The following is a 72089-nucleotide window of genomic DNA, read 5'->3' on the forward strand; positions in this document are numbered from 1 at the left end:
AAAAAATCTCTCGTTCAGGTCAATCATGGCAAATTGAATTAGTACAAATTTTGGCATGAAGAAGTAAGATTCTCTTTCCTTCTAATTTCATTTCCTTCCCTTCTTTTCTTTTATACTTTGCTTTTTATCTTATTATTTTTATAAAATATCAATATAAAATATTGATATGGTTTAAAATGAGTGGGAAGAGAAGATAGAGATTAGAAAATGAAGGAATCGCAAGTCAACCTGTTGAAGGGTACCCAGGTACCGAAGTCATCACTGCGTACGTTAATGGAGGTGATCACGCATGCGCTTGCGTCACCCACAAACCTGCACGTAAGTCTATAAATAGTACAAAGTATCTCTCGTGACAACCAAAACGCAAAAACTTAACCTGTTCACCAAGATAAAAAAAACCCAAAAACCTAGAGCAAAACGACTTTTTTCTCAACAATCTCCTTAATTTCTTCCCAATTTCTGTGGAGCCCTCTGCATATTTACAACAAATTATTAAGGTTCCCAATTATTAAGCATGAGCTCACAGACGAGTAGTGACACTGTCAATGGAAACTGCTTGGGATGGGCTGCAACCAAGGAAGAAAATATCGGTAATATCGGAAATATCGGTAGTCCGAAAACACGGAAATATCGACGGAAATATCGGTAAAATATCGATATCGATAAAAATTACATGGAAACCACGGAAATTGTAAGAAAAACTTGGAAATTTTTATTGAAACTTTGTAGGATGTTTATTTAGTCAATTATCTATTAGTTTATCACAAAAAATTGGAAGGAAATGCATTGCATGATGGATTTAACATTATCAAGTTGATTATATAGCAATCTGACAAATATTGTGAGTGTAGAAAATATGTAGTAATTAATGAAAGAAGTCTAAACACACCATAATCATTTATATATAATGAATTAGTACAATATTTTACACTTTAGTACCACATAGAGTTCCTATGAGGTTCAAATTTTTCACTATCTTCATCATCTCTATGTGTAGAATGAGTGTATTGTGAAGAGTAGTTATCAAATGATAAATCTCCAAAATAGTTTTGCATGTAATTGTTAATATGTCACCCATATGGATTCGAGATTGGTTGAGGTTGTCCATAAGAAAAATCATTTGAAGATTGAGGCTGGGATTGTTTCCATGAGTCGCTCGATTCCATCCCAACATGAATGGGATATGAAGGGTAGGGAAATGGTTGGTTATGAGTATAACCATAGTTACTACTTCCCAATCCAACAGAGTCTGAAGTTCTAGATAACGAGTCATCTTCTTGACTTGACAAAATCCCCTTGCCTCTTTCTCTGCGAGTATAGTCCTTCCCTATGGCACCAATTCCTGGTCCTGCCCGCCTACTGCCATGGTCATCATCCTGTGTTGCATGCGTGAAGTTTGCCTCACCAGTGAAGGGGCTCATATATCTGGGAGGTGGTGGTCCATAATAGTTTCCATATCCACCACCACTACCTCCAACTCCACTACCTCCAGCTCCACTATGTCCTTCATCATTCCCACCTCCGGTGGTAGGTGAGTCTCCTGATCTTGTACTAGAGCTATCATTAGTATGAGCACGATGTTGTGGTTGTGTAGGATTGGAAGAAGGTGGAATTCCAGTGTTTCTTGGTCTTGGGTGCAAAAGTTCTTCGAAAGAGTCAGAGCTGCTAGATCCCACCTCCTCCTCTAATACTCTTTCTACATTTATCCCTTCATTACGTGCTTCTTCAGCAACTCTGGGAGCTGGGTTGCCTTCATCATCATCTAAATGAAGAGGTCTAATCCATTGAAAAAGTTGGTTACCCTCCGTATCATCATCTTCACCAACAATATCAAACACATCTAGTGGGTCACCACGGTCGACATGATCGATTTCTGCTTCCTTATCTCGAATTTGAAGCTTCATGTTGTAGTAGCAATAAACTAATTTTTCCAAGCTACTATGAGCCAACTTATTTCTTTGCTTTGTGTGTATGAGTGCAAATGTGCTCCAATTTCTTTCACAAGCAGATGAGGAAGCTGTTTGTGATAATACTTTTATTGCTAACTTTCTCACAGTTGGTGCATCGGTCCCATACATGATCCACCATTCAGCTGCAATGAAAAATAATGTTGATAAGCCTAATAACTCCAACAAATTATATTATAAACTTATAGTGAAATATGTTTATACTCACTAGGAGACATATTTGTTCGAGCAGCAACTGATGTTGGTTCTCCAAATGTTCTTCTTGCATCTTTAAACCATGTTAGCTGAATACAATAAATTGTGTTAGTTTAATCCAACAAAGTAATTATTATAAATTAAGTAATTGTGTACCTCATTTCCAAATTGGCCAACTGCTGGTGATGCAGGGTCTAATTTAGAGTATACATTATGTACAGCACGTATAAGGTCACCATCATCTCCAACACCGGGTCTGTATTGGTATCAGGGATTCAAATAATATGCTGTTCAAAGAAACACATACTCTAATAAGAGAAATAATACTTATGCAACTAAAGAAATGAATTGCAAATTATGACATAATTTATACCTGCTGCATGCAAATCGTGGTATAATGTTTTATACCATCGGTCTTCAATTATTTTTATGACCCACCTTGCACCATGTTTTCTTTCCAATTCATCCTTCACTACACGCATCAACTCATATACTGCCCCCATAGTAGGATACACTTCTGTGTCAACGATCCGTAAAACTTTGTAAAGAGGTTCAAACACTTGACACACATGTTCTGTTTGAGTCCAAAAAGCATGATCAAGCACTATACTTTCCACCATACGACCTGTATTTGAGCGGCTGAAATTGTGGTTGGCCCAATCGTCACTAGTGAATAGTTGCTTCAACCCTGCTTTCTTCTTGAGTAGGCTGTTTAATGCAATATAGTTGGTGGCGAATCGAGTGGTAGCTGGACGAATAATTTCTCCTCTGCAAAATTCACGCATCTTTGCCAACAACCAACCGTGATTGTAAATATAATTTGTGATCGTTCTAGCTCTTTTGACCACAGTAGCAACATTCTCTATCTTCCCCATTGCCTCAAACATGAGATCAATACAATGTGCTGCACATGATGTCCAAAACACATTATGATGCTTCATTAACTTTTTTCCAGCTTTGACAAATGCAGAACCGTTGTCGGTCACGACTTGGACAACATTATGCTCTCCCATCTCCATGATTACATCCCTCAATAATTTGTAAATATACTTGTAATTCTTTATATGGTCTGAAGCATCAACAGACTTCAAAAAAATTGTCTTTCCCTTGGAGTATACCATGAAGTTGATGATAGATAATCTGGTCGGGCCGGTCCATCCGTCACACATGATTGTGCAACCATTAGTTTCCCACTTTGACCTCAACTTGTTAACATACTCGCCAATGTCTTTATACTCCATATCCAAATATTTGTTTCTTATCTCATAGGGAGTGGGAGGTTGTACTCCAACACCAGCCTGTTGACATCCCACTACCATATTTTTGAAATGATGTGATGATGCCTTCGCAGCAGGGACATTTTCATAGATAAAGAACTTGCTAATTAGACGCCCCATTCCCTCCTTCACATTACCTCCCTTGAAATAACTCCAAACACTCTTTTGACGTGCGTTGGATGACTTATATAAACTTGGGGCTATTGGTGGTGTTGGTTGTGATTCTCTAAGACTGCCTCCCCGTCTCATTTGTGCACCACCACTTGTCCCGGAACCTTGTCCCCTATTAGGAATTTTATGAAGGTGTTCTCTTTCCCATGCTGACTGTTTGGAGGCGCGTAATGCTTGTTTCAAACTGCGTCGTTCTTCAGGTCCCATGTCATCATCACATTCGTCCTCATCGTCATCATCATCACTGTCAACCGCTTGGCCATAGACTTCTCCCCGTAGCCCAGCTCGAATATTTTCCATTCCCTGTGTTATCTTTTCCTTCTGCTGTTTTTTATTTTTTAATAATGTGTTGATGAATGCCTTCACTTCTGGGGGGACATTATCGCATCGTTGGACATTTTTTGATGGATCTAATCCACTAAGATGATACTTCAGTCGTGTCACTCCGCCACTCTTCATTACCCGACCACAATATTTGCAAATTGTGCCATGTTTGTTTCCGTCTATTGGGTCTCCATGTTCCCAAGCTGGATCACGTTTACTGGACATCTTAAACGTACCTATATTTATTTTTCATGAAAATTAGACAATTATTTTTTGATAAAAATAAGAGAACCTAAATAATAAAGTTATTCTACAGAAGAATTAAATACAAAGTAAAGAAAATGATTGTAAAAATTTAAGTAATTATACAAATAATATGGAATAATAAAACCTAATATTAACGAATAATAATCCAATTTGATAATTGACACACCCTAACCTGAAGACTAGGACGTGCTGGCCGTCACGTGAGCGTGACGTAACCATAAATGCAAGCGGAAACGATTAAATAATAAAATACGAGTCAACGAAAACCACTAATTGCAGTTATTTACAACCTAGCATTCTATGTGCATAAGAGTGTACTAAACACACATGAACAGAGCATAAGCGTCTAGGTGCAGTCAAGTAGGACCATAACTAATTTACAACACCCTCGGGTGAATCCTACATTTATTTAGACTGTCAGAACGCCGAAGTAGTCCTCGTAGGCCACCAACACCTCAACTATCAACTAGAACCTGGAGGGGCGAAAAATAGAAAACGTGAGTGGGCGAAAATAAAGCTTTTCCAAATCATTTCATAAATCCACATTTATAACCCCTTTTTGAAAACCTGTATACTTTCCCAGAAAATAGTATATAGCATATATAAATCTCAACCATCTCGATCATCAATGTTATAACAGATTCAATAAAGAATGTACCATGCCAAATTCAACAGTTTAGTATGAATGCATTGACATAATATAAATCAGGTAAAAGAAAGTAATCAATCGGAGGCCCTCTAATGGCCCTAAACGATTGAACCTAGAGCTCAAAATCTATCATTCTCACTCTGCCGGAGTCACCTCTGTGACCTGTTCGGCCTTCTGCACATAAGTCGGAACCACCTAATGTAGTCTGTACGACTTAATGGTTAATATTACGCTCTAGTGCTTTTCTCATCAATCATCTGTACACATAATCTAAGGTCACCCACCAGTCGAAATCTCACTAACACTCTACGACTGGCCCGTCGCACCCACTCCGCGTGGACTGTGCGACCAGCATCTACTTGGATCCAAGGCGAGCGTGCGATGCGGTGAATACTATAAGCACTAAACCATGGTGCAGGATATGAGCTCAATATATATCATCATCATCATAACAGTAATTAAATACTCACCTGATACTCACCTGTGCGTCCACAGCACCATCTTACATATATGCATCATACGACAGTTCATAATATTCATAACATTCTATGCATGGCAATCAAATCATATTTCATTTCATTTCAATATACTTTTCATTTAATTTTGATTTCTGGGGAAATCGAGTATATAGGTATATATATAAAAACAAATGCCCACTCACTGGTATGTCGCCGGGTCGTAACCCCCTTGACGCCCCTGGATGTGCTCGTCCTCGTTATAAGTCCCACCTAGAAGTGAAATAACTAAAAACGTCATTTAACGCACAATTAACGCACCTAAACCAAACTAGGTAATTAATTCTTCATACGATACTCAAATTGGGTATATGAATATACCACGGTGACCTACACAATCTCAGGATCATCCCCATATTTTTAAAATAATTTTTGGACCCTTCACGCGCCCCCACGCGCCTGAAATGGCACGGACCTACGCGCCCCCCACGCGCGGCCACGTGACATGCATGCTGACGGCACAGTAACGGCAGTTAGGAATATTCCCGGAATATTCCGTTAAAAAATAACGGTTTCCGTTAAAGTTAACTAACGGCGTTAGCATATTCCGTTAAGAATAACGGAATATGCCGTCGTCTTCTCCGATTCACCCTCGCCGGACTCCGGTCACCGGAAAACTGGGAAAAATTTCTAATTAACTATTCTCACTCGTTTTTCGTCCATTTTTCTCGAATTTTATACCAGATTGAAGCATTTAACATGTACAATCACGTTGGAAGGGTTTTAAACACTAAAAATCACGGGATCATACCTTCCAAAAATTCCAAAAATCGGCCAAACGTCGAACTCAACGATCCCGACGTCCAAAACTTCCAAACGTTACACTCCGAGCATCCTTGGAACTTCCTAAGACTCGTTGTGATCTTGTTTTAACCTAAAACGTAACCATTTAAAAGATCATGAACAGTGTCATTTCACGGGGCTTTAAAAACTAGGGTTTTTCGAAGTGAAACTCACCTGAATTTGGTATCCCCGTGTTCGTGAAGTCCTCAGGATCACGATGGTAGTCTTAAATTGAACGTTCGTGGAGGTTTGATTGAGGTTGTGTGTGAGTCCGTATGTTCGAGAGTAAGAGAGAGAGAGAGTGAAAGTCTGAAATGGAAGAAGAAGAGAGAGAAGGAAAGGTTACGGGTTTTAGGGAATGTTTTGAGGGTATGAGGATCCCACCTTAACCCATACAATAATATTAACACTTAAAATAAAATCTAAGCCTAAGTTCTTAAGCTACATAACAAAATAATTAACCAAAAACTATGGCTTAGATAAGATCCAACATTATTTTTACACACCTTGTCACGTTTAGGGATATTTTAGTACTTTCACGTCCTCGGAATTAAAATTCTGGGACGGGCTGTGACAATCTCCCCTCCTTATAGAATTTCGTCCCCGAAATTCTAGTCACCAACCAGCATCAAAACTCATAAAATAGCCTCGGATACATATCTCTCATCCGTTCTTCTGTCTCCCAAGTAGCTTCTTCCGCTGAATGGTTCCTCCACAATACTTTTACCAAGTTCACAGTCTTATTCCTCAGAGTCTTATCTTTCCAATCCAGAATAGTCACTGGTTCCTCGTCGTACGTCAAATCCGGATTAATTTCCAATGGTTGAGGAGGAATCACATGTGAAGGATCTGAAACATAATGCCGAAGCATCGAGACATGGAACACATTATGTACCTTAGACAACTCTGGAGGTAGCTCCAACCTGTAAGCAACTTCACCAATCCTCTCAGTGATCTCATAAGGTCCAATGTACCTGGGACTGAGCTTTCCTTTCTTCCCAAATCGAACCACACCTCTCCAAGGTGATAATTTCAAAAATACATAGTCGCCCACATTATACATTCTATCCGTGGTATGTCGATCCGCTAGGCTCTTTTGTCTATCCTGGGCCGTTTTCAGGTTAGTCTTAATCACCTGAATATTCTGAGTAGTCTCATCCACAATCTCTGGGCCCTCAAGTATTCTTTCACCGACCTCTGACCAACATAATGGCGTACGGCAAGCTTTTCCATAAAGCGCTTCAAATGGAGACATTCCAATACTCGAATGAAAACTATTATTATAGGCAAACTCCATCAAATCCAAGCGATTATGCCAAGAGTCACCAAATTGCATCACAGAGGATCTCAACATATCCTCGAGTGTCTGAATAGTTCTCTCTGACTGACCATCTGTCTGTGGGTGATAAGCTGTACTGTAAAGCAATCTAGTGCCCAAAGCTTCTTGAAAAGCTGTCCAAAACTTAGAAGTGAATCTTGGATCTCGATCAGAAATAATATTCATTGGAACACCATGATACTTTACAACCTTCGATATGAATAACTTAGCCAACTTATTTAAAGGATACTTCTCCCTTACTGGAATAAAATGTGCTGATTTGGTAAGTCGATCTACAACCACCCAAATGCCATCAAAACCATTTTGTGTACGTGGTAGCTTATACACAAAATCCATCGTTATGTTCTCCCATTTCCACTGGGGAACAGGGAGTGGTTGCAATCTCCCAAACGGCTTCTTTCTTTCAGCCTTAACCTGCTGGCAAACAATACACCTACTTACATACTCCGCAATCTCCCTCTTCATACCCGGCCAATAGTAAAATGGTCGAATGGTATGATACATTTTAGTTCCCCCTGGGTGCATAGCATAAGCCGAACAATGTGCTTCATCCAAGATTTCTTTCTTCAGTTCCTCATTATTAGGCACATACATCCTGTTCTCTTGCATAAGCATACCATCTGATCCTCGGATCCTGAGATCTTTCTTCTTCCCTTCCTTTCTTAAACTAACCAATTCTTGAATTTCTTCATCCCACGATTGAGCTGCAAGCACCCGATCAATTAAAATTGGCTTGACTTGAAAATTGGCAAGAAAAGCTTCACTTTGCTCTTCCAATTCTAACTCTACTCCAGTAGATCTCAACTCTGTCAGAAGAGGAACACGACTGGCATATAAAGCGTTAAGTCGCCCTTGAGGTTTCCTACTCAGAGCATCAGCTACCACATTTGCACGACCCGGATGGTACTCAATCGTGCAATCATAATCACTTAACAATTCCAACCATCTTCTCTGACGAAGATTAAGATCATGCTGCGTGAAAAGGTACTGAAGGCTTTTATGATCTGTAAAGATCTTACATTTCTCGCCATAGAGATAATGTCTCCAAATCTTCAAAGCAAACACAATAGCTGCCAACTCAAGATCGTGAGTCGGATAGTTTCTTTCATGAGTCTTCAACTGCCTAGAATCATAGGCAATCACTCTACTATGCTGCATCAAAACACAACCCAAACCATTCAAAGAAGCATCACTGTAGATCTCGAAGTTACCATTATCATCAGGAAGTACTAACACCGGTGCATGAGTAAGGCAATGTTTCAATTGCTGGAAACTTTGCTCATAACTTTCATCCCATTCAAACTTAACATCCTTTCTGGTTAACTTCGTTAATGGCAGGGCAATCATAGAAAAGTCTTGAACAAACCGTCTATAATAACTTGCCAAGCCAAGAAAACTCCGCACCTCAGTGACCGTTCGAGGTTGTTCCCAACTTTCCACTGCTGCTATCTTTTGAGGATCCACTTGAATTCCCTGAGCTGATACCACATGTCCCAAAAATGCCACTTGATTCAGCCAAAACTGACATTTACTAAACTTGGCATATAATCGGTGTTCCCTCAATTTCCTTAACACCAAGTTAAGATGTCGAATATGGTCTGATTTCGACTTAGAGTATACCAGGATATCATCAATAAAAACAATAACAAACCTGTCAAGATACTCCTGGAATACTTCATTCATCAATCTCATGAAAGCTGCAGGAGCGTTTGTCAATCCAAATGGCATAACCAAAAACTCATAATGCCCATAACGAGTCCTGAAAGCTGTTTTATGAACATCCTCCTATTTAATCTTTAATTGATAATACCCAGATCTCAAATCGATCTTAGAAAACACACAGGCACCTTTGAGCTGATCAAACAAATCATCTATACGAGGCAAGGGATAACGGTTTTTAATCGTTACCCGATTCAATTGCCTGTAATCAATACACAATCTCAAAGTTCCATCCTTCTTTCTCACAAACAACACCGGAGCTCCCCAAGGTGAAGAACTAGGCTGAATGAAACCTTTATCAATTAACTCTTGCAATTGAATTTTCAACTCTCTTAATTCCGCTGGTGCCATTCTATAAGGAGTCAAAGAGATAGGGTTCGTACCTGGAAGCAATTCAATCGAAAACTCCACATCTCTATCTGGGGGCAATCCAGGCAAATCATCTGGAAATACATCAGGATAGTGTCTGACTACTCCGACTTCCTCCACACTACTGGGAGCAACATCATTCAAAACCACATGTGCCAAGTATCCCTGACAACCCTTGGATAACAATTTCTTCGCCCTTATGGCTGAAATAACACCATGCCTCACCCCACTTCTTTCACCCACAAATGTAACTTCGGGTAGTCCAGGACGAAGAAAAGTAACTGATTTCCCGTAACAATCTATATGGGCGCGATTATAATGCAACCAATCCGCCCCTAAAATCACATCAAAATCCACGATGTCTAACGGGATAAGATTAGCAGGCATAATGACATTATCTACCATCACTGGACACCCAGAGTAAAAACTATCAACATAACATTTATCCCCTCTAGGCATAGCAAATTCTAAATCAAACCCTAGAGGTGAAGGATGAGGTTGTGTCATTTGAGCAAATGTATGAGAAATCACAGAGTGTGTAGCACCACAATCAATCAAAACTCTAGCAAAATGACCAAGAACATTCAACGTACCCATAATCAAGTCTGGATGGTTCTGAGCATCTTGCAGCGATATGTGGTTAACACGTCCCTGAGCTGGCTGTCGTCCTCCACGACCTCTGCCACTCTGGTTACCTCGTCCCTGATGAGTACGTCCTTGACCTGCCTGGGCAGGCGGCCTAGACGGCCCTGCACTACTAGCAGCAACTCCGCTCTGTTGGGGCTGACCCCCCTGATACCACTGAGATCCGCTAGCTGGCATAGACGGATATGAAGTATAACCTCCTTGATCCTGAGAATATCCACTCTGAAAATAAGGATCCTGGGAATAGTGATACTGTCCCAGAGCATAAGGAGCAGCATCACCCTGATAGTGATAAGCACCACCACGACCAACCTGGCCATAACTGCCTGAATTAAAGTTCTGTTGAGTCGGTACTGGTGTTGGCATAACAGGTTGCTGGGGCCTCTGCTGATTCTGGGGACAATACATAGCTCTATGTCCTGTCTGACCACATGTAAAGCATGCACCACTGAGTCTCCTACATTCCCCATGATGTCGGAAATTACAACGGCGACATAACGGAGGACTCGAACTACCAGCACCACCAAAGCCTCTCTGACAAGAAAATCTAGGTCCATTACCAAACCTACCACCTCCTCTCCTCGGACCTGTGGCACTAAATCCACCACTGGAAGAACTCGAACTCATTCCACTTTTCTTGAAATTCTGCGTCTGACGAGGTCCTGGAATGGAAATACTCTTACCTTTATCATTTTTCTTCTGACCATCACCCTTATCCTCGTCATCCCCACTGTCCGGAAGATTATCAGAGTCTTCCATCCGGACCAGAATCTCAAAATACTCATGATAATCGGCACAGGGAAGTGCATTGGCAAACGTTCTGTACTTCTTCTTAGATCCTAACTTGAAACGACGAAGCATTTCTGCTTGATTACCCGCTAAATCAGAATCATAACGGGATAAATCAGTAAACTTCCTGTAGTACTCATGTGCAGACATATTTCTCTGCTTCAGCCTGGTGAATTCCTGTTTCTTGCGATCTATATATTCCGGAGGAACAAATCTCTTCATAAAATTTTCCTTAAATACCTCCCATTCGGCTGCCCTTTCAGGTGCCATGTGCCTCGACTGATTTATCCACCACGCCGCTGGCTCACGGCCCAAAAACCAGGTGGTGGTCTCCACCCATCTATTAGCTGGCAGGTTTCCCTGACTTTGCATCACTTGAAAGGTCTGCTCAATCCGATCCAACCACTTTTCTGCCCCCTCATAACCTTCATTTCCCTCAAAGGTTTCCAATTTCAGATTATACATCGTCTCTACGGGCGTTCTCTGAGGAGGACGGATATTAGCCTGAAAAGCCTGAGCCAGTGCTTCCCCTAACTGGGCTATATCGGGGAAATTAGGCTCAGCAGCACGGCGAGGATCTTTACGAGGCGGCATAATTCTGACAGAAAACATCAAAGAATCAATAGAAGAACTCATTAGTTATACAGGACTGCAACCTATGCTCTGATACCAAACTGACACACCCTAACCCGAAGACTAGGACGTGCTGGCCGTCACGTGAGCGTGACGTAACCATAAACGCAAGCGGAAACGATTAAATAATAAAATACGAGTCAACGAAAACCACTAATTGCAGTTATTTACAACCTAGCATTCTATGTGCATAAGAGTGTACTAAACACACATGAACAGAGCATAAGCGTCTAGGTGCAGTCAAGTAGGACCATAACTAATTTACAACACCCTCGGGTGAATCCTACATTTATTTAGACTGTCAGAACGCCGAAGTAGTCCTCGTAGGCCACCAACACCTCAACTATCAACTAGAACCTGGAGGGGGCGAAAAACAGAAAACGTGAGTGGGCGAAAATAAAGCTTTTCCAAATCATTTCATAAATCCACATTTATAACCCCTTTTTGAAAACCTGTATACTTTCCCAGAAAATAGTATATAGCATATATAAATCTCAACCATCTCGATCATCAATCTTATAACAGATTCAATAAAGAATGTACCATGCCAAATTCAACAGTTTAGTATGAATGCATTGACATAATATAAATCAGGTAAAAGAAAGTAATCAATCGGAGGCCCTCTAATGGCCCTGAACGATTGAACCTAGAGCTCAAAATCTATCACTCTCACTCTGCCGGAGTCACCTCTGTGACCTGTCCGGCCTTCTGCACATAAGTCGGAACCACCTAATGTAGTCTGTACGACTTAATGGTTAATATTACGCTCTAGTGCTTTTCTCATCAATCATCTGTACACATAATCTAAGGTCACCCACCAGTCGAAATCTCACTAACACTCTACGACTGGCCCATCGCACCCACTCCGCGTGGACTGTGCGACCAGCATCTACTTGGATCCAAGGCGAGCGTGCGATGCGGTGAATACTATAAGCACTAAACCATGGTGCAGGATATGAGCTCAATATATATCATCATCATCATAACAGTAATTAAATACTCACCTGATACTCACCTGTGCGTCCACAGCACCATCTTACATATATGCATCATACGACAGTTCATAATATTCATAACATTCTATGCATGGCAATCAAATCATATTTCATTTCATTTCAATATAATTTTCATTTAATTTTGATTTCTGGGGAAATCGAGTATATATGTATATATATAAAAACAAATGCCCACTCACTGGTATGTCGCCGGGTCGTAACCCCCTTGACGCCCCTGGATGTGCTCGTCCTCGTTATAAGTCCCACCTAGAAGTGAAATAACTAAAAACGTCATTTAATGCACAATTAACGCACCTAAACCAAACTAGGTAATTAATTCTTCATATGATACTCAAATTGGGTATATGAATATACCATGGTGACCTACACAATCTCAGGATCATCCCCATATTTTTAAAATAATTTTTTGACCCTTCACGCGCCCCCACGCGCCTGAAATGGCACGGACCTACGCGTCCCCCACGCGCGGCCACGTGACATGCATGCTGACGGCACAGTAACGGCAGTTAGGAATATTCTCGGAATATTCCGTTAAAAACTAACGGTTTCCGTTAAAGTTAACTAACGGCGTTAGCATATTCCGTTAAGAATAACGGAATATGCCGTCGTCTTCTCCGATTCACCCTCGCCGGACTCCAGTCACCAGAAAACTGGGAAAAATTTCTAATTAACTATTCTCACTCGTTTTTCGTCCATTTTTCTCGAATTTTATACCAGATTGAAGCATTTAACATGTACAATCACGTTGGAAGGGTTTTAAACACTAAAAATCACGGGATCATACCTTCCAAAAATTCCAAAAATCGGCCAAACGTCGAACTCAACGATCCCGACGTCCAAAACTTCCAAACGTTACACTCCGAGCATCCTTGGAACTTCCTAAGACTCGTTGTGATCTTGTTTTAACCTAAAACGTAACCATTTAAAAGATCATAAACAGTGTCATTTCACGGGGCTTTAAAAACTAGGGTTTTTCGAAGTGAAACTCACCTGAATTTGGTATCCCCGTGTTCGTGAAGTCCTCAGGATCACGATGGTAGTCTTAAATTGAACGTTCGTGGAGGTTTGATTGAGGTTGTGTGTGAGTCCGTATGTTCGAGAGTAAGAGAGAGAGAGAGTGAAAGTCTGAAATGGAATAAGAAGAGAGAGAAGGAAAGGTTACGGGTTTTAGGGAATGTTTTGAGGGTATGAGGATCCCACCTTAACCCATACAATAATATTAACACTTAAAATAAAATCTAAGCCTAAGTTCTTAAGCTACATAACAAAATAATTAACCAAAAACTATGGCTTAGATAAGATCCAACATTATTTTTACGCACCTTGTCACGTTTAGGGATATTTTAGTACTTTCACATCCTCGGAATTAAAATTCCGGGACGGGCTGTGACAATAATAATTCAATTTAATGAATAATAATCCAATTTGATAAAAAAAAATCCTAATATAAAACATGGTGATGAATAATAATCCAATTTGATAATAATCCAATTTAATGAATAATCCACCAATTTGATAAAAAAAATAATCCTAATATAAAACATGGTGATGAATAATAATCCAATTTAATGAATAATCCACCAATTTGATAAAAAAAATAATCCTAATATAAAACATGGTGATGAATAATAATCCAATTTAATGAATAATCCACCAATTTGATAAAAAAAAATCCTAATATAAAACATGGTGATGAATAATAATCCAATTTGATAATAATCCAATTTAATTAATAATCCACCAATTTGATAAAAAAATAATCCTAATATAAAACATGGTGATGAATAATAATCCAATTTGATAATAATCCAATTTAATGAATAATCCACCAATTTGATAAAAAAATAATCCTAATATAAAACATGGTGATTAATAATAATCCAATTTAATGAATAATAATCCAATTTGATAATAATCCAATTTAATGAATAATCCACCAATTTGATAAAAAAATTTCCTAATATAAAAGAATAATAATCCAATTTGATAATAAAAAAACCTAATATTAATGAATAATAATCCAATTTGATAATAAAAAAATCTAATATTAAAGAATAATAATCCAATTTGATAATAAAAAAAAAACCTAATATTAATGAATAATAATCCAATTTGATAATGAAAATGGTAAGGGAAATAAAATAATAAATAATATTAAACATATTAAAATTATCCTAGGGAATAATTATACAACATTACTTAATTACTTAAAACAATTAACATTAACATTACTTAATTACTTACAAAAATTAACATGCAAGGATTAATTACTTAAAAAGATTAACATACGAGTCCACACAAATTTATTTGTTGTTGTATAAATTACAATAATATAAATTTAAGTTTGTAAACTTACCTTAAATATGGAAGCCTTTGTGTTCAAGCTTTGGAATGGATCTGGAATGACTTTGAAAATGGTAAGGAAAATAAAATAATAAATAACATTAAACATATTAAAATTATCCTAGGGAATAATTATACAACATTACTTAATTACTTAAAACAATTAACATTAACATTACTTAATTACTTACAAAAATTAACATGCAAGTATTAATTACTTAAAAAAATTAACATACGAGTCCACACAAATTTATTTGTTGTTGTATAAATTACAATAATATAAATTTAAGTTTGTAAACTTACCTTAAATATGGAAGCCTTTGTGTTCAAGCTTTGGAAAGAATCTGGAATGATTTTGAAAATGGTATGGGAAGAAGAAGAAACGAAATTTCTGTGAATGCTTCTGATACTCCACTGGGTGAAAGAATGTAAGTATATAACAGACATTGACACTGTTTTGCATGTGAAAGACTCTTACTGACTGTCACACGATTTCATTATGAAAGCAGTATTATTTGTTGTCCATGTTCTGAAATTGCAAAAAGTTATTTGGATCATTGGATCAGAGAGCTAGACATAGGTTTGGAATGATTTGGTTTTGAATAATTTGGAGCATTGGATGATTTTTTTTTCTTACATGCCACCACTCAGACAGTAAAAAAGAGTGAAGAACTCACACTCCACCACACACACACTTCGAGACCCCCCACACCACACCACACACGTACACCACACACGGAGCTCAGTCTCTCTCTCGATCATTCATTTCCCACTACCATATTCTCGAATCCTCTCAATCTCTCTCTTCTCTCTTCTCTCTTCTCTTTCTCTGAGGTCTGAGCCTTCGTTCTCACTGAGAACTTCTCAGTCTTCTCCCTCCCTTCCCCCTTCTCCAGTTCTTCCACACACACACAGAGACATCATCTCTCAAATCTCGATCCATCTCTCGATCCTCCTCGTCCGTGTCTCCGTGTCTCCCTCTGCTCCTCCCATCTCACCCGCCCTAAACCCAGCCGTCGACACCACTCGATAACCGCCTTCTAAACCACCTTGATCCATGGAGATCGACCGGAAATCATCGTAGTCCCAGCCGTCGACACCACTGAGGAGCACGACGTTGTCCCAGCCGTCTTGGATTCGTGAGGAAGACGATGTTCCTAGGCTCATACTTCTCTTCTTCTCGGCTTTTACTTTAAATTTTTGTACATATTTCAATTTTTCTGCATGTTGCACCTTTGTTGTACTGAAATCGATTTTAGGGATTTAGGAATTAGGGTTTCTATTTTTGTACAGATTGCGATTTTTCTGCATGTTGCTTGATTTTTGTACTGAAATCGATTTTAGGGATTTAGGAATTAGGGATTCAGTTCATTTGCTTTGAATTCGAATTTGGGGATTTAGGGATTCGGTTAATTTGCTCCGGCGTTCTTCTCGGCTTGTAAATTACAATTTTTGTACAGATTGCGATTTTTCTGCATGTTGATTTTTGTACTGAAATCGATTTTAGGGATTCCTGTATTGTAGATTCAGTTCATTTGCTTTGAATTAGAATTTGGGGATTTAGGGGTTCGGATTATTTGCTCCGGCTGTGTTCTCCGATGAGTCCATACCAAATATCGCGATAGTTTCGAAAATATCGCGATATTATCGATATTATCGATAATATCGCGATATTCTGCCGAAAACAAGTTGGATAGTTAATAAAATATCGGGGTCCCAAAAAAACGATAATATCGGCGATATTTCGCCGATATTATCGATATTTTCTTCACTGGCTGCAACTGATGAATCTGGAGTTCTCTCGCCGTGCAAGTTTACCCGAAGGTAACTAAATTTTTATCAGTTTAATGTGTTTTTAATACAACAGAAACGGAAAAATGTGAAATGAGTTTAGTTTTTTTTTTCTTTTTTTTAGAGTACATCGATATTTTTAGAAAAGAGAAATTCGGCTAAATCATAAAATGGGAAGCCTAATTTAGTATTGAATTCGTCGTCTACAAGATTCAAACTTAAGACCTCATTTTCGAATGAAGAGAAATATTACCAGACTGTAATATCGAGTGGTTGTGAACTGAGTTATATATGTACGTTATTGGATGGCTAGAAAAGCGTAACTTGCAAGACTAGCCATAATTAGGCATACAACTCACATAAAATACATATTGTTCTTGTATTAACTAGAGACAACGACCATTACGTCAACGACTAGTAGGCGTGTGTCTATATATATATATATTTTATATTTTATTTTTATTTTTTTATTTATTTGCTTGATTTCACCTGGTTGATACCAAAACTTTAGTGGTATTCACTCCTTTGAAGTGATCTGCAAGAAGTAGAAAGAAGTATAGTGCCATTCCTTTTTATAAACACAACGCCCTTAATTTGTTATACTGATATGCAGCTTGTGATATCTTCCCCAAAGTTAGTGGCAATGCAGTCTTTGAAATAATATAAAATTTTGAGGGAAAATAATTAAGAAATAAATCTCTCATCCTTAGGCCTAATAAAGTTCGATGCAGCTAGATCACGAATTGAAATCGGGATACAATTATCTAAAGTACACTAAATGACTTTACATGTTATATATGTAATATTGATAGTTTTAATTAAACAAAGGTTGAATTAATGTATTCAGGAATCTTCAAAACGATGATGTTTCGATAAGAATTACGCACTGCGGAATTTGTTATGCTGATGTGGGTTTTCCAAGGAACAAGGATGGCAACGCCAAGTATCCAATGGTGCCTGGGTATGTCGAATGATTTATTATGTTATATATATGATTGTTATTACATATATTTCCTTGAACTGACCTATTTTGTCTACGATTGATTGTACAACAGACATGAGATTGCTGGCATTGTTCAAGAGGTTGGTCCAAATGTTCACGGCTTCAAAGTTGGTGATCATGTTGGAGTGGGAACTTTTGTTAATTCTTGTAGAGATTGCGACTATTGTAGAGATGGCCAAGAGGTTTCCTGTGAAAAGGGAGCAATTTTCACTTATAACCATGTTGATGCTGATGGCACCATTACAAAAGGAGGGTTTTCCAGTTACATTGTTGCTCATGAAAGGTTAGTATTCTCCATCTCAAATGTAATGTGTCAACCTGTACTTCTGTATCATCATCTGTTATGATATGTTAAATTTATGGTTTTAGATTTTGTGACTGTCGACCCTGCGTATTTGCAATAACTGCAATGCAAGTGCCTAGATTTATAGTGACTACGTAATTAATTGCTTAATGCTTAAGAAATTCAGAAATAGTACGAATCTGTCATAGATGAGGACGTTAACTTTGTTCTTGAAATTATTATAGGTACTGCTTCAAGATACCAGAGGGCTACCCCTTGGCTTCTGCAGCACCTCTGCTTTGTGCCGGCATTACTGTTTATTCTCCAATGATCCGCCATAAAATGAACCAGGCAGGTAAATCACTAGGTGTGATTGGCCTTGGTGGTCTCGGACACTTGGCAGTGAAATTTGGGAAGGCTTTTGGACTAAACGTGACAGTTTTCAGCACAAGCTTATCAAAGAAGGAAGAAGCTCTAAGTCTGCTTGGTGCAGACAATTTCGTTGTCTCATCCAACCAAGAGGAAATGACGGTAAAATTTCACAAGTTGATATAATTGTTTACGACAAAATGATTTGTGCAATTTAGTTTTGTGTACACAAAATTGTTCTTAGCAATGGCATACGAATTTTTATTCATCTGATTTTGTTATATCAACGATTTTTACTGTTTATGCAGGCCCTGGCTAAGTCCCTTGACTTCATCATCGACACAGCATCTGGTGATCATCCATTTGATTTGTATATGTCTCTGCTGAAGACTGCTGGTGTTCTAGTCTTGGTTGGGGCACCAAGCGAAGTTAAATTAAGTCCTATGAGCTTGATTTATGGTATTTTAACACTTTAAATACTCACAGTTTTCATTTTTAAGAAAAGTACTATAGATTTTTTACAACACATATTGACTATTTGTCAGGTATGAAGTCGATTTCTGGTAGCGTAACGGGCGGTACAAAACAGACGCGGGAAATGTTAGACTTTTGTGCTGCTCACAAAATATATCCAAACATAGAAATAGTTCCAATTCAGTATGTGAATGAAGCTCTTGAGAGGCTGATCAAGAGGGATGTGAAGTACCGTTTTGTTATAGATGTCGAAAACTCCCTAAAATGATGAGGAATCGATATTTTTCTTTGAATTCATTGAGAACTTAGTATGAGGATTAAGAAGTTGGTATGTAACAGGGTTGCGGTTAATATTTCAGTTTTTGTTTTTTTTGTTTTTTTTTTTGCTAATAAGGGAGTGTTGCCTTGCTTAGATATTTGTTATACGTGAAAGTGTTTGTACTCGATTTTTAAGCAATATGTGAGTAAGCTAGAACTTCAAAAGATCATATGAAATAAATAAATGAGTTTAGTTATATATCACAATAAATTCTTGTTTTTAGCTTGAATAGATTGGTACCACTACTTGTGTATCGCCCATTGCAACAATGTACTCACGTATCACATGAATGGATTAATTAGAGGAAATTTCATTTTTTTTTCACTTTTATATCTACCTTGAGATTTGATTTCATTTTGCTTTCGGTCCATGGATTAACTAGAGGCAATTTCAGAAGCCCAGTTAAGCAACTGTTCTTCGAGTAGAGGATAGGCAGTCCATGGTAGTAAAACGGGCATTTGGGCTGATATGTCCTGTAATCCTACTATTTATAACTGAGCGCGCCAAAGTTGAATTTATAAATATGCCTCAGAACTTGCAATTTTCTTTCGATTTGCTTGTTCCACTTTCAATTCTTCCCTAGCCCTCTAATTAATTAAAGCGTGACAATTGGCTCTAAACCATCAAATTGTTGCGCAGACTGTAAATAATAGAGCAAAATATGATTTGCGGAAGTGTTTTCTTCTATTGAAACAAGGAGATTTATACAAAGAAGAATACTTGACTTAGAAGTAAATTACCCTACTTTCTAGGTATACAACAGGAAACTAAACTTTATACAAATCAATTACAAAATTGTTTCCCAAACTAAGCCAAGATATCAGGAATGATATCATTGACTTCTCTACACTCCCCCTCAAGTTAGAGAGTGGATGTCAAGAACTCCCAACTTGTGTATAATGGACAAAAGAGATTCCCTTCCCAATGCCTTCATGAACACATCTGCAAGTTGTTGTGAAGAAGGAACAAATCGCGTAACAATAGAACCATCTTGTATTTTATCTCTAACAAAATGGCAATCCATCTCTATATGTCTAGTCCGCTCATGGAAAACTGGATTGGCAGCAATATGAAGAGCTGCTTTGTTGTCACAATGTAATAAGGCCGGTTTTGGATGCAACAATCCCAAGTCCTTCAGAAGATATCGAAGCCATGATAGTTCACAACAAGTTCCAGTCATGGCTCTATACTCGGCCTCAGCTGATGATAAAGATACGATTTTCTGTCTCTTTGATCTCCAAGAAACCAATGAAGAACCCAAGAACACGCAACACCCTGTGGTTGATCTTCGTGTCATAGAACATCCTGCCCAATCTGAATCACAGTATGCATTCAAGGTCAAGTCATTTTTAGAAGAGAAAAATAAACCTTGTCCAGGAGTATTCTTTATGTATTTCAAAACTCGGAGAGCTGCTTCCATGTGTGGACGGCGAGGTTCATGCATAAACCTACTTAGCACATGCATCGAATATGTGATATCCGGCCTAGTAATTGTTAAATAGATCAATCGACCCACCAACCTCCTATACTGTGCCGGATCTTTAAGTAACTCACCATTGTCAGAAAGTTTAAGATTCAACTCCATAGGAAACTCGATTGCACGAGCTCCCAAGAGACCACCATCCTTCAGAATCTCTAAAGCATACTTACGTTGGGAAATGAAAATCCCATTCTTTGATCGTGACACTTCGATGCCTAGAAAGTATTTCAAGTCACCAAGGTCCTTGATTTTGAAACAACTATTGAGAAAATTTTTGAGATCCCTAATGGCATCAGGATCATTTCCAGTGATCAGAATATCATCAACATAAATTAAAAGGGCTGTAAAAGACTTACCTTGTTGCCTTGTGAACAAAGAGTAATCAGCTTTTGATTGAACATAACCAGCACAGTGAATAGACTTAGAAAACTTGGCAAACCATTGCCGGGATGCTTGCTTCAGTCCATATAAGGATTTGTTAAGGCGACATACAAATTCTCCCCCTGTCGCCGAAGACCGAGAAAAGGAAGCATATAGATTTCTTCATAAAGATTACTATGAAGAAACGCATTGTTGACATCAAGTTGATGGAGAAACCAGGAACAGGAAGCAGCAAGAGCTAAGAGGTAGCGAACAGTTGTCATCTTAGCAGTAGGAGAGAAAGTATCATGAAAGTCGATCCCTTCAAGTTGTGTGTAACCCTTGGCAACCAATCGAGCTTTATAACGCTCAACGGATCCATCAGAACGAAGCTTGATTTTATAGAACCATCGACAACCAATGGGAGATTTAGCAGTCGGAAGAGAGGTGAGAGTCCACGTGTGATTAGCTTCAAGAGCTTGGAGTTCAGAAGTCATGGTAGCCTGCCAATGAGGGGAATCAGCAGCCTCGGCATAAGTTTGGGGCTCAACCTGTTGAGTGATAGTCGCAAGAAAAGATTGTTGTGCAGGTGAGAAATGATGATAAGTGAGATAATTAGCAAGTGGATAATGCGTACCAGTAGCAGGACCAGACAACAAAGACGATGAAGGATCGGGTTGGGTAAGCTTAAGAGTGGGGCAGTCATAATCTCGCAACCGGGGAGGCGGTGAGGAGTGGCGGCTAGAGCGGTGAAGCATCGATGCAGGTGGTGCAGGAGGCAGGGAGGCAGCAAGCTCGAGAGAAGAGGCATCAGGGTGTAGGTCAGAATCGGTGGAAATCTCGGGCGAAAAAAAGGTGGTAGGAGTATCAGGAGACACGGGTGAGGTAGAAGGTGTAGTAGCTTGAGGCTCAGGTAAAGAGGGTGTAGGGTGAGGAGAGACGATAGGGAGTGGCGTAGGGTTAGGTGAAGTAGAGGATGGAGAAGAATGGTAAGGAAAAATATGTTCATGAAAAACAACATCCCGGCTAGTAAAAAAGGTATGAGTGGTAAGGTTGTAAAGTTTGTACGCTTTTTGGCCAACGGAGTACCCAAGGAAGACACATTTGTGGGCTCGGGGAGCAAACTTGTGAGAGATATGGGTGTTGGTGGCATAAGCAAGACAATTGAAGACTTTAAGGTGGGGAAATGAAGGTGGTTTTAAGTACAATCGTTCAAAAAGAGTATTTTTGGAAAGAATGAGGGTAGGAAGATGATTAATAATATGGACAGCTGTAAGGACACATTCCCCCCAAAAAGTAATAGGAAGGTTAGCTTGGAAACGTAAAGCACGAGCAATTTCAAGTATGTGACAATGCTTGCGCTCGACGACCCCATTTTGTTGGGGCGTATAGACACAAGAGCGTTGATAAAGGACCCCATGACCTTGGAAGAAACCACGAAGAGAAAAAAATTCTCTACCATTGTCCACTCGTATTTGGCGAATGGATGTATTAAACTAAGTTTGAACAAAAGAGAAAAAATCCTTGAGGATGTGATGTGGTTCTGATTTGTGTTGCATAAAAAATATCCATGTGAAACGAGAGTAATCATCCACAATAGTTAAGAAATACTTGGCTCTAGAAGTTGATGCAACTGCGTAAGGACCCCAAATATCAAATCAAAAGGTTTTGTGGTTGTAATGGAACTGATATTAAAACGTAAACGACTTTTCTTGGCTAAAGGACAAACATTACAAGCATTATTGGATTGAAAAGGAAAATGCAACAGGTGTTTTGACATGAAATCGAGCTTAGAAGGAAATAAATGACCCAAACGCCGATGCCACAACTCTGTGGGTGAGAGAACAAGGTTGCAGACTTGGCGAGAGCTACCAAAGACGGTGGGAATCAACGTTACCAAGTAGTAAAGCCCTCCACGTTGCTTACCCAAACCAATCACCTTCTTCGTCGTCAAGTCCTGCATAAGACACCATGAAGGGAAAAAGGTTATAGAACAATGCAATCCACTTGTAATTCGACTTACAAACATCAAATCTACTTGAAAAGAGGGCACACACAACACATCTAGTAACAAAAAAGTGGAACTCAAAGGAACTGTCCCAGTGGAGACTATGCGAGCTTGCTCTCCACTTGGTAATAAAACTGGTGAGAAATTGGTGTTTTTGACACCATCAGTAAGCAAATCAGGTGAGGAGGTTATATGATCTGTTGCACCACTGTCGATTATCCATCGACGTAAATGCAAAGAAGATTTCGACAAACCTGCCTTCATGGCAGCGGCATTAGCTTTTGGAGGAACGGAGACATCAACTCCTTTATTATTCATGATGTCAAGGATTTGCTGGAATTGAGTGTCAGATAACTCGGACATCACCGACTTCATCTCTTCCAAAGTTGCACCTGTTGAAACTTAATTTGCAGACGAAGAAGTGGATTGCGACCAACTTTCAGTTGCTGCGTATAAATATGATTTGACCTTGAATGGCGTCATACAGTGACTCCACTTAAAAGAACTAGGGTTTCGACCCAGCTCTTGATACCATGTAAATAATAGAGCAAAAATATGATTTGCGGAAGTGTTTTCTTCTATTGAAACAAGGAGATTTATACAAAGAAGAATACTTGACTTAGAAGTAAATTACCCTACTTTCTAGGTATACAACAGGAAACTAAACTTTATACAAATCAATTACAAAATTGTTTCCTAAACTAAGCCAAGATATCAGGAATGATATCATTGACTTCTCTACACAGACCGAATAATGAAGAGCTAATTACGTCTTTCTGGTGAATACGAGCGTGTCAACTTGAGACTGAGTTCGGTCGAGTGAGTAGACTAGATGTGGTGGTGGTGTCAAATGCGTTGCTGACTTCTGTACTCAAGCTATCATGGGCAAGGAAAGAACATGTCCTGGCCTTGGGTTTTAGAACCTGAAGACAAAGTTGCTAGTCATTGTGAAGTTCAAATAAGGTTCAAATTTCAATGTGCCGAACACTGAAAAACCTAGTAACACCTCATCACCAAGAAGGTAATGAGATGATCTCTTTCACTAAGAAAACCAAAGGCTCCTCGATGGCAGAGACTTGGATAGGTAACTAGCCAAACTCAAAGTAGTACTATTAATCTAAACAGAAGGTACTTCTCGGTCGCCTGATTTTACGACCCCAGTGTTGTTAATCCAAACTGACATGTCAACATAGTGCTATTACTCCAACCTGAAAGTGTGTTGACGAAGGAGTTAAGTGAGTTAGTGACTTCTCAAAGTATGAGAATGATTAGCATAGAGCGAGGTTTTGCGTAGGGCGTTTGTGTGTTGAGTTGAAGAACCACTTCTATTTATAAGGTAGGATTTCGTGGTGACCAAGCTAGCTGAAGTAGAATCCTAATAGAATTATATTTCTTTGAAGCTTTTCTGGATATCTATGATATTATCCTTTCACTAAACAAAACCAATCCGCACATGGTCTCGGCCACTTCGACTTGAACTAGGATTCTGAACCTTAGCCGTCTTATGTGTTAAATTCACTTGTTATCTGATTAGTCACAAGTCTTGATTCTTGGAATAATTCAAATCTTATCAATACCTACCCTGATCCTTAGCAATTTCAATTTAATTAGAACTCGGTCAAATCATTCCTTAATCCGATCTTTTAAGAATCCTATTTCTATTAGGACTCGGCCAAGTTCTTCCATGGCTGAACATCATCTGGCCTGAGAAATCAATATTGGGTCGAGAACTACAACCTTTTAACCCAAGTCATCTCTCTTTTGCCAAACCTAATATATCAAGCCCAAACATGTATGCACTGAGAAATATGAGTAATCAATGATCCAATCATATTCATATTAGATAACAATAGCCTCATTTTACTCTTCTATTGCATGATTGTGCACCAGCCTGGTGGTTGTAAAATAACCATCTTCAGGTGTGAAGGTGAGAGGAGAGACATAAAAAAAAAAAAGATAGATTGAAAATATGGCTGCATCACAATTTTTTTTTTTAACAAACAATAGTATCTATACTAAAGGAATAGAGGAGTGGGCTAAGCCTTACATTGGGGCTATCCATAATAATGTGGTTCTAATTTGCCTTTGTCAATAATCAAACCTAAAACCTCTCACTTACAAGTGAAGAAGAATATTATTAGACCATAGTACTAACTAGCAATGGCTGCATCACATTTGAGTGTTTATGAAAACTTTGTACTACCAAGGGCCTAACTTAATTTTTGCCCTAGGATGCTTAATTAGCCACAGCCAGCCTAAGATGGGATGGCAGACACTAACTACGTTTTTCTTATGATCAATGCCCCCATTAATTGCACATTTAGAATTTGAAATTTGGGCTTTTGTGTGAATGGGTAGACCGATACCATGATGTTATGAACTAATCATACAATGTCACATAGCTCGTGCGGGATGTCACGATAACAATGCACTTGTTTCAAGCAAGTCATTCTGTAAATTCAAGTATGCAATTGGAAACGAAACAAATTTTGTTTTCAATTCACAAATACAAAATATGGGGAAAAAAAGAAAGAAAATGATACGGGTAATGCAGGTAAAGAATCTTACATTTCTCAACTCTTGGGAAGAGACACAGGAATTAATGTGCCGTGAATTCCTTTTTACATATACCAAACCCAACCTTATAGCGAGGCACGAAACCTTAACAAAAACTTCATTTTCTCTCCCTGTGAGAGGTTTTCTCTCATTTTCTGTGAGAGTTCCTTCTCGCATATGTGCGCAGTAGTTTCCTAGTCCTTCATCCCCCTCAGCTGCTGGCCCTGGCTAAGGCTAGGGTTGGTGGCTCTCTTCTTCCCTTGTTTCCTCTTCTTTTTCTAGTTGTTAGCACTTATTTCCCTATGTTTTTCCGTTGGGCATCTCCCCTGTGCTTTGAATTACAAAACCTTAGCCATCAAATTTGTTCCCCTTCCCCGTTCTTTGTTTTCCTTTCCCATCAATCCACTCTATCATCAATTTCAAAACCTAAAACATCAATTTCGATTCCCCTTTCCCATCCTCTATCTCCATAATTTTATTCTTTCCCCTTCCTATCCCTCCCATCTGGCTCCGGCTTTGTTCCACCCCACAAATGTACAGATCTGCAGTCACTCTCCTTCAACGCGTTTTGATGCGATTCTCTAGGGAAGTGCGTAAAGCTCTTGCGCAGGTGTTCACACCACCCCCTCTCATTGATTTGTCCTCAGTGGCTTTTTTTGCCGTCAGTGACCTTGTTGCTGGTGGTTTATATCTCACTAGCTTTCTTTGGTTTGTGATTGTTGTCCTGTTCTATTGGTGTTTTCTGAAAGTTGTTGGAGTCATCGATTCCATCATATATGCGGATTTGGCTGAATCTCTATTTCTCGACGATGGGAACGGCAACTCAAGTAGGATTGATGGTAGGATTTTTCTGTTTCTAGGCTCGAAACTTTGTTTTGTGCTTTGTTTTGGGCGTCCATTTCTTCTTGTGTACCTTTCATGCAATTGGGCCTCTTCTTTTATAATTATGATGTGTTGGCAATAAATTTAACATTTGTCAAAAAAAAAAAAAAACCAACCTTATTGTTTTTGTTCTTATGCATGTATCTATATTTTTGTTTTTATGAAGATATGGGGTGTTTTCACACATCAAAAAGTTAAAGGGATATTGCATGTTCTTCTAAGTAGTTAGATTACTCACTCTATTGTCAATTGATTTAAGGTGAACACATAACTTTCTGCATATTATTAGAGTATGTTAGTCTATGTGTGAAGTCCAACAACTCCACATGCTCCTATCATTTAATAGGTGTTGTTCACTTGTTTGATTTAAGTGTTTACACGTAAGATTACATCCATGTATAAAACCTAGCTCCTATGTGCTTCGTGTCACTTAATATGTGTTCACGCATTTTAAAGTGGAACACTAAACTTTCTTCCTTTCGTTCCTTGTTTTTAATTCACACATACACACATAGTTCAACCACGAAAAATGAAAAGGAGGTTTACCAAGTATTAAAAGTCAAAAATTATAATTACTATATTACATTTTTCTTAATGCAATCGCTGATGGGTAACCTATGCGTTCATGCAATTACTAGGGTCCTACACACCCTTTAAAAATGACAAATAATTCATGAGAAGAATTACGCTAGTGGAGGTGTTATGTAACAAATATTATTGATTAATTACCTTTGTAGTGGAATAGTAAGGAGGAGTCATCACTGCGTACGTCCTTTATTGGAGGTAATCACGCATGCTCTCTCGTCACCGTTTTACTATACTCACCGTACGTAGGCTTATATACATAGTAAAAAGGAAATTTTATTTGAACCCACATAACTTATTTCTACACCTAACTTAAATTTTAAATGTTAATTATCTTTTTTATCATATTGTATAATTACCATCAAATACAATATAAAATTAATAATACAACTTAAATTTATCAATAAACCCACACCCTATAATTAAATCCACCTTCACTCATCGTTTATTCCACGTTCATTCCAGCTAAAACCCTAATAGCTCTTATAGAGAAAAACATGCTTTTCTTTATCAATAGATGGTGATTTTGAAGTTTTGAATACTCCAACTAAGGTATAAATCAATTTCTGAAAGAAAGAAAGAAAAAAAATCTTTGATTTTTATATTTTAGAGTTTAGAAGATGAGTATTTGGGTTTCATTTTTTTCCGTCAATCCAGGTTGCACATTGTTTGTTAAACTTTATATGGGAAATAGTGCATATGTTACAAAAGATGTTGCAGACACCAAATTTACTTGATACGAAATCTTGTCTGCAACAATCGTAGTGAAATTATTAATAATTTGTTGCAGACACCAAATTTCTTGGATACTAAACCCTTTCTATGGAAAGTAGAAGTATTAATAATTTGTTTGGCATTTTAGAAAAAAAAAAACCATTTCTTTTGGCGTTACAATTTGTTTCCGTACTAGTTTGTCCTCCCATATTAAGCAGACATTATTTATCATGCTATCACTGACCTTTCATGAATAAGTTGATAGCCCAGGAAAATTGAGGGGCCTTCGTTTTACTAGGAAGATTATACCAAAAAGATCAAATAAGATGCACAGATAGGAGATGCCATATTGTTGTAAAAAAGCTCCAATTGGAAATTTGTAACTTAACGAAAAATTCAAATAAGATGCAGTGAAGCAATTGATAAAAAAATTCAGAGAGAAAATTCAAAAAGCTTAGTCACTAGCTAAAAGCTTAAGTGGAGACAAAGGCCTAAAAGCTCTGTTTCAAAGAGCTCAAGGTGGGAGGGAAGACAAAGGATCCAAAGGATTTTTTATTTCGAGTTTCTTTGAATATACAACCTTTGAAGCATCTTCTTCTGCTCAAGAAAATCTATTATTCCTACATGCAAATAAAATCACGGGGTACATGAATATCAAGAAAACAAGAAATTGAAAAGTGTTAGGTATATGGAAGATGGAATATTCATAAACAAGTAGAAACTTCACCAAATTATTTAAGTTTGGATTTTATTTTTTAAATGGGTGTAAAAATAAATTTACATTTTTAATTGGGTTTGAGAGGGTAATTTGGGAAATAAATTTGGGTTAGAGATATTAATTCTTTAATTAAAAATAATAAGGGTTTAAAGAATAAGCTGAATGTAGAAAGAAGTTTTCAAATAAAATTTCTCATAGTAAAATTAATAGGCGTTTCTCCTAGAAACCAAAACCCAAAAACAAGAGCAAAACGACATTTTTCAACAATCTTCGGTATTTTCTTTCAAGATATTATTACTCTTGCACAGTAAAATATCTCTTTAATTTCTTCCCAATTTCTGGGGATCCCTCTGCATATTTGCAACAAGTTATCAATCATGAACTCACAGACTAATAGTGAAAATGGAAACTGCTTGGGATGGACTGCAACAGATGAATCTGGAGTTCTATCGCCTTACAAGTTTACCCGAAGGTAACTAAATTTGTATCAGTTCTGTGTTTTTCATTAAGAAAACAGAAATGGAAACATGTGAACTAAATTTGTGTCAGTTTACTGTGGTTTTAATTAAGAAAATAGAAATGGAAACATGTGAACTGAGTAATATATGTAGTTGGCTAGCCATAATTAGGCATACAACTCACAAAAAACACATATCGTTTTTGTATTAACTCGAGACAACTGCCACTAGGTGAACGGCTAGAAGTGTATAGTGCCATTCCTTTTTATAAACACAGCGCCCTTGATTTGTTATACTGATATGCAGCTTGTGATATCTTTTAGACAAAGTTAGGGGCAAATTTATTTTGCTGCAGTCTGAAATAAATATTAAATTTTGATTGGAAATAATTCAGAAATAAATCTCTCATCCTTAGGCCTAATAAAGTCCGGTAATGCAGCTAGATCACGAGTTGAAATCTGGAGACAATGATTCCAAGTACACCAAATGACTTGTATAATTGAATATAAAACATTGAATTTACTTGCTATATATGTATTGATAGTTCTAAATAAACATAGGTTTAATTAAGGGAGACTTTGGATGCGGTCCCTAGTTATGAACAATCTTTGACTGAAACTTTGTTGGTTTTCAATTTTTGATCCAAGTCCCTAAAATTAATTGATAATTTATTTCTATGTATGTTACTATATTTTTTAAACTAAAAATTAAAATTATAGTTGTTTATATTAATGAGATTTTAAATAAAAAACATAATTTGTGGGATTAAAAATATTAAAATATAAATATACTATTGTGTGTGTGTGTGTAAACATGGGTACATTCATAAAAAATAACCAAAAAATTATTGTATCAAAACATGGGCACATTCTTCAAAATGGGTACATTTAGCAAAAATAAAAATGGGTACAAATAAATAAAAAAATATGGGTACAATACAAATAAAACTTTAAAAAATATGGGCACAAAAAGAAATTAATATATGGGTACAAATTAAAATTGAAAGGAAAATTGGTACAAATTAAAAAAGGGTTGCAAATTAAAAATGGGTACAAACTAAAAATAAAAATATATGATAAAAAATTTAGCCATAAATATAAATATACTAATTGTAACATTTTTAATATTAAATGAATATATTTATAAATAAAAAATATTTTATTATTGAAATAATTAATGATATTATTAATACAAAGGACCTTGATCAAAAATTGAAAAGTAATAAGGTTTTAATCAATAGAGTAGTAAAAATAAGGATGAAAACCTAATTACTCCTTTAATTAATGTATCCAGGGATCTTCGAAACGATGATGCGTCGATAAGGATTACGCACTGCGGAATTTGTTATGCTGATGTGGTTTTTCCAACGAACGAGCTTGGCAACGCCAAGTATCCAATGTGCATGGGTATGTCGAATGATTTATCATGTCATATATATATGATTGTTCTTACAAATATTTCCTTAAACTGACCTATTCTGTCTATGATTGTTTGTACAACAGACATGAGATTGCTGGCATTGTTCAAGAGGTTGGTCCAAATATTCACGGCTTCAAAGTTAGTGATCATGTTGGAGTCGGAACTTTTGTTAATTCTTGCAGAGATTGCGACTATTGTAGAGATGACCAAGAGATTTCCTGTGAAAAGGGAACTGTTGGCACTTATAACCGTGTTGATACTGATGGCACAATTACAAAAGAGGGTTTTCCAGTTACATTGTTTCTCATGAAAGGTTAGTATTCTCCATGTCAAATGTAATGTCAACCTGTACTTCTGTATCATCGACCCTGCGTATTTGCAATAACTGCAACGCGAGTGTCCAGACTAATAGAATGCTCAAGAAATCCGGAAACAGTACGAATCTATCACAAATGAGGATGTTAACTTTGTTCTTGAAATTATTATAGGTACTGCTTCAAGATACCAGAGGGCTACCCCTTGGCTTCTGCAGAACCTCTGCTTTGTGCCGGCATTACTGTTTATGCTCCAATGATCCGCCATAAAATGAACCAGGCCGGAAAATCACTGGGTGTGATTGGCCTTGGTGGTCTCGGTCACTTGGCAGTGAAATTTGGGAAGGCGTTCGGACTAAACGTGACAGTTTTCAGCACAAGCTTATCAAAGAAAGAGGAAGCTCTAAGTCTGCTTGGTGCAGACAATTTCGTTGTCTCATCCAACCAAGAGAAAATGACGGTAAAATTTCACAAAGCTGATACAACTCTTTACGACAAAATGTTTCATGGAATTTAGTTTGTGTGTACAAAATTGTGCTTAGCGTAAGAACTTTTGTTCATCTGATATTGTTATATCTAAGGTTTTTACTATTTATGCAGGCCCTGGCTAAGTCACTTGACTTCATCATCGACACAGCATCTGGTGATCATCCAGTCGATTCATATATGTCTCTGCTGAAGACTGCTGGTGTTCTAGTCTTGGTTGGGGTACCACGTGAAGTTAAATTAAGTCCCTCTTGATTATTGGTATGTTAATACTTTTAATACTCACAACTTTCTTTTTTAAGACAAGAATTATAGATCATTTTACAAAATATATTGACTATTTGTCAGGTATGAAGTCGATTTCTGGTAGCGCAACAGGAGGTACAAAACAGACGCAGGAAATGCTAGACTTCTGTGCTGCTCACAAAATATATCCAAACATAGAAATAGTTCCAATTCAGTATGTGAATGAAGCTCTCGAGAGGCTGATCAAGAGGGATGTGAGGTATCGGTTTGTTATAGATGTCGAAAACTCCCTTAAGTGATGAGGAAACCGATATTTCACTTCGAATTCATTGAGAATTGATACGAGGTTGAAGGTGTGTAACAGGGTTGTGGTTAATTTTCAGTTTCCGTTTTTGCCAAGTGTAAGGATATGAAGGGTCTAGATAGTGACAAGTGTCAAGAGATTAAGAAATAAGTTAGTTAGGTGGTTTAAGACAGTCAGGAGTGTTTACTTAATGTGTAAGGAAAAGATGTGAACTATATATATTTGTAATTGTTCTGTAAGCAATTCATTCATTCAATACAATTGAAGAATTATTCAATGATAAACCTCTTTCTCTCTCTCTCTCTCTCTCTCTCTCTCTCTCTCTCTCTCTCTCTCTCTCTCTCTCTCTCTCTCTCTCTCTCTCTCGTGCTTTACTTTATGAGAAAACTCCATTGCAGAAGCTTCACTTTCTGCATCCTTATATGGTATCTTCGCCAGTTGAGGTTCGTCTTCTCGATCCTGAGGATCTTTCTGCTTCCGCGCACCTTCTCTGAAGATCGGTACACATTTTTTTTCTTCTTATTTGGTACTGCCAGTTCTTATATCTGTGAGTTTGCGATCTGTAGTTTTCATCTGCTGATTGATCGCCATCTGTTCGATGAAATGTTTGATTGAAGATCTTCTCTTTCTGCTCTGCAATTCTCTGTTCTTTCTTTCTTGATTCTGCTCTAGTCTTCTGTGTAATCAAGATTGTGAAGTTTGAAACCCTAATTTCTCAAAGGTTTTTGTGAAAATTCCTTCACTTGTTGAAACTGTTATAGCGATATGGTGACTCATACTCAATTGAAAATTGTGCAATCTCCGATTATGACTCTTATTCCGAATGTTACTACTTCAGTTACTGTGAAATTAGATGATACAAACTATCTCGTTTGGCATTATCAATTGCAATTGTTGCTTGAAAGTTATGGAATTCTTGGCTTTGTTGATGGATCTCGTCGATGTCCCACTCAATTTGAGAAAGATTCTGCAGTTGAAGGAGTTGAAACTTATGACTTTCAAATCTGGAAAATGCATAATCGGGCTCTCATGCAACTTATTATTGCCACACTCTCTCCCATTACTATGTCCTGCATTATTAGGTGTATGACTTCGTATTATATGTGGACCAATTTGAAGGACAGGTTCTCTACTGTCACCAAGGCTAGTATTTTCCAGATGAAAACTGAGTTACAGAACATTAAGAAAAGTGCTGATTCTGTTTCTCAATATCTTCAACGCATCAAGGATGCTCAAGATCATCTGTCTGCAGCTGGTGTTTTCTTTGATGATGATGATGTTGTGATTTTAGCCCTCAAAGGGTTACTAGCTGAATATAATACTTTCAGAACTGTTATTCGCGGCCGCGAAAATGTTTTCTCCTTGAAAGACTTTAGAGCACAGTTATTGGCTGAGGAAGCTACTATTGAAAATAATACAGTTTCTGAAACCTTTGCAACTGCTATGCTTGCTCAAAATAACAATGGCAAAGGAAAAGCATTAATGCTTGGTGATCATGTTTCTGGCGATTCTTCTAGTGTTTCATCTCACTCTCCTACTCACAATTATGGCCCTTCTCACAATGCGACTTCTGGAGGTTTTTCCAATTTCAATGGAGGTTTTTCTAATTCTGGTTTTTGAGGATGAGGACTAGGCAGAAACAACTTTCACTCAAACTTTCGATTCAATGGTGTTCCTAATAATGGTGTTGGAATTCTTAATTCACCAAAGCCTCATGTCTCTACCTGTTCTGAGCATGGCTATGACATTCCCGTGTGTCAAATTTGTAACAAAAAGAGTCACATAGCTTCATACTGTTTTCAAAGGCATTTTACCTCCACATCTTCACCTTCCAGGGTTCAATGTCAAATTTGCTGGAAGTTTGGCCACACTACTATTCAATGCTATCATCGGGCTAATTTTTCTTATCAAGGGCGACCACTATCACCAACTCTTACTGCCATGCATACCACTTATCAGCCTTCTGCACCTCAAGAGTCTTTTTGGGTGGCTGATACAGGAGCTACCTCACATATGACCTCGGATCTTGGCAATCTAAATCTGGCAGAACCATTTCCCAGCAATGAAACAATAACCACATCTAGTGGTTCAGGTTTGAAAATTTCTCATATTGGCTCTAAGAACTTGAAAACTCCTCGATATGCATTTGAGTTGAAGAACATATTGCATGTGCTACGTTTATCTCAGCATCTATTGTCTATATATCGATTGTGCAAAGATAACAAATGCAGATTCATTTGTGATGAATTCTATTTTTAGATTCAGGACAAGGTCACCGGGACAATCCTTCTTCAGGGACTGTGTAGAGATGGTCTTTATCCTATCCCATTTCATGTTCCCCAATATCTCATTTCTCAAGCACAAAAGTACACTGCATCATTCCAGCAGCAAGGGTGCTATCTTGGACATCATGTCAAAATAAATGTGTGGCACCAAGGATTAGGGCACCCATCTAACATTGTTGTCTCTACAATGTTAAATTAATCTAAAATCCCTACATCTGTTGATAATGTGTCTTCTGTTTGTACATATTGTCTAGAAGGCAAGTTAACTAAACTACCATTTGTTTTTCCTGCAAATAAGGTTGTAAAACCCTTAGAGGTTTTCCATAGTGATATTTGGGGGCATTCTTCTACTGTCTCAGTTGAAGGCTACACATATTATGTAAGCTTTGTTAATGAATGTACCAAGTTTACCTGGATTTTTCCTTTAATAAATAAAAGTGAAGTTTACAGTGTATTTGTTCACTTTTATAACTTCTTAGTCACCCAGTTTTCAGCCTCTATTAAAGTGTTTCAAAGTGATGGTTGTGGAGAGTACACAAGTCATAAGTTTCAACAGTTATTACTTGATAAAGGTGTCATCCATCATAAATCATGTCCTTATACTCCTAGTGTTCTAAAAATCAGCCTAGGCAGCCGCCTAGGCGTTGGGCGGTGGCTGGCCGTGGGGATTAACTCAAAATCGGGAGAAAAATCGGGACATGAATTAGGCAGCCGCCGAGACGGCCTAGGCGGCCTACTGAGTGGCCTAGGCGGTCCATGAATTTCAGTTTTGTTCTTTTTTTTTTCAAGAACGCAGATCAGCTGCAATCTTGTCTTTCTGGTTTTTGGTTCACGGTTTGGCGAAAGGATGAAGACGATGAAAGATGACTTTCTTTCTCTCTCTCTCTCTTCGTTTCACACCACGTACATGGGACATACTTTTCTTATTTAATTTTTTTTCTTAGTTTCCCTCCAATCAAGTTTTGACAGCATGCATCAAGTTGCTTGCTTTTTGTCAAAAGCCATAGGCTGTCAGTCTTGCATATTGATTTTTCTTGTAAAAAATGATGGGGTGTCAGTCCCTACATCCAAACACCTTTATTTCTCTTTAAATTAAACATAATTTTTTTTTAAATTACTATGAACCATCCACCCATATTCACATCAGACCACCTAACTCACGTGGGATTTTTACTTTTATTTTTTTTAAATTAGATATAATCATTCAAAATGTATTAAGTTATAGGGCATATATGCTTAATGTGTTTTTAAATTTTGGACTTATTAGATACTTGTTTTGCATTTTATCCATAGATTTCATACAAGTATAATTTTGTGTAAGTGTCAATATGTATTATTTACAAGATATACAAAAAATTTACCTAAATTCGCCTAGGCCGCCTAGGCGACCGCCTAGACCCCGCCTAGCCGCTTAGGCGCTAGGCGCTAGCCCGCCGCCCGACTAGCGCCTAGCATTTTTTAGAACCTTGTATACTCCAGAACAAAATGGTTTTGCTGAAAGAAAGCATAGACACATTCTTGAGACAGCCATTACACTTTTACAAACTGCTGCATTACCAACATAATATTGGTTTCATGCTTGTGCCATCTCTATCTATTTGATCAATTGGATGCCATGTCAAACTCTAAAAATGTCTTCTCCGTTTTACTGTCTATTTGGTACTTTACCAACTCTGTCTCATCTTAAAGTGTTTGGTTGTGCATGTTTCCCACTGCTAAAACCTTACAACTCCATCAAGTTACAGCCTAAGACAGCCCAATGTGTTTTTATAGGATATGCAGGCCAATATAAGGGTTACTTATGTCTTAGCCCAGTTTCTGGATTTTTTTTTGTTTCTAGACATGTCTTGTTTGATGAGGGGAGTTTTCCTTATTCCTCTATCATTAACTATGTTGGTGCATCTTCATATCATATTACACCACCATCACATTCCTTACACCTTTCACCTTTGGTCACTTCACAGAACATCATAGTTTCACCACTTTCATAACAAGCTGTTTCTTTAACCTCTCTAGCCATAGTGTCTTCTTCTGTTACAACCCTTAATGCCTCAGAGTGTTCCAATACACATCTCCCTCGCGCTTCAGAGTTTTGTTCTACCCCATTACCCAATCTTGCATCTTCTACACAGTCTGATGTCCCTAGTGATCCAGATTTTCAACCTGAAAATCTGCAAGTTATCAATCTTATTCCTACTGTGAATTTACATCATATGCAAACTCGATCCAAGAGTGGGATCAGTAAGAAGAAGGCTTTCTCTGCCACTGTTTAGTCTTTCGTTGATGTTACAGAACCTACATCTTTCAAGGTAACCAATAAAATTTCTGAATGGAAGGTTGCTATGCAAGATGAAATAGATGCTCTTCATGCTCAAAATACTTGGACCTTGGTTCCCATGCCTGCAGATAAGAATTTAGTGGGCTGTAAATGGGTTTATAGAATCAAGAAGCATCCATATGGTTTCATAGCCAGATACAAAGCTAGGTTAGTAACTAAGGGCTATAGTCAAGATGAGGATATTGATTATACTGAGACTTTTAGTCCTGTTGTGAAACCTACTACAGTGAGGTTGATTTTAGCCTTGGCCGCACAATTTAACTGGTCTTTACGGCAGTTGGATGTTAAAAATGCATTTTTGCACGGTGATCTTCATGAGGAAGTGTATATGTCTCAGCCTCAAGGGTTCCATAGTACTACTCATCCTTCTCATTATGTTTGTAAACTTAACAAATCGTTGTATGGTTTAAAACAAGCTCCCCGAGATTGGAATGAGAAGTTCACAAGCTATTTGCCTGGTTTGGGTTTTCAACAGTCACTTGCGGATCCTTCCTTGTTTATTCAACATTCTTCCCTTGGTATTATGGTGCTTTTGTTGTATGTGGATGATATCATACTCACTGGGAGTTCTTCTGAGTTGATTAATGCAGTTATTACAAATTTAACAAAGGCATTTGATATGAAGGATCTGGGGCAGTTGCACTATTTTTTGGGCTTGGAGATCAATTATGTATCTACAGGTTTGTTTGTCTCTCATACCAAGTATATCAGTGAGTTACTTCAAAAGGTTGATTTACAGGATTCTAAATCGTGTGCCACTCTTTGTTTACCATATCATAGACTACTTAAAATTGAAGGTACCCCCTATCATAGCCCTGATCAATATCGAAATGTAGTAGGTGCTTTGCAGTATTTAACATTCACTAGGCCTGATATTGCCTTCTTAATGAATCATTGTTGTCAATTTATGCATAATCCTATGGATTCTCATGTTGTGGCTGTTAAGAGGATTTTGAGATATCTTAGTGGTACTATGGACTATGGTCTTCATTTTCAAACTGATCAACTGCAATTACAAGCCTATAATGATGCTAATTGGGTGAGTGATCCTAATGATAGGAGATCCACATCGGGTCACATTGTTTATCTTGGATCTAGTCCTATTTCTTGGGCTTCTAAAAAGCAACACACTGTCTCTAGATCATCCACAGAGGTAGAGTACAACGCTATTGCCATTGCTGTAGCTGAGTTGGCTTGGATTAGATAACTGTTATGTGATTTACATGTCCCTCTTACTGTTCCTCCAGTGATATATTGTGATAATATATCGGCTATTGCTCTTTCTTCTAATCATGTGTTTCATTCCAGGGTGAAACTTATAGAAATTGAGTATCATTTTGTCCGAGAAAGGGTTATTCGAGGTGATCTCAGTGTTCAACATGTTTCTTCAAAATAGCAGTTTGCAGACATTTTGACTAAGGGCTTGTCTATTTCGTTGTTTTGTCATCATTGTTCCAATCTTATACTTGGATCATCCAAGCATATGATTGAGGGGGATGTAAGGATATGAAGGGTCTAGATAGTGACAAGTGTCAAGAGATTATGAAATAAGTTGTTAGGTGGTTTAAGACAGTCATGAGTGTTTACTTAATGTGTAAGGAAAAGTTTTGAACTATATATACTTGTAATTGTTCTGTAAGCAATTCATTCATTCAATACAATTGAAGAATTATTCAATGATAAACCTCTCTCTCTCTCTCTCTCTCTCTCTCTCTCTCTCTCTCTCTCTCTCTCTCTCTCTCTCTCTCTCTCTCTCTCTCTCTCTTCACTTTCTGCATCCTAACACTAAGAAGGGAGTGTCGCCGTATATATATATATATATATATATATGATTTTTAATAGTATGTGAGTGAGTTAGAACTTCAGAGAATCTAATAAAAATAAATAATGAGTTTAGTCGTATATCACGATAAATTCTTGTTCATTGAATAAATTAAGTAACACCATGTGTAACAGTCATGCCAATAATATACTCATGTATCACATTCATTCTTATATTTGAGCTTTCCATTTTTAAATCACTTTTATATCTACCTCGAGATTTGATTTCATTTTTTACTTCGGTCCAGGGATTAATTACATGAAATTTCAGAAGTTTAGCAATGGTTCATAGGGTAGAGGATAAGCAGTCCATCATGTTAGGAAAATAGGCATTTGGGGTGATGTGTCCTATAATCCTCCTACATGTATCTGAAGCCCCTCCACACATTACTTATTTAAGAAAGTTGAAATTAGAAATGCTTCATGAACTTACAATTTTCTTTCGATTTGCCTGTTCGACTTTCATTTCGTTTTAGCCCTCTAATTATTTAACGCATACCAATTGGCCTCAAATCATTGTCATATTTTTTATTTGTTCTCCCCACTTGAATGAACAAAAATAACTCTTAATTTGATGAAAAAATTTAGCAGTATAAAACAAATTGGCACATTCTAAAAGATTAGTAATTGTCATAACCAAATTGAAAGTACAAAGAACAAATCTGAAGATTCAAGGTCATGTTGCATCCCTAAACTTTTCCCTTTTAAAGCAGAAAATAATTCGAAACTATTTTGTTTAGAAGTATACCAGCTTCTGCCTATTTTGATTTCAATCCAACCCCAACCCCAACCCCAACCCTCACCCCTATCTCTTTTTGTTGTTCAACCCCACCGTGGTAACCCTTGGATAAAGACCATTTTCCACCATACACGCACGGGTGTGACCTGCATAAAATTTCTTTTATATTAGTTTTGCCCATGGGTAATGATTCTCTCATCTTTCTGGGACCACAAGGATTGCATGTGCAATTACTCGCTTCATTACTTCTTAGGTTAGAACCTCTAACTCGAGTTCAAACTCTAGGGATGCATTCTTTGGTGCCACTGACTTTGCTTTGACGGTGTATCGTGTGACCCGGAGGATAAAAATATGATGTCGACTCATGTGGTATTGGGGCAACATAAGCAGAGAGATTAGTCTGACACTAATATGTTGTGCAATACCTCTTATATTAAAGAAACTCGAAAACTATTTTAAAGTTGTTTTCACTTTTTAAATTTTGTTTTCATTCTTTCTTAATACTTCTTCCCTTAGCAATTAAATGAAAAACTTTAATGCTACTAATTTTACCAAAACAAAACAAAAAGAGTAGTGATATCCATACACCAATTTTTACTCCTCTCACACCCTTCTCAATTTTTGGCCCTGAGATCGAATGAATTGAAAAAGGTCAATGGTAAAAAATTAACAAGGATGTGTGAGAGGTAAAAACATGTGTGTGAATAACACTTTCCAACAAAAAGAACACTACAACATTACCAATAATGTTACATAACCCAAATAAACTACATTTTGTTAGACTTAAGTCACAAATATTCATTACCAATAATGTTACATAACCCAAATAAACTACATTTTGTTAGACTTAGGTCACAAATATTCCTTTGTAAAAAACTAAAGTTTAGTATACAAGAAATACAAATACTTATGGGTCACAAAAAAAACCCTAAGATTTGATAACGAAAATTCCCTTACACAGCAGTAAACTAAATTGCTAACTAATTAACTTTTTCCGCACATAGAACATGCAAATAAAAAATATAAACAAAATAGTTATTAAACAAGCCCTAAACTATTTATGTTAACATTATTTGAAATTATCGATGACATGTTGGCAAGTTTGTTGTCAAATATGATATCAAGACATATATTTGATATCAAAACATAATTGATGGTATTAATATTGACAGTCGTTCAATAGTGGGACTAAATTTCTGCCACCCTTTTTTTTCTCTATTCTATGGTTTGTCTATAAAAAATTTAGCTTTTAATTTGTTTTCTTCTTTTTGCGCAGGTTATATAAATTTAGAGGAAAACTAATGAAAAGGGCTTGAAAACTTTGAGTTTTAATGATAAGGACAAAATAAAGGGTAAAGTGAATAGTACCAGGATTGATTTTTTAGTGTAAAAATGTGAGTTTTCGTTAAAGTGAACAGTTTTGGGTGCTTTTCGTTAAAGTTCCCTAAATTTAGCTTATCTGGATGAGACATCAAAGCTCCATTCCTTGAAGGGCGCACCTTGAACTTAACTTAAGATTTATTAGTATTTATTTTTTTCAATATGGTACATGCATGGGGGAAGTATCTGCTGACACTTTAGCTTGGGGAGCACATACATGGTTTAGCAAGTTCTAGTTGTATGCATGCATATGATCCTAAGTACTTCCAGTGCTGGCACATAACCCTAAATGTGGCTTCGACTCTTTTAATTAGGGTTTATTGAGGTAGATATTAAGAAGCTACACTAATTAGAGTTACCTAAAAATTTAAATCTCACCTCCAAGTTTGAGGTTATTTTGATGTACGTAGTGTTTAGTCAATCAATGTACTCATCTGAAAATTAGAAAAAAAGTGAAAAATATTTGCCTATAGTCTGGAATTTATCTCCACGTGACACATGAAAGTCTCTCATAGAGAGGCAGATTCCACAAGACAATTGTATGACAATTTTGTACTCTCTCTTAGTAGGAAAAGGGATTACTTCTTATTAATATATGATTGGATTCTTCGAGTTATATAGTCACAATCACAAGATTGCAAGGAGGATATATAGTGCTGTATATCTATGACATGATATTGCTCTGATGTACGCGTGGGAGAGATTTTTGTCTCCTCCATATAAAAATTTGATCATCTGCAGCTTTATTTCATCAGGAACAGATGGGGCAAGATAATCTGAAGTTTGAATAGAAAGATGATGCTGGTGTTACTTGTTAGTGTTTTTTTTTTTCCTTCAATAAGAATCCGAAGTTATTGAAGAATGATTTTTAACCTTTTTGTATTTTTTTTTAAAATAAAATTTATGTAGATTATCCTAATTTATTTTTATAGATATTTTGTCCCAAAAATATTTAGATTATAATAAATAATAAAAAATCACTAAACCTACCTCATTCTTTCACATGTGTCCATGTTATTTGCCACATGAAATAACATGGACAAATACACAACCTACCCATTCTTAAACACAAATACATAGGTGGGTAGAAAGAAAAAGAAGAAGAATCATTTGACGAAAGTGAATTTTGTGTGGATGTTTGAACAAATACATATGTATTTATAGAGTTTATGAGTGATTTATGATTTATATAATGTTTTTAACTGTTTTCGCCATTGAACTTTGGGTTATTAGATCTTTTCTTTACTATTATAGATTTGCTAATATTCAATCTCAATCATTGAATTTAATGTATTTATAAATTTGATTTTTCTAAAAAAATTGAATTTGAATAGTTGGTTGAATCAACGGTCCAACCATGTAGGCCGTTTGATAAAAAAAATCGTTGATTTTTTTCACAAGTCGCCAACAACGTCGACAACTGGTTCTTGTCACTAACCGTGACTCATTTTCCGGATTAATGTTGGCTCTACGTGCAAAATTCTTTCTATCTTTTCTAGTCAAGAGTCAAGAATCAGACAGAAAGGAAGGCAGACGTGGGCACAACACAAGTAGAATAGAGTCAAAATATTTCAAACAAACAAGAAAAGATGAAATCATGTGCATACTTCATGATGCTTCTGCGCTTGATGATCCTTGGTTCAACTGACATGCCCTCGTGCCATTTCGAGTATCGTGGAGAGAGAGAGAGAGAGAGAGAGAGAGAGAGAGAGAGAGAGAGAGAGAGAGAGAGAGAGAGATAGAGAGGAGATGGCAATTACAAATATATGTGAAAATTAAAAAATCTCTCTACTTAATCGATTTGCATGTGTTTTTCAAGCGTGACATTGATGAATTAAATACTAGTGAGGATTTCTTGTTTCACAAGTATGCTAATTGAATGTAAACTAGTTTTTTTTTTTCTTCTAAACAATAGTATTAGCTAGTTAAAGAAATATTAATCATTAAAGGCCAAGGCTTGTAATGTATATGTAAAGGAATTTATTCTATGAATGTACTCAGTTCAATATTTTACATCATCAGTCGAACATTATTTGGGGATTATGCCTCAGATCTTTTGGTGCCCACGAGTGAAATGATGTAGAAAGAAACAACGAAAATGGTCCCTGTATGTAAGAAATAATACAATTGAGGAACCCAAGAAGCATATATTGCAATCTGTGATTTGACTCAGTGGAATCACCCCAACAATACTACAAACAAGATTACAAATCTTTGAACAAAAAAAAAAGATAAAAAATCTTCTTGTTCTTTCGGCCTGAAATTGTTTCTTTCCTCTTTGGATCCATGCCAATTGCATGCCAAAAGCAAGTTGAGCCACGGCTTGCGTACGTGGTCCACTATTTTATTTGTTACTTTTCCCACAGAATCGAAGTAAATTCTTTCTTCTGCAACTAGCTTCTTTTTTATTTTTTATTTTATTTTTTTTATTACGTACCTTGTGTTAGTTTACTGCATTTGCATGCAATGCTCGAATCCCATATGTATCAAAGCAACTAAGTACGTAGCGGGGGCAGGTTTTTACTTATGTTCTTGTGTTTGGGGCAAATTGAAGTTTATATGTCATTAAGAAGAAAATATTAGAGTGAAAACTCAAATATATATTTTATTACATTTAATCTCTAAAATTGTACCTTTCAATAAAAATAATCTTTAAATTTTCTATTAGTATGTTGATGTGGAAACCAAATAAATTCCAAGTAACCAATCATATGACTCCACATGAATTAATCATAAAAATCAATTTTATTAATATTTCAAAACTAAAATACACAAAACAAAAACAAAAAACTGAAAACAAAAACAAGAAAACACACCACCAGCAAGTCAGCAACCCCACATTCAGATCCAATCACAAGAACCCCAATTCCCTTGGGAAAACTACCACTAGCAGCAAGTTTCTCAGTCGTCGTCTCACACCCTCAGCTTCCTCAGCCCCAAGACCATCACGATGAAACAGGTGATCTCCGCTGGTTCATGGCCTAAACCCACCAAGCTTTAGATGTGAGGCAATGCCGGATCCAGGATATATGTGGTCAATCATCCACTCACAAAGCTTCAACAAAAGAAAATTCAAAGAACTTAGCGAAGAAGGCTTTGGTGTAATTAACACAATACGTTGAAATGAAGGAAATCTTATTTATTGATATCCCCGATAAGCTACAAATATGTACATATACATAAGTCAAAATAAACAAACAAGAGGGAGCCTTCACAAAGGTTGCTTAGGAGAAGTCTCAGCAGTCGGTAGAGCCCCAGAAAGAGAAGGCACCGGAGGGGGATCATTCGGAGCCTCAGTACTGGACAGAACCCTAGAAGGAGGAGGCATCAGAGGTTGATCATTTGGAGCTTCATTACGCGGTACAGCCCCAGAAGACGAAGGCAATAAATGCCTTTGGAATAAACCCACAAATCTCTGATGATCAAGTAAAACCTAACCATCAGATTCCTTCATCTGGTCAAGCTTCCTCTTCATGTTTGTAGCATAGTCATGTGCGAGCCGGTGCAACTGTTTATTCTCATGCTTGAGCCCTCTAATCTCCTGTTTGAGATTCATCACTTCAGCCGCCAATGATTCAACTTGGCGGGTTCGACCAAATAGGCGTTGGGCCATATTAGACACAGAACCTGCACACTGAACACTGAGAGCCAGAGAATCCTTAACAGCTAACTCATCAGACCGTTTGGAAAGTAGTCTGTTATCTTTGGGAGTGAGAAGGTTCATGGCCACCACCGCAGCGGTCATATCATTCTTCATCACGGAATCCCCAACGGTAAGAGGACCAGTAGGGGAGACGAAGGATGGGCGCCATATGTTGTCTGGAAAAGGCGGAGATGCCTCTTCAACAAGGTTCAAGTCAAAACGACGGTCGGAGGGGCCAGACATTTTCAAAGGTGTTGAAGAGAGAAGAGGTCGGACAAATCAAGATCTTAGAAGTGCAAGAATGGAGCTTCTACTGGTGGAGATTCAAGTGTGCTTTGGAACTTAATGCCAGCCCCTATAAAAATCTGCACTCGACAGAGCTTCAGAAATCGAAGAGGCGCCTGCTCAGAAATCGAAGAGGCGTTTGCTTTCTCAAAAGCTGGGCTGCTCAGAGACCACGAGGGTCGATCTCAGAAATCGAAGAGGTGTTTGCTTTCTCAAAAGCTGGGTTGCTCAAAGACCACGAAGGCCGATCTCAAAAATCGAAGAGGCGCTTGCTTTCTCAAAAGCTGGGCTGCTCAGAGACCACGAGGACCGATCTCAGAAATCGGAGAGGCACCTACTTTTCCAACCTTGTCAGCACCTATCACACGCACACTCAGCTTTGCGGAAATTAAGGGCATTCTGTCGAAGACTTCTGGTGAAGTAGAAAGCACATGAGTCTTACTGTTCAATCACCCACTTCCCACACGCAACAGTAGCTCATGGGTACCACATATAACTTTGCCAAAGTTCTCTGCCAAAGTTGAGCACGTGAAGCTTGCAGCTCCCACTACATCGCTCTGACCAAGAAGGGTAAAAGAATAGCAAAGAAACAACACTAACAAAGTTTAGACACATAAATTTTGAAGGTCTAGCTACCATATTATTACCCACAAGGGTAAAGGAACAGTACCACTGCTGGATAATTGGAAAGTCCCTGTGTGTCAACCTCTGTGCTTCGTGGCAAGGTAGACTAGCAAACATGCCCAACCTTTACTCACATTCGAGAAAACACTCCCAACAAGATTGCTTGCTCCAAAATCGAAGAGGCACCGTCCTCCGAATCTCGAGAGCCAGACTCCTAACATGACTACTTTCTCAAAAATCGAAGAGAGGGTAAGGGAACAGTACCATTGCTGGATAATTGGAAAGTGCCTATGTGTCAACCTCTGTGTTTCGTGGCAAGGTAGACTAGCAAACATGCCCAACCTTTACTCACATTCGAGAAAACACTCCCAACAAGTTTGCTTGCTCCAAAACCGAAGAGGCATCGCCCTCCGAATGTCGAGAGCCAGACTCCCATCATGATTACTTTCTCAAAAATCGAAGAGACACCGCTATCCGAATCTCGAGAGCCAGACCCCCAGCATGATTGCTTTCTCAAAAATCGAAGAGGCATCGTTCTCCGAATCTCGAGAGCCAGATCCCCGAAAGGATTGCTTGTTCGAAAACCGAAGAGGCAACACTTTCCCAACTTCAAGAGCCGGATCTCCTTGGATAAAGTTGTCTGTAATCTTTACACGCAACATCACCTTTCCAGATACCACAGACCACTTTTTCAAAGTGCTCTGACAGAGTTAAATCATGTGAAGCTGGCAGCTCCCACTACCGTGCTATGACCAAGTAGGGTAAAGGAATAGCATTACTACTTGTTGTTAAGGAGACTCCTATATATGTCGACCTCCATCCCCAACGGATAGGCAGACCTGCAAAAATGCTCAACCCTTCCTCATATCTGAGAGGGCACTCCCAAAGAAGCCTTTCGAAATATTCAGCTTTCTTTCCCCCCGATAATATCTCTACAAACAAGCTATACTAGAGCAAGAATATCTCATATCATCAGGGTTAAAAGCAAGAGTATCCCATATCATGCTTTTTCCCTGTCTTTTCCTTTGGCCTTGTTCTTATCTGCAAGACAAGGAGGAAGAGAGCAATTAGTCAGCACTTGGAATCAAGCTTCCAGCCAGGAACTGACTGCCTGGAACCCCTTACCTGATTACTTACCTGCCATTGCTCTCGAGTACTCATCTTCAACATCTTATGCTTCCAGGGAAGATACCGCATCTGCCTGAGGAACAGATAGGGCAAGGGAGAAGGATACAAGGAAGCATGTGGAGACAAGCAAAACAGCACACGCGCCGATACATCCATTACTCTGTCAAAGCAAAAGTATCTCATATCAGCAGGTCGAACGTACTCTAGATTTGATGGACTTGTTTTGACCCTCAAATTCTTCAGTCGGCCTTATACTCTAGAGGAAACCAGAAAACCCTCAAGCTCAGTTCAAGAATAAGCCTGTGGAAAGTTACTTCTTCAAAAGCAAAAGTATCCCATATCATCTCTTCTCATTTTCTTCTCTTTATCCTTCATGCTGCCTGCAAGATAGGGAGAATGTGAACAATCAGCTGGAGCTCTGATTGCTTACCTTGTATGTCACCTCTTTCAGCAGATCCTCTAGCTCGGGGACTTGGGGGACTCCTACTACATGGTTTGTATCGCGCTTGACCAAGCCTGAAACTACAAGTAAGCTTCAAGTGAAATTGATACATTACCTTGTGCATCTCCACCAGTTAAAGATACCACCCCTGGATGGAGGAAGAGTACTTCCAGAGAAGATGTCACATCTACCTATGAGACAGATAAGGCAAGTCAAGACGATACCGCACTCCGATACTTAGAAGTTTTGTGATTACGAGATCATTCTCCCACAATATTTCCTAATGTCATTTGTACTAAATCATTCACTTGTACTCACTAAAGGAGAGCTTGAACCTATGTACTTGTGTAAACCTTTCACAATTAATGAGAACTCCTCTATTCCGTGGACGTAGCCAATCTGGGTGAACCACGTACATCTTGTGTTTGCTTTCCTGTCCCTATCCATTTATATACTTATCCACACTAATGACCGGAGCAATCTAGCGAAGATCACAAAAAGCGACCGTTTTCCCTACCTAGGATCTATCGTGCAAGAGAACGGAGAATTAGATGGAGATCTCAACCATAGAATACAAGCTGGATGGATGAAGTGTAAGAGTGCATCCGGCGTGTTGTGTGAACGTCGTAGGCCACTGAAGCTCAAGGGAAAATTTTATAGGACGGCAATAAGGCCAGCGATGTTGTATGGCACAGAATGTTGGGCGGTGAAGCATCAACACGTACACAAAATGGGTGTGGCGGAGATGAGGATGCTTCGTGGGATGTGTGGGCACACGAGAAAGGATAAGATTGGGAATGAGGATATCCGAGGTAAAGTAGGAGTAGCCGAAATTGAAGGAAAGATGAGAGAAAATCAGTTCCGGTGATTTGGACATGTGCAAAGAAGGCCTACTGACGCTCCGGTTCGAAGATGTGACTACGGGACAGAGGTTTAGGGCCGAAGGGGTAGAGGAAGACCTAGGAAAACTTTGGAAGAGACTCTAAGAAAAGACTTACTTGGATCTAACGGAGGACATGACACAAAACCGAGCGCAATGACGTTCTAGGATTCATATAGCCAACCCCACTTAGTGGGAAAAGGCTTTGTTGTTGTTGTTGTTGTTGTTGTTGTTGGTAGGTCTGAGGTCATTTGCTAAGTCATAATGTAGGCTTGTCGACATATGCCAACAACTTTCAAACGAGCATGTCGACTGATGTCAATAGCTTTTGAGTGAGCATGCCGAAAAATGCCAACACATGCCGAGTGAGCCTATCGAAAAATGTCATAGCAATGCATACCAAAGCATGAGGTTAGCGGCTACCTTACCCTACCCAATGCCCATAAAGGCTTTCGTCGAGTAGTTAGTGGGCAATTTTCAACGGCATCTCAGATTCTCAAAGGCAGCACCCAACTCTTCTATGGAGAGTTTCTGAGCTTGGGGGGGGGGGGGCGCAGGGTCAGCTGACCCACCTTGTCCCAAGTAGATCAGTCCTTGCTCATGTGCCACATCAATACACTAACAAAAAAATTAATAGCATGTTAACAAAAAGACAAAATTGATTTGTGAGAGCCATTTCACAAATGAAACTTAAATTAATGTCATCTTGCTTGTTGGCATAGACTTCATTTCTATAATTAAAATTGAAACTTTTAATTTTTTGGGTGCATTTATAGTTACATGCAAATAAGATAGAGCTTTTGGTACGTGAACGAATACTTTTTTCTTTTCCTCCAAAAGTAAAATATAAAAATTGTTTTGTAGGCAAAAAAGTTACAAATATACTAAAGATCAGCTTCTTCCACAATCCTACACAATCTGTTCTATTGTTGTGGATGACTTTATACACTACTCTAATCCCAACAGATTTAAGAAGAAGAAATCAAAGACAATCCATCATATTTTACTTTGTTAATTGTTGTACTTTTGTGGCCAGGAATATATAGGATTAATTTTTCTACTTGTACATTTTGTTTTTGTTAACATCACAATAATTGCATCTTGATATATAATTTATTACAAAAGGTAAAACTTTTAATTTTATTTTGTTTTTGGTTGAAAAAAGGATAAAACTTAGAACTTGCAACATCAATAAAGGTTCTTCCAATAGGGTGTCCATGTGCTGCTCAATCTAGATAGCTAGTTCATCCATGTATTGGTTATAAAAATAAAAATAAAAACTAAAATTAAAATAAATAAATGAAAGAGCACCGAATATAAAGGTTGGGTTTGCACGTCTGTGACCTCGATGATAAGTAGTAATTTATATATTATAACTATGGCGGATCTGTAACACTATTTTTTTACACAAATTTTTATATTTATTTTTGTGGGCTCTACTCTGTAATGTATTTTAATGGTTCAAATCGTTTATTTTTCAGGTCTTCCCTCAAATATCACAAAAAAATCATCCAAATTCGAAATTATATGACCGTTGAATTAAGAATTTAGGGTTTCTTTGTAGAATCATATTCGTCAATTTCATTCACTACAAATGAATGTCTTCATAGTTTTAGATTTGTCTAATTTTTAGCAATGATGATCTATGAACAATGCTCCAAAAGATGGACGATTCAGATCGTTGAAATACATTACGCAGTAGTAGCCTCACAAAAATGTGTCAAAAATTGTGTAAAAAAATAGTACCACAAATTCGCATCCATTTAATTATAAACACATTGAACAACAATTAAGGGCAACCTTTTATGATTAAACATCGTTGATGTGGCTTAATTCCAATCGCATGCATATGTTAAAGACTTTTGTATTAGGGCCTAAACGCCGCACTAACAGATATGATACATGTGAATCTCTCCCTTCCCGGTCATGTGCAGCAAAAGGAGTCAAAAAAGAAAAGAGATGACTATAATAGATTAAAGGGGAGCGTTATTTGTAATTTTCAGAAAGCTTCATGCCTCTTTGGAAGTAGTATACGTATAAATAATATTTTTTTAACACTTTTCAGATAAGGGCAAGAAGCTTTTTGGGAGTGAAAATAGCACTGCCCTAAACTTACTGGTATCAGATTTCAAGTTTCAATTTAATTCTTCGTTTTTGCAAGAATATATATATAATGATTAGCTCTTCTCCTCACCAGTGCTTTTGTTTGGAATGCTAAACTGACGTTATATGAAGATCTATTTGTCTTTTTACATCAATGTGTTTGTAATTAGGCATTTTTATAAGTACTAAATATATAAAATAAGCATATGTTCTTAATCAGTGTAGCTAACAAACTTCACAAATAATCTACGGCGGCTTTGAATATTAGTCGACCTTGATCCTTGATACAATATGATAAGTCAAAGTAGAAACGTGGATTAGCCGACCATGATCCTTGAAAGATACTGTAACTTGTGTTAGGGTGGCCATGCAATGACTTTGATTAATATAGCTTTCTTTATGTGCTTAGGTATAAGCCTAATTGTCGCCCTATTAAATATGCTAAGCTCCTTCTCTCCTGCGCAGCAGGTGGGTAGGTATGTCGCAGACGAGAGATTTAAGCACCTTCTACATGTTATAATACTTGTGGAGAAAATCATAGATTTAAGCGTTGTGTGTTTAAACGGTATTTCACATGTTATAATACACGTGAAAAAAATGATATATTTTTTTGTTTCCCCATTTATTTTAGGGAACTTTAACGAAAAGCACCCGGTACTGTTCACTTTAACGAAAAACCACATTTTTACACTAAAAAGTCAATCCTAGTACTATTCACTTTACCCTTTATTTTGTTCTTATCATTAAAACTCAAAGTTTTCAAATCATTTTCATTAGTTTTCCTTTTATTTTATGATATGTGCAGTACCCATTTAAATACCTAACACTTTGAAAAATTTCACGTTGCAAACAAGGACTCAAAGCTTTTGTGTGACAGAAGGGTGGTGTGACTGGTATGAAAAAACAAAAGTAACAGAGAGCATGCATAAGCATGTATATATGTCGGGAACGGTGATTTGGCAACTAAGTAAACTTTTTAATTTTATGTAGAGTTAAGAAGGATCTTTTATAAATTGGATTCTCGACTCTCTGTAATTTCATATTTTTTTTTTATCAAAATGCTTATAAGATGGATATAAAAATTAATGTTAAATTGTGAAGTGACAAAAAGTATTAGTTAAATTGTAAAGTGACAGAAAGTATCATACTTTTGAGTCTCTTGTTGGCATTCTCTTTTATGTATTAAAATGTGCGAGAAATTTTTAGTTGTAACGAAACACGGATGATACACCACGTGTTTTTATGTAAGTAGTGAAATTTTTTAATTTTTAAGTTATTAACCTTTTAACATACATATCCCACCATTTATATAGAGATACGTAGTGTACCATCTCGTGTAACAATCACACTATAAAATCTCTCAAGTGTGCAACATTTTGTCTTCAAACCCATGGAAAATCGAACCAGACCTCTAACATAAGAAAATGATATATGCACCCAATTTCTTCTTTTTGCACATATTTATTTATGTAAACCATCATAGGTTCTTGAAGAAGAGGATTATACAGATACAAGAAAGAATGAAGAAAGAAAGACAGAGAGAGAAGTAGAAGAATTAGAGTTTAGAGAGAGAAAATCAGTTATTCAACTGTAATATTCTTTTCTTATTAGTTACAATGATTTGTTACAAGCTATTTATAATATCCCTTTGTAGCTTACACTCTAAGTCACAACATAATCAACTCAACTAACTTCATACTCATTTGACACTTGTCCATTTCATAACCATTGGATCTTAGTACTCCTAACATCCCCCCTCAAGCTCAGGGGCAGAGAATTTGAGCCTGAGATTGGCACAATGAGACTGAAAGAGAGGAGCAGACAAGCCTTTTGTCAGTATGTCAGCAAACTGCTCGGTTGAAGACACAAAATGAACCTGCAATTGCTGTGTTGCGACCCTCTCACGAACAAAATGCACATCAACCTCTATGTGTTTCGTTCGCTGATGTTGAACTGGATTTAAAGTCAGTGCTATAGCAGATAAATTGTCACAGAAGAGGACCGGCTTTTCTATAACTGGAATATGCAGAAACGCCAACAATTGGTTGATCCAATCAAGTTCAGCAGCTGTAGTGGATAGAGCCCGATATTCAGCTTCTGTGGAGGAACGAGAGACAGTATTTTGCTTCTTGGATGACCACGAAATAGGATTAGAGCCCAAAAATACAACCATGCCAGTGGTTGACCGGCGATCATTAGGATCGCCAGCCCAGTCTGCATCACTATATGCAGTAATATCCAGGGAACCCTTGACATAATGAATACCACAACCTTGAGTAGCTCTTAAGTACCGAAGGATCCGTTTAACTGCCATGAAATGAGAGTCCATAGGGTGCTGCATAAACTGACACACCTGATGTACTGCAAAAGCGATGTCAGGTCGAGTAAATGTCAAGTCGTGTAAAGCTCCAACTAAACTTCTATAAAGAGCCGGATTATTAAAAGGTTTCCCATCATCTTTGAGCAATCGGTTATATGGCAAACAGGGAGTGGCACATGGTTTAGACAGCAGCATTTCAGACTTAGTTAACAAATCTGTAACATACTTATCTTGAGAAAGAAACAGGCCATCCTTCTTTTGCAAGATTTGAATCCCTAGAAAATAATGTAAAGGACCCAAATCTTTAATATCAAATTCCTTAGCAAGTGACTGAATAACCTCAGTGATTGCTGTAGTTGCACTGCCAGTAATAATAATGTCATCCACATACAGAAGTAAAATGACCACAGAACTGTCAACCAGTTTCACAAACAAAGAAGGATCAGTATAAGTAGATGTAAACCCCAAAGATGGTAGAAATGAGGTAAATCTCTCATTCCAGGCTCTAGGTGCCTGTTTCAATCCGTATAAAGACTTATGTAATCTGCAAACATAGTCCTCATGATGAAGATCAACAAAACCAGGTGGTTGGGCCAAGTACACCTCTTCATGCAAAATACCATGAAGGAACGCATTTTTCACATCCAACTGTCGCAATGACCAACCAAAGTGTGCTGATAAAGCTAAGACTAACCGCACTGTTGTTGGTTTAACAACCGGACTAAAGGTTTCCCCATAGTCAATCCCTTCTTCTTGATTAAAGCCTTGAACGACCAGTCGGGCCTTATACCTCCCAATTGACCCATCAGCATTCTTTTTTATCTTAAACACCCATTTGGAACCAACTAAATTCTTATGTTTTGGTAGAGGAACCAAAGACCATGTACCCTGAGAGTGTAATGCAGCAATCTCCTCTTTCATAGCCTCATACCATACTGGAGTCTTTAAAGCAGATTTATAAGTGGCAGGTTCCACTTGAGTCAAGTCAACACCTCCATTGTCATGAACAGCCGCAAGAAGAGCAATCTTCTTAATAATACCACTTTTAGATCTTGTCTGCATGGGGTGGAGGTTAACAGGAGGTATGGAGAGAACCACTTGCAATTGGTCAGGTTGGAATTCAGGTACCACAGGGAGTATGGAAGACAAGGGCTGTGTTGGTGATGTAGCAATGGATTGACTGCAACATGGAGAATCTGTATCTGAGATTGAAACTGTCCCGGGATGGGTAGTAGACCTTTCTGAGATTGGAATAGGTACAGTATTTGGCATGACATTATTTGATGAGGAATTCATATGATAGTTATGGTGTGGGAACACAAGAACATTATTGTGATCTGGAACTGGACTTGGGGTTTGAATGACTGATGGCAGTGATGAAGAAGTAGAGTGATGTGTAGTGTGAAGAAACCGATAAGGAAACTCGGTCTCATCAAAAATGACATGTCTAGATATATAGATTTTGTTTTTAGTCACATCATAGCAGATATACCCTTTATACTTAGATGCATACCCCAAAAATACACATTTGGTTGTTCTAGGATCTAGTTTAGTGTTGGTGTAAGGTTTTAACCAAGGATAACAAGAACAGCCAAAAACTTTCAGATGTTGGATCTCAGGTTTTGAATTATACAGCAATTGGAATGGAGACTGGTTGTGTAAAGAAGGAGATGGCATCCTGTTGATTAAGCACACTGAAGTTTGACAAGCAACTGACCAAAACAGGGATGGTAGAGATGCAGTTTGTAACAAAGTGATAGATGTTTCAATGATGTGTCTGTGTTTCCTTTCGGCAATGCCATTTTGTTCGGGTGTATGAGGACAAGACACTTGATGATGGATGCCTTTATCATATAAGAATGTTTGAAATGCCTTACTAACATACTCACCACCACCATCACTTTGAAGAGTTTTAATAGAGACTTGAAACTGATTGAGAATAAAATTGTAAAAGGCCCTAAAGATTCCAAAAACATCACTTTTATTGCAGATAGGAAAAATCCAGGAATATTTTGTACAATGATCAATGAGAGTGACATAGTATTTGAAACCGTCAAAAGAAATACACGGAGCAGGCCCCCACACATCACTATGAACAATATCAAAAGGTTTGACAGACTTGACTAGGGAAGAAGAAAATGGCAATTTGCTAAATTTGCCCTCTAAACAGGTCTGACACAGAGATGGGTTTGTATCAATAACACATAAAACATTTGACGATGTAAGAACCTGAGAAACTATTGAATTTGAAGGGTGACCTAATCTCTTATGCCAAATACTGTGAGGAACTTGCTTTCCCAGAAAGGCTGCAGGATGTCCTGTGAAGCTTGCTGCAGGAGATGTTGAAGAAATGATGGGGTACAATCCATTGTTACACAGCCCTTTGTAAAGTATCCTCCCTGTGGCTTTGTCCTGAATCCAAAAAGAAAACACATCAAAAATCAACCAACAATTATTATCCAGACAAATCCTATGCACAGACAACAGATTTTGAGACAATTTGGGTACATAAAGAACTGAAGTAAGTTTAATAGGCTGCTTTGAAGGTCTGAGAAGTGTAGAACCAATATGAGATATTGCTAAACCTTCACCATTCGCTGTCTGAATTGTCTCATGTGATGGATATGGAGTTGCCAAGGAGAGATTACTCAAATCTGAGGTCATGTGATTATTGGCACCAGAATCAGTAAGCCATACTTGTTGCTGGGATGGTGCAGATGGCACTGGCACTGTGAATGGAGAATATGGACCACTAGGTGTTGCAGCATGTAGAGCATTGAGTTGAGGATTAGAATTCTTTTGAAAACATGTGTCTGCACTGTGATATTGATTTCCACATAGAGTACAACCAGAAGGAGCAGTATCCGCAAAATGGTTGTTCTTTCCACAAATTTGACAACCCTGTACAGAGTTTGTATTACGAAAACGACATGTTGATGCCAAATGATTGTGTTTCCCACAGATTTGACAAGGTTGAGACAGAAATCCATAATTGTTTGATCTTGGTGGTGAAGTACCAAGGATTCCAGGAGCAGGACTTGAATGAAAATTCTTGTAATTGCCATACTTGGGATTGAAGTTAGGAGTGAACCGATTCCTGCCTTTGGTATTATTGAAAGACTTGTATGCAGTCGAATTCGGACTAGCATGGTTATTGTTACCATAATTCCCAGAAAAAAGACTGATTCTTGGAAGGTAAACCATTACTTTGAGCCATTAATGCAGACAACACAGGTGAATGAGAACAATTTTCAAGCAAAGTTTCTTCAGCAAGTAATTGAGATCGAAGATCTTTCAGTGATATCACACTCTCCCGACCCCTGATCACAGACCGTATGGTATTGAATTCAGCAGGCAAACCATTTAGTGTAAGAATCACAATGTCATCATCATCGAAGAATACACCAGCAGCAGACAACAAATCTCTTGCTTCCTTAATTTTCTGCAAATATAATGTGACAGAATCAGTACCCTTCTTTATTGTCTGAAGTTTGGATTTGAGTTGGAAAATACTCGTTCTTGTGACTGTAGAAAATTGATCTTTAAGACGAGTCCACAATTCTTTGGAGCTAGTACTTCCAATGACACAAGAAACTGCAGCAGGAGATAGAGGCGCAGTGATCAATTGCATTAATGCCTTATCATGCATCTTCCATATAATGTAGTCATCAGAAGGAATCCGTGTAGACGAATCACTAGACAAAACTGTAGAAGTAGCAGAGGAATCTTGACTGAATTCAGCAGGACACGGCATTGAACCATCAACAAAACCAATGATGCTATGGCCTTCAAGAAGGAGCTGCATCTGAAAATGCCAAGCCAAATAGTTCGTCTCGTCCAATTTCACATTAACCGAACTGGAAACAGACGAAATCAACGAAGTAATCGGAGACTGTAAGATCTGTAACTGAGCTGCTGTTACCATTGTTGCAAATTGTAGAGAAATTCCAAAGAATCTTGACTGACACTAAATCACAAACAGTTGGTATGCACCCTTTAACGAGTGAAGAACCAGACGAAGATTTGCAGAAACAACACCCCAATATATCAGAAACACGATCAACAAGAACCCAATATTCCAGAAAACCAAAGCAAAAGAAAAGCAATCACAGTAGCGGAAGCAATCGAAACCAAGATCGACAAAACCGACAAGCGTTTTACGCTTGTTCGGGCTCTGATACCATGTAAACCATCATAGGTTCTTGAAGAAGAGGATTATACAGATACAAGAAAGAATGAAGAAAGAAAGACAGAGAGAGAAGTAGAAGAATTAGAGTTTAGAGAGAGAAAATCAGTTATTCAACTGTAATATTCTTTTCTTATTAGTTACAATGATTTGTTACAAGCTATTTATAATATCCCTTTGGTAGCTTACACTCTAAGTCACAACATAACCAACTCAACTAACTTCATACTCATTTGACACTTGTCCATTTCATAACCATTGGATCTTAGTACTCCTAACAATTTATGTCCCTTAACTTTTTTTGTTTATTCAATTTAAAAATCAAGAATTAAAAAATATGTGTAAAAAGAAAAAAAATATGTGCTGAAATTACTTTCCTTAACATAAGCTTGAACCCGTAATCATAAGAGCATCTCTAATGTATTGGAAATTTAGAACTCTAAATATAAAGTAAAACATCTCCAATGCACGGAAGACTTAAAAGTTAGGACTCATATTTGAATTTCTAGCCAAGTAAGATTGAATTTTGATTCCAACCATTTCGAATGTGCATACCCAAATGGTTAAAACTGAAATTTAGAACTCAAAATATAAGAATAGGTCTAAAATTGGATACTGCCTTATAAATATTATATGTATTTTTTATAATAATAAAATGACCATTGTATCAAATATATATATATATACATACATATATATGTATATATATTCACATAACTATATCTACTCGTCAGATAATAATGCATTAAAAACATATAACCAAATATTGTAGTCAAATCTCCAAATAAACATAAGATTTTGAATCGGAGATGAAAACCAAAGGCGACGACCTTTGTAAAACTCGAATATAAGAATATAAATTGCGAAATGCTCTAATTCTTTTTTACCTTATTAATACAATAATCGTTGTTGTAACCAAGGTCTAAAATATCGATATTATCCTGATATTTCCATCGAAATTTCCGTATTTTTGGACTACCGATATTTCCGTTATCATCGATATTTTAGACCTTGATAGGAATTCTATATGGTACTAAGTCACTTATGTATCTTACTATACAATGTATAAAGTGTAAAATATTATACTAATTCATTATATATAAATGATTATGGTGTGTTTAAATTTCTTTCATTAATTACTACATATTTTATACACTCACAATGTTTGCCAGCTCGCTATATAATCAACTTAAATCAGTTAAATCCATTATGCAATGCATTTCCTTCCAATTTTTTTTGTGATAAACTAATTGATAATTGACTAAATAAACATCTTGCAAAGTTTCAATAAAAATTTCCAAGTTTTTCTTACAATTTCCGTGGTTTTTATTCAATTTTTATGGATATCGATAATATCCCTATATTTCTATCGAAATTTCCGTGTTTTTGAACAACCGATATTTCTGATATCATCGATATTTTATACCTTGGTTGTAACAAAGTTGATGGGATTACAATCTCTCCCTCTCCTCTCCTCTCCTCTGTATCCCTAGACTGTGGGTCTAGATCCTAGACCAGCTGACCTCTCTGACAAAGTTCATTCAATCGACAGTAATAATCTATGGTATATAGACGTGTAACGTATGTAGTATATAATACCCTCTCTCCTTCCTCTCTATATATATTATCCCTGTAGTGTAGAGTTGGACACCCATCACCATCTTAGTTCGCTATATACTGAACAAGAATCAAACCCCAATCGCTCGAGCTTACAACTTTGTCCATGGCAGGAAGCACTTTTTGGCTTGTTCTTCTAATTGGGGTTTTTGGCTTTCTTTTGGTTCTAATTCTAAACCACTTCTTGCCCTTAATGTTGTTAAGGCTTAATGGTACTCTTCCGCCTAAGGGCTCTTTTGGGTGGCCTCTGTTGGGAGAAACTCTTAGCTTCTTGAAGCCTCATCCTTCTAATTCTCTTGGTGCCTTCCTTAAACACCATTGTTCTAGGTAATCGAACATCAATATTGTTTAATTCATATTTGTTTAAAAATTATTTGTTTAGTTTATACATAACTGATTAAAGGTTAGAGTTAAATATGGTCAGTTATGTTTTAATTCAGGTATGGGAAAGTGTTCAAATCCCATTTGTTCTTGTCTCCCACAATTGTGTCATGTGATCAAGAGCTGAACTACTTCATACTTCAGAATGAAGGTAAGTTGTTTGAATGCAGCTATCCAAAGCCTATCCATGGCATCCTTGGAAAATCCTCCATGCTTGTGGCTGTAGGTGACACTCACAAAAGGCTCAGAAATGTGGCTGTCTCCTTGGTCACCATCACCAAGACCAAGCCTGAGTTTCTTAGTGACATTGAAGCCACAGCCATTGGCATACTTCACTCTTGGAAAGATAAATCACAAGTCATCTTCTGTGAGGAAGCCAGAAAGGTATTTTTGAGTATATATATTATCATGGATTAGTATATATTTTTCTCTCTTTCTTTTATGTTGATCATATGGTTTAATTACACAAATATTAATTATTTTTGGTTCCACATGCGTGCAGTTCACATTCAATGTAATAGTGAAGCAAGTGCTAGGTTTAACCCCAGTTGAGCCACAGGCTACACAAATTCTTGAAGATTTCCTGACTTTCATGAGAGGGCTCATTTCTCTTCCTCTCTATATTCCTGGAACCCCATATGCAAGAGCTGTTAAGGTACCTAATATACGAATAATGTTTTACGCAAACTTGTTTTGCAAAACAATGTTTATTTTGCCAAATTGTGAATTAGAATCGCAAATTCAAATAAAAATCAACATAATTAATGATTGTAAGTATGTTTATATATGTTGTCAGATAGTATGACAAGAGAACATTTTCCTCCAAGATAAAAGTCTCTATATCTTTTTAATACAAAATCAGCTACATGTATGGGTCTCTCTTCTTGTTTATTACAAAAAAGTAGCTAGGCATGTAGTGTGACAATTATTATTTCTCTTTACAGGCTAGAAGCAGGATATCTTCAACTGTGAAAGCAATCATAGAGGAAAGAAGAAGAAATGCAGATGGGAGCACGAATTCTTGTACTAAAAGAAGTGATTTCCTTGAGATACTTCTGGATGTTGATTCCTTGTCTGAAGATGAGAAAGTGAGTTTTATCTTGGATTCTCTATTGGGTGGCTATGAAACCACCTCTCTCTTGATGGCCATGGTAGTTTATTTTCTAGCCCAATCACCATCTGCATTACAACGATTAAAGGTAATTACTTACCCAAGAACAGTTATCTCCTCTTTCATACAAAAGTTAGTAAGTTACATTTGATTAACTTCCTTTAATATATCAATTATTTATAATTCATTTCTCCTTTTTTGGCCAAGACAAAATGATATTAATTTTTTAATATTTTATTTTGGGATGTGCTATCCACACATCATTTTTTACTTCTCACACACCCCTTGTTAATTTCTATCCGTTGATATTCTTTATTTCATCGATCCGAAGGCAAAAAATTAAAAAAAATGTATAAAAAGTAAAAAGAGATGTATAGATATCACATCCCTTTATTTTTTGACATACAGGTAGAGCATCAGAACATTAGAAGAGTGAAGCAGAAAGATGAGTATCTGAACTGGGACGACTATAAAAAAATGGAATTCACCCAAAATGTAAGACAAAAAATCTCACTATTTTTTTAGTATTTTATTATATAATTGTTCAAGCTTTATTCTTTGTCAGAGATTTAATTTGCACATTTTTTTCTATAATACTTGCATCCCTCTAATTGGGGATGTGCTCATTCTTCACTTACAAATAACGTATCTTCATAGTCGAAATTTCACAATTGGCACATTAAATCTCTTAATCTTCATTTGAAGATCATCTCTATAATAAAAATTATGTGAATCGGATATCGTTTACTCATCTAAATGTATCAAATAAATCAATGGTGTAGGTATCATATAACATATTCATGATGAAACTATTGATTTATTTAATACATTTAGATGACAAAATGATATTCAATTCGAATAATTTTTTATAGAGATGATCTTCAAATATTGATTAGAAGATTGAATAGTATCAGTTATAAAAATTTTATAGTAAAAATATGTTATAAGTAAGTGGGAGAATGAGCCCATCCTTAATTGAAGAATGCAAGCATGTACATGTATGTCATTTGCAGGTCATTAACGAAGCTCTCAGATGTGGAAACGTTGTAAAATTCGTGCACCGAAAGGCTCTCAAAGATGTAAAATTTAGAGGTAAAAGTAGTATTAAAAAATGCGGTGACATACAATAGCATGCAAACTTTTTATACTTTGCACTTTCAGTGTGTGACGATTGATCTGTTAATTAATTAAACGAAAAATAAGTGTTTTTTTGTGCAACTTTCTGCAGATTATTTAATTCCATCTGGCTGGAAAGTTTTACCAGTTTTTAGTGCAGCTCATTTAGACCCTTCTCTTCATGCAAGTGCTCTTGAGTTTGATCCTTGGAGATGGGAGGTAATGACACATATCAAACTCATGATTCAATCTAACACGACTTGTCTACTATGGACTCCAATTTTCATTAATATAATGTTGTCATCACTACATTGTTAATCGCATCTCTCTTATAAGGGTGGGAGTTTACAGTACGTAATTCAAGACCTACAAGGACATGAAATTAGTCTATTTGTTACTTTGGCCAGTTTCCAGTTAATTTTATAGATGAACCATTTTTCATGCAACAACTTTCGTCAACAAAATTAATTTGAACTTGGGACCTCATCAAATACAGTCAAAACAAGGTGCTATTGGGTGTAACGATCATTGACTACTTATACATGAACTTATGGGCCTTAAACGACATGAAGTTTAATTGGTAATGTTTGCAATTATTCTTATGGTATATTATCTAAACACAATAATGATACTGTGAAAAACATAACTTGGGCAGAAAATACCAAGCCAAGACCATGTATGCAAGAAATTTACTCCCTTCGGTGGAGGGTCTAGATGCTGTCCTGGATCTGAACTTGGGAAGCTTGAAGTTGCTGTTTTTCTCCACCACCTTGTACAGAATTTCAGGTAATCAGATCAATGTTATTTTTTCCAAGTCATGTCTGATTAATCTAAACCCTTCAATATGTTATAATCTACGGGCTAGTAAATTGTGTCAAAACTTTTGTCACAGAAGCACACCTATATATATATGGAAAAATTAGTATCCAGTCCATAGTTACTAATGTTCATTGACTAAAACCTTATTAGTTTTCAGATTTTGATCAAAGTCTCTAGCATTAATGTAAGAATAAATTTACATGTCAGTTACATAATTTTTTAAAATAAAAATTAATAATTGATTTAGGATTTTAATACTCACACATTAATTAAACTCCTAACTAATTTTTAATTCAAAAAATTTCCAAAATAAATAAAAAATTAAAATAAGTTTGTACCCATTAGCTTTTTAAAAAATGTTTTCAATTTTTTAATCTTATAAGTACACATTCATGTAATTTTTTTCAAATTTTTAATCTTAAAATGTACCCATTCTTAAATATATCAATTTGTTATATGTAAAATATAACATTTTTTTTATATAAAATCTATTCAATTTTTTTCTAATCCATTTTTAAACTTATATGGGTACATTCTTTTTCTTTTATTTGAGAATTTATTCATGTCTAGTTTTATCGAAGAAATTTACTAATGTTATTAAGCCTAATATCTATTATTATTTTTTGTGGGTTTGAAGAATGTACCCATGTTTATATATGTATGTATGTATGTATAGACATACCATAGTATAATTTATATTTTAATATTTTTAATCCCACAAATTATGGGTTTTTATTTAAAATCTCATTAACATAAACAACTATAAATGTCAATTTTTAATTTAAAAAATATAGTAAATAGAAATAATATATATATATATATATATATATTTTTTTTTTATATATCCCTCTTTTGCACTGTATAGTTGGGCTATAAAAGCAAATGGAACTAAGTTGAACCAACTTTCATGTGTAGGTGGAGGACCGAGGACGACGACGAACCCGTAGCGTTTCCATACGTAGAATTTCAAAGAGGATTGCCACTGTACCTGGAGCATTGCCCCCATTAACTGATGCATGGCAAGCTTGCTGTGACCATCTCTTAATTTCTTCTCTCTCTCTCTCTCTCTCTCTGCTGGTGTTTGGAGTCTTGGAGATGGGCACCTACCCGAGTATATTTTTGGTGGATCTAGGCCTCTGATTCCATATGCTACATAAATTTCAGATTGAAAAGTTCTAATTCTGTAAATTTCAATTTCTTCCAATTGTTTCTTTACATAAATGATGATAATCTCTCCTTCTTCTCTATCTCCTTTTGTTTTTTGAACAAACAATATCATCTACACTAAGAATGTAGGGGAGTAGGCTACGTCTCACACTGGGCTGCTCTCCCATTATTATCTCACGTATGATAAATTTATGTATGGCAACACCAATTTCAATAGGGGTTCTTTTTACATGCTAGTATCAATAGTGTTTATCACAAAACTCTGTAAAGCATGAGGGGTAATCTGAAAATATGATTTCAAAACAACTTAGGGGTGTGTGTAATTTAGAGATTTTTTTTTTTGCCAACATTGATAATCTATGGACGGAATTTAACAGAGTTTTGTGAAAATGATTTAAAAGCTCAAGAGTATTATTTCTAAACTTGTGTGTGTAGGGTGGGGGTTGTGAAAACACAAGGGGTATCATAATTACTAATTAGATTAAACGGCCTCCCAAATTAAATAATAAACTAGTCAAATTAGTTAAAAGCTGCAGATAATCCCATTCTTGCATCGAAGTATAACCTTTGGCTTCTTTTCCGTTTTTGCATTGAAATATATTTATGGTTTTTAATCCCATCCAATACGAGTTCAAATGAGTAATAACATTAGTAGTCATATATATAGTGGCATGTGGCCAATATATCTTATTGGATATGGTGTTGAGTTTCTACTTATGCGTCTCTGGTCTGAAACTTCTCCCTCTCTTAAATTATTGAAATAATTTAGCTAGAACTCTCCCGTCTCCTCATAATAATAGTAACTCCTCATAATAATAGTAACATTTTCATTGCCAATAATTATTGTAACTCATTAGCTTAGTACACAAGAAGCGTGAAACTAAGTGAGGTGAAGTAAAATAAGCTGAAGCAATTTGCCTACTATTCTAGCTTAGGCAGCCTTGACAACAATTGGACTCCTCACATAGTGTTTACCATCTGACCATATCAACTTCCCAAACACGTAGTTTTTATCTTGTTTTGCTTCTCTAACCTGCAGGAGTACCTTAAAGCTTTTCTCTTCACCAATTTTCTTGAACTTCAACTCCTTTGGCTCAACAGAAACTGATATACCATCTGGATTTTGGATACGCGCCTTATATGTTCCTGGAGAGCCAACATTTTTCACTGTTCTAGTCACCTCAAGGGATCCAGAGATTTTAGGGACAGTGATTGAGGGGTAGTTGAGGCTAGTGAGACTTATAGCTGGTTTGGAGCACATATACATCTCCTCTGAAAACATTTCAATTTGTGTTTCATTGTAGCCAATTGCGCACAGGAAGTTCAAGTAATCGTTAAGGGATAAGTCGTAAACCAATCCAGGATCCATAGCACTGTTTGGGTTAACATGTCCTGCGCCGTAACTAAATGGTGTTGCCTCATAGAAAGAAGCATTGAGCAATGGTTCCATGCTGTTATCTCGTGTTACCGCTGTGTAACACAAGATTTGAAAAAAAAAATATCATACAGATGAGTAATGCTCTCTTGACAGACATTAATATGAAGCGAATACATAAACTAATGTGCATAGGGACTTCTTACCGGTGGTCATGATTGCAGACTTAATGGCTGCAGGACTCCAATGAGGATAGAGGGTTTTAAGAAGGCCACAAATGCCGGAAATATGTGGACATGACATTGATGTGCCTGACACTGAGTTGAATGGAATTCGCCGTTTGTCAAACATTTGATTTGTTGGCCCTTGTGCTTCTGTGTAGGCTGCTATGACACTCACTCCAGGTGCAGTGATATCAGGCTGGATTAATGTAAAACAACAGTTACTGAATACTTAACCACAACAACAACAACAACAAAGCCTTTTCCCACTAAGTGGGGTCGGCTATATGAATCCTAGAACGCCATTGCGCTCGGTTTTGTGTCATGTCCTCCGTTAGATCCAAGTACTCTAAGTCTTTTCTTAGAGTCTCTTCCAAAGTTTTCCTAGGTCTTCCTCTACCCCTTCGGCCCTGAACCTCTGTCCCGTAGTCACATCTTCGAACCGGAGCGTCATTCGGCCTTCTTTGCACATGTCCAAATCACCGGAGCCGATTTTCTCTCATCTTTCCTACAATTTCGGCTACTCCTACTTTACCTCGGATATCCTCATTCCCAATCTTATCCTTTCTCGTGTGCCCACACATCCCACGAAGCATCCTCATCTCCGCTACACCCATTTTGTGTACGTGTTGATGCTTCACCGCCCAACATTCTGTGCCATACAACATCGCTGGCCTTATTGCCGTCCTATAAAATTTTCCCTTGAGCTTCAGTGGCCTACGACGGTCACACAACACGCCGGATACATTCTTACACTTCATCCATTCAGCTCGTATTCTATGGTTGAGATCTCCATCTAATTCTCCGTTCTCTTGCAAGATAGATCCTAGGTAGCTAAAACGGTCGCTTTTTGTGATTTTCGCTAGATTGCTCCGGTCATTAGTGTGGATAAATATATAAATGGATAGAGATAGGAAAGCAAACACAAGATGTGCGTGGTTCACCCATATTGGCTACGTCCACGGAATAGAAGAGTTCTCATTAATTGTGAAGGGTTTACACAAGTACATAGGTTCAAGCTCTCCTTTAGTGAGTACAAGTGAATGATTTAGTACAAATGACATTAGGAAATATTGTGGGAGAATGATCTCGTAATCACGAAACTTCTAAGTATCGGAGTGTGGAGTCGTCTTGACTTGCCTTATCTGTCTCATAGGTAGATGTGGCATCTTCTCTGGAAGTACTCTTCCTCCATCCAGGGGTGGTATCTTTAACTGGTGGAGATGCACAAGGTAATGTATCAATTTCACTTGAAGCTTACTTGTAGTTTCAGGCTTGGTCAAGCGCGATACAAACCATGTAGTAGGAGTCCCCCAAGTCGCCGAGCTAGGGGGTCTGCTGAAAGAGGTGACAGACAAGGTAAGCAATCAGAGCTCCGACTGATTGTTCACCTTCTCCCCATCTTGCAGCAGCATGAAGGATAAAGAGAAGAAAAATGAGAAGAGATGATATGAGATACTTTTGCTTTTGAAGAAGTAACTTTCCACAGGCTTATTCTTGAACTGAGCTGGAGGGTTTTCTGGTTTCCTCCAGAGTATAAGGCCGACTGAAGAATTTGAGGGTCAAAACAAGTCCATCAAATCTAGAGTACGTTCCACCCTGCTGATATGGGATACTTTTGCTTTTGACAGAGTAATGGATGTATCGGCACGTGTGCTGTTACGCTTGTCTCCACATGCTTCCTTGTATCCTTCGCACTTGCCCTATCTGTTCCTCAAGCAAATGCGGAATCTTCCCTGGAAACATAAGATGTTGAAGATGAGTACTCGAGAGCAATGCCAGGTAAGTAATCAGGTAAGGGGTTCCAGGCAGTCAGATCCTGGCTGGAAGCTTGATTCCAAGTGCTGACTGATTGCTCTCTTTCTCCTTGTCTTGCAGGTAAAAACAAGGCCAAAGGAAAAGACAGGGAAAAAGCATGATATGGGATACTCTTGCTTTTAACCCTGATGATATGAGATATTCTTGCTCTAGTATAGCTTGTTTGCAGAGGTATTATCGGGGGGAAAGAAAGCTGAATATTTCGAAAGGCTTCGTTGGGAGTGCCCTCTCAGATATGATGAAGGGTTGAGCATTTTTGCAGGTCTGCCTGTCCGTTGGGGATGGGGGTCGACATATATAGGAGTCTCCCTAACAAGTAGTAATGCTATTCCTTTACCCTGCTTGGTCATAGCACGGTAGTGGGAGCTGCCAGTTTCACATGTTTTAACTCTGTCAGAGCACTTTGAAAAAGTGGTCTGTGGTATCTGGCTCTCGAGATTCGGAGAACGATGCCTCTTCGATTTTTGAGAAAGCAATCATGCTGGGGGTCTGGCTCTCGAGATTCGGAGAGCAGTGTCTCTTCGATTTTTGAGGAAGTAATCATGTTGGGAGTCTGGCTCTCGAGATTCGGAGGGCAGTGCCTCTTCGATTTTGGAGCAAGCAATCTTGTTGGGAGTGTTGTCTCGAATGTGAGTAAAGGTTGGGCATGTTTGCTAGTCTACCTTGCCACGAAGCACAAAGGTTGACACACAGGGACTTTCCAATTATCCAGCAATGGTACTGTTCCTTTACCCTCTCTTCGATTTTGAGAAAGTAGTCATGTTGGGAGTCTGGCTCTCGAGATTCGGAGGACGGTGCCTCTTCGATTTTGGAGCAAGCAATCTTGTTGGGAGTGTTTTCTCGAATGTGAGTAAAGGTTGGGCATGTTTGCTAGTCTACCTTGCCACGAAGCACAGAGGTTGACACACAGGGACTTTCCAATTATCCAGCAGTGGTACTGTTCCTTTACCCTTGTGGGTAATAATATGGTAGCTAGACCTTCAAAATTTATGTGTCTAAACTTTGTTAGTGCTGTTTCTTTGCTATTCTTTCACCTTTCTTGGTCAGAGCGATGTAGTGGGAGCTGCAAGCTTCACGTGCTCAACTTTGGCAGAGAACTTTGGCAAAGTTATTTGTGGTACCCATGAGCTATTGTTGCGTGTGGGAAGTGGGTGATTGAACAGTAAGATTCATGTGCTTTCTACTTCACCAGAAGTCTTCGACAGAATGCCCATAATTTCTGCAAAGCTGAGTGTTCGTGTGACAGGTGCTGACAAGGCTAGAAAAGTAGGTGCCTCTTCGATTTCTGAGATCGGCCCTCGTGGTCTCTGAGCAGCCCAGCTTTTGAGAAAGCGAGCGCCTCTTCGATTGATTCGGAGAACGATGCCTCATCGATTTTTGAGAAAGCAATCATGCTGGGGGTCTGGCTCTCGAAGATTCGGGGAGCAGTGTCTCTTCGATTTTTGAGAAAGTAATCATGTTGGGAGTCTGGCTCTCGAGATTCGGAGGGCGGTGCCTCTTCGATTTTGGAGCAAGCAATCTTGTTGGGAGTGTTTTCTCGAATGTGAGTAAAGGTTGGGCATGTTTGCTAGTCTACCTTGCCACGAAGCACAGAGGTTGACACACAGGGACTTTCCAATTATCCAGCAATGGTACTGTTCCTTTACCCTCTCTTCGATTTTTAAGAAAGTAGTCATGTTGGGAGTCTGGCTCTCGAGATTCAGAGGACGGTGCCTCTTCGATTTTGGAGCAAGCAATCTTATTGGGAGTGTTTTCTCGAATATGAGTAAAGGTTGGGCATGTTTGCTAGTCTACCTTGCCACGAAGCACAGAGGTTGACACACAGGGACTTTCCAATTATCCAGTAGTGGTACTGTTCCTTTACCCTTGTGGGTAATAATATGGTAGCTAGACCTTCAAAATTTATGGGTCTAAACTTTGTTAGTATTGTTTCTTTGCTATTCTTTTACCCTTCTTGGTCAAAGCGATGTAGTGGGAGCTGCAAGCTTCACGTGCTCAACTTTGGCAAAGAACTTTGGCAAAGTTTTCTGTGGTACCCATGAGCTATTGTTGCGTGTGGGAAGTGGGTGATTGAACAGCAAGATTCATGTGTTTTCTACTTCCCCAGAAGTCTTTGACAGAATGCCCATAATTTCCGCAAAGCTGAGTGTGCGTGTGACAGGTGCTGACAAGGCTGGAAAAGTAGGTGCCTCTTCGATTTCTGCGATCGGCCCTCGTGGTCTCTGGGGAGCCCAGCTTTTGAGAAAGCGAGCGCCTCTTCGATTTCTGAGATCAGCCTTCGTGGTCTTTGAGCAGCCCAACTTTTGAGAAAGCAAACGCCTCTTCGATTTCTGAGATCAACCCTCGTGATCTCTAAGCAGCCCAGCTTTTGAGAAAGCAAACGCCTCTTCGATTTCTGAGCAGGCGCCTCTTCGATTTCTGAAGCTCCGTCGAGTGCAGATTTTTATAAGGGCTGGCATTAAGTTCCAAAGCACACTTGAATCTCCACCAGTAGAAGCTTCATTCTTGCACTTCTAAGATCTTGATTTGTCCGACCTCTTCTCTCTTCAACACCTTTGAAAATGTCTGGCCCCTCCGACCGTCGTTTTGACTTGAACCTTGTTGAAGAGGCAGCCCCGCCTTCTCCAGACAACATATGGCGCCCATCCTTCGTCTCCCCTACTGGTCCTCTTACCGTTGGGGATTCCGTGATGAAGAATGATATGACCGCTGCGGTGGTGGCCAGGAACCTTCTCACTCCCAAAGATAACAGACTACTTTCCAAACGGTCTGATGAGTTAGCTGTTAAGGATTCGCTGGCTCTCAGTGTTCAGTGTGCAGGTTCTGTGTCTAATATGGCCCAACGCCTATTTGCTCGAACCCGCCAAGTTGAATCATTGGCGGCTGAAGTGATGAGTCTCAAACAGGAGATTAGAGGGCTCAAGCATGAGAATAAATAGTTGCACCGGCTCGCACATGACTATGCTACAAACATGAAGAGGAAGCTTGACCAGATGAAGGAAACTGATGGTCAGGTTTTACTTGATCATCAGAGATTTGTGGGTTTGTTCCAAAGGCATTTATTGCCTTCGTCTTCTGGGGCTATACCGCGTAATGAAGCTCCAAATGATCAACCTCTGATGCCTCCTCCTTCTAGGGTTCTGTCCAGTACTGAGGCTCCAAATGATCCCCCTCCGGTGCCTTCTCTTTCTGGGGCTCTACCGACTGCTGAGACTTCTCCTAAGCAACCTTTGTGAAGGCTCCCTCTTGTGTGTTTATTTTGACTCATGTATATGTACATATTTGTAGCTTATCGGGGATATCAATAAATAAGCTTTCCTTCATTTCAACGTATTGTGTTAAATACACCAAAGCCTTCTTCGCTAAGTTCTTTGAATTTTCTTTTGTTGAAGCTTGTATGTTGAAGCTTTCTGAGTGGAGCATGTAGGTTGGGGTAGTGTTCCCTTAATTTTCCGAGTGAGGAAAACTTCTCGGTTGGAGACTTGGAAAATCCAAGTCACTGAGTGGGATCGGCTATATGAATCTTAGAACGCCATTGTGCTCGATCCTGTGTCATGTCCTTCGTTAGATCCAAGTACTCTAAGTCTTTTCTTAGAGTCTCTTCCAAAGTTTTCCTAGGTCTTCCTCTACCCCTTCGGCCCTGAACCTCTGTCCCATAGTCGCATCTTCTAATCGGAGCGTCAGTAGGCCTTCTTTGCACATGTCCAAACCACCGTAACCGATTTTCTCTCATCTTTCCTTCAATTTCGGCTACTCCTACTTTACCCCGGATATCCTCATTCCTAATCTTATCCTTTCTCGTGTGCCCACACATCCAACGAAGCATCCTCATCTCCGCTACACCCATTTTGTGTACGTGTTGATGTTTCACCGCCCAACATTCTGTGCCATACAGCATCGCCGGCCTTATTGCCGTCCTATAAAATTTTCCCTTGAGCTTTAGTGGCATACGGCGGTCACATAACACGCCGGATGCACTCTTCCACTTCATCCATCCAGCTTGTATTCTATGGTTGAGATCTCCATCTAATTCTCCGTTCTTTTGCAAGATAGATCCTAGGTAACGAAAACGGTCGCTCTTTGGTATTTCTTGATCTCCGATCCTCACTCCTAACTCGTTTTGGCCTCCATTTGCACTGAACTTGCACTCCATATATTCTGTCTTTGATCGGCTTAGGCGAAGACCTTTAGATTCCAACACTTCTCTCCAAAGGTTAAGCTTTGCATTTACCCCTTCCTGAGTTTCATCTATCAACACTATATCGTCTGCGAAAAGCATACACCAAGGAATATCATCTTGAATATGTCTTGTTAACTCATCCATTACCAACGCAAAAAGGTAAGGACTTAAGGATGAGCCTTGATGTAATCCTACAGTTATGGGAAAGCTTTCGGTTTGTCCTTCATGAGTTCTTACGGCAGTCTTTGCTTCTTCATACATATCCTTTATAGCTTGGATATATGCTACTCGTACTCCTTTCTTCTCTAAAATCCTCCAAAGAATGTCTCTTGGGACCCTATCATACGCTTTTTCCAAATCTATAAAGACCATGTGTAAATCCTTTTTCCCATCTCTATATCTTTCCATCAATCTTCGTAAGAGATAGATTGCCTCCATGGTTGAGCGTCCTGGCATGAACCCGAATTGGTTGTCTGAAACCCGTGTCTCTTGCCTCAATCTATGCTCAATGACTCTCTCCCAGAGCTTCATTGTATGACTCATTAGCTTAATACCCCTATAGTTCATGCAATTTTGTACGTCGCCCTTATTCTTGTAGATAGGCACCAAAGTGCTCGTTCGCCACTCATTTGGCATCTTCTTCGTTTTCAAAATCCTATTGAAAAGGTCAGTGAGCCATGTTATACCTGTCTCTCCCAAAAGTTTCCACACTTCGATTGGTATATCGTCTGGGCCTATTGCTTTTTTATGCTTCATCTTCTTCAAAGCTACAACCACTTCTTCCTTCCGGATTCGACGATAAAAAGAGTAGTTTCTACACTCTTCTGAGTTACTCAACTCCCCTAAAGAAGCACTCATTTCATGTCCTTCATTGAAAAGATTATGAAAATAACCTCTCCATCTGTCTTTAACCGCGTTCTCTGTAGCAAGAACCTTTCCATCCTCATCCTTGATGCACCTCACTTGGTTTAGGTCCCTTGTCTTCTTTTCCCTTGCTCTAGATAGTTTATAGATATCCAACTCTCCTTCTTTGGTATCTAGTCGTTTATACATATCGTCGTAAGCCGCTAACTTAGCTTCTCTGACAGCTTTCTTCGCCTCTTGCTTCGCTTTTCTATACCTTTCACCATTTTCATCGGTCCTCTCCTTGTATAAGGCTTTACAACATTCCTTCTTAGCCTTCACCTTTGTTTGTACCTCCTCATTCCACCACCAAGATTCCTTTTGGTGTGGGGCAAAGCCCTTGGACTCTCCTAATACCTCTTTTGCTACTTTTCGGATACAACTAGCCATGGAATCCCACATTTGGCTAGCTTCCCCCTCTCTATCCCACACACATTGGGTGATTACCTTCTCTTTGAAAATGGCTTGTTTTTCTTCTTTTAGATTCCACCATCTAGTCCTTGGGCACTTCCAAGTCTTGTTCTTTTGTCTTACTCTTTTGATATGTACATCCATCACCAACAAGCGATGTTGATTAGCCACGCTCTCTCCTGGTATAACTTTGCAATCCTTACAAGTTATACGATCCCCTTTCCTCATTAGAAGAAAATCTATTTGTGTTTTTGACGACCCACTCTTGTAGGTGATCACATGTTCTTCTCTCTTCTTAAAGAAGGTGTTGGCTAAGAAGAGATCATATGCCATTGCAAAATCCAAGATAGCTTCCCCATCCTCGTTTCTCTCCCCAAAACCATGGCCACCATGAAAACCTCCATAGTTGCCTGTCTCCCTGCCCACGTGTCCATTTAAATCTCCTCCTATAAATAACTTATCCGTCTGAGCAATTCCTTGCACCAAGTCTCCAAGATCTTCCCAAAATTTCTCCTTCGAACTCGTATCCAACCCTACTTGAGGTGCGTACGCACTAATCACATTGATAAGTTCTTGTCCTATTACAATCTTGATTGCCATGATTCTATCTCCTACCCTCTTGACATCTACAACATCTTGTACCAAGGTCTTGTCCACGATGATGCCAACACCGTTTCTCGTTCTATTTGTGCCCGAATACCAAAGTTTAAACCCTGAGTTTTCTAAATCCTTTGCCTTACTACCAACCCACTTAGTTTCTTGTAGGCACATAATATTTATCCTTCTCCTCACCATAACTTCCACTACTTCCATAGATTTTCCCGTTAAGGTTCCTATATTCCACGTTCCTAAACGCATTTTGCTCTCTTGAACTCTACCCTTCTGTCCTAGCTTCTTCACCCTCCCCCGTCTAATAGGATCAAAGTACTTCTTTTGTGTGTCCCGGGTAAAGTTGATAGGAGCATATGCTCCCAAACAACTTTGAGTGGAGTCGTTCGAAAAGAAGTTTCTATGGCCCCCTTGCTC

The 72089-nt window shown here is 37.9% G+C and overlaps 4 protein-coding genes, 1 long non-coding RNA gene and 2 pseudogenes across 5 annotated transcripts in view; 3 read left to right on the forward strand and 4 right to left on the reverse strand.

The window, feature by feature from the left end:
* The first annotated feature begins 371 nt into the window (after positions 1 to 371).
* On the forward strand, positions 372 to 19469 carry LOC103405070 (probable cinnamyl alcohol dehydrogenase 1). The gene is made up of 7 exons (XM_008344040.4): positions 372 to 564; positions 16775 to 16825; positions 17640 to 17753; positions 17848 to 18078; positions 18324 to 18609; positions 18756 to 18906; positions 18993 to 19469. The coding sequence occupies exons 1-7, from the start codon at positions 515 to 517 to the stop codon at positions 19187 to 19189; spliced, it is 1080 nt and encodes a 359-aa protein (XP_008342262.1). The 5' UTR covers positions 372 to 514; the 3' UTR covers positions 19190 to 19469.
* LOC139193604 (uncharacterized) lies at positions 1033 to 2568 on the reverse strand. The gene is made up of 3 exons (XM_070816974.1): positions 2536 to 2568; positions 2176 to 2251; positions 1033 to 2092 (listed from the first exon to the last, which is right to left on the reverse strand). The coding sequence occupies exons 1-3, from the start codon at positions 2542 to 2544 to the stop codon at positions 1071 to 1073; spliced, it is 1107 nt and encodes a 368-aa protein (XP_070673075.1). The 5' UTR covers positions 2545 to 2568; the 3' UTR covers positions 1033 to 1070.
* On the reverse strand, positions 6777 to 11603 carry LOC139193609 (uncharacterized; annotated as a pseudogene).
* Positions 19470 to 22647: 3178 nt separating the features above from the next.
* LOC139193287 (uncharacterized) lies at positions 22648 to 26146 on the reverse strand. The gene is made up of 2 exons (XR_011577679.1): positions 25657 to 26146; positions 22648 to 23037 (listed from the first exon to the last, which is right to left on the reverse strand). It is a non-coding gene; the product is annotated as an uncharacterized lncRNA (long non-coding RNA).
* A 30-nt stretch (positions 26147 to 26176) lies between these two features.
* On the forward strand, positions 26177 to 31590 carry LOC103405247 (probable cinnamyl alcohol dehydrogenase 1; annotated as a pseudogene).
* Positions 31591 to 57582: 25992 nt separating this feature from the next.
* LOC103405248 (cytochrome P450 724B1-like) lies at positions 57583 to 62235 on the forward strand. The gene is made up of 9 exons (XM_008344225.4): positions 57583 to 57888; positions 58002 to 58326; positions 58445 to 58597; positions 58887 to 59141; positions 59462 to 59548; positions 60067 to 60145; positions 60282 to 60388; positions 60825 to 60955; positions 61904 to 62235. Exons 1-9 carry the CDS (start codon positions 57668 to 57670, stop codon positions 61995 to 61997), a joined length of 1452 nt encoding a protein of 483 aa, XP_008342447.3. The 5' UTR covers positions 57583 to 57667; the 3' UTR covers positions 61998 to 62235.
* Positions 62236 to 62962: 727 nt separating this feature from the next.
* LOC103405071 (subtilisin-like protease SBT5.3) overlaps positions 62963 to 72089 on the reverse strand; it is a 14159-nt gene continuing 5032 nt past the window's right edge. Inside the window, exons 10-11 of the mRNA XM_008344041.4 lie at positions 63737 to 63950; positions 62963 to 63625 (exon numbers count right to left, since the gene is read on the reverse strand). Of these exons, the coding sequence (XP_008342263.3) occupies positions 63087 to 63625; positions 63737 to 63950 (753 nt within the window). The 3' untranslated portion in view covers positions 62963 to 63086. The remainder of the gene's footprint in view (positions 63626 to 63736; positions 63951 to 72089) is intronic.

This window comes from Malus domestica, chromosome 17 (assembly GCF_042453785.1).
Source record: "Malus domestica chromosome 17, GDT2T_hap1".
Taxonomy (NCBI): Eukaryota; Viridiplantae; Streptophyta; class Magnoliopsida; order Rosales; family Rosaceae; genus Malus; species Malus domestica.

Coding starts and splice junctions, on each gene's coding strand:
- LOC103405070 (XM_008344040.4), top strand. CDS start 515: ATGAGCTCACAGACGAGTAGTGACACTGTCAATGGAAACTGCTTGGGA. Junction 18,079..18,323: donor TACATTGTTGCTCATGAAAG/GTTAGTATTCTC, acceptor AAATTATTATAG/GTACTGCTTCAAGATACCAG. Junction 18,610..18,755: donor CCAACCAAGAGGAAATGACG/GTAAAATTTCAC, acceptor CTGTTTATGCAG/GCCCTGGCTAAGTCCCTTGA.
- LOC139193604 (XM_070816974.1), bottom strand. Junction 2,093..2,175: donor TCGAACAAATATGTCTCCTA/GTGAGTATAAAC, acceptor TTTTCATTGCAG/CTGAATGGTGGATCATGTAT.
- LOC103405248 (XM_008344225.4), top strand. CDS start 57,668: ATGGCAGGAAGCACTTTTTGGCTTGTTCTTCTAATTGGGGTTTTTGGC. Junction 58,327..58,444: donor TCTGTGAGGAAGCCAGAAAG/GTATTTTTGAGT, acceptor ACATGCGTGCAG/TTCACATTCAATGTAATAGT. Junction 58,598..58,886: donor CATATGCAAGAGCTGTTAAG/GTACCTAATATA, acceptor TTCTCTTTACAG/GCTAGAAGCAGGATATCTTC.